The following is a 71394-nucleotide window of genomic DNA, read 5'->3' on the forward strand; positions in this document are numbered from 1 at the left end:
GATATACCAGTGTATGGGGGGTGACAGCCTCACCCCCTCCGAAAGTACCACAGCGTGTTGGGGGCCCATCCGGCCACCCCCAGTAGGCACTATAACACGGGGGGGGGCACATCCTCACCCCCTGGAAGATACCACAACGGCTGTGGGGGGTATCACAATCCGTGCGGGGGGGGCACATCCTCACCCCCACGGAAGGTACCGCGGAGCGGGGGAATTAAGAAGCAGGTGTTCGGCGCGTGAGCTCTCCCATCGCCTTTGCGTGACTTCCGGCGGCCCTGGGCGGTGTGTTTCCGGGGTCACGGTGGCTAATCCCCCCGGAACGGTTCCTTCTGCTCGGAGCCGGCGCCCCGGTAATTTGCATGGGGAAAGCACGGCCCCGGCCCGGGGGATGGGATGGGGCGTGGCGTGGCGGCGTGAGGCGCGAGACAGTGGGGGAGGGGTAACCTCTCTTGCCGTGGGACCGAGCGCGCGGGGCGGGGGTTGGGGGCTCGCTGCTCTGTCGGGGGGGGGGGGGTCTGTGACATTGAGACAGGACCTGGGAGGCTGCCAGTCTTGCCCCTGTCGCAGTGGCCGGGGCCTGGCCCGTGTGTCTGCTGTGCCCGACTGATCAGGATCCCCTGCCCGGTGGCAGGTGCTGACTCCTAGGGAAATCGCCCCCCGCCCAATCCCACATGGGCTCCAGCTGGGGTGCCTGAGGCACTGACAGCCCCGGCTGGGAACAGATGAGGGTGATGCTTGGCCCTTGCTGCTGCTATCCGGACTACTACCTAGCGTCCCTGGGGTGTGACGAGAGGAGACACGTCCCAGGAAATAACCCAAATGCCCATCCTGCTCCCTCGCACCAAGTCCCTAGGGTCTGCTATAGACGATGAAAAGATCAATTTATGCAATTATAGTATCAGGGATTTGATCCTGTGCAATGTTTATAGAGATGATCCCTACTCAACACTCTAGGGGAAGGCACAGCCATCCCCTCAGAAGGTCTCTGTGCAGGTGAATGTGAATCACAGTAGCCACAAATGTAATCCTATTTTTTTCCTGGTGCCAGCCCCAAATCAAGCTCCAAGAAATAATTCAAATATAGTATTTCAGCCTTTATTCTCGTCCCCTCTCCCCACCACTTATCCACTCACCATATGTCCCTAATCCCTGTTTGCCAGAAACTGGGAATGGGCGATGGGATGGATCACTTGATGATTACCTGTTCTGTTCATTCCCTCTAGGGTGACCAGATGTCTTGATTTTATAGGGACAGTCCCGATTTTGGGGCCTTTTTCTTATATAGGCTCCTATTACTCCTCACCCCGGTCCCGATTTTTCACATTTGCTGTCTGGTCACCCTAATTCCCTGTGGAGCACCTGGCATTGGCCATTGTCAGAAGACAGGATAGTGGGCGATGGACCTTTGGTCTGACCCAATGTTTATGCAATAAAGGACACTTACAGTTTGACGGTATCTGCTGTTTAATCTACTATATATTTGAGGAACTGTTGCAATAAGAATTTGTTTCTGTATCTACTACACTTCTCCAGTCTGCACTGCAGTAGTTTCCAGTATAATTAAGACATGTACTTCTGGAATGCTACACATCTGATTGCCCAAATGACATAAATGTCATAAATGTTAATTGGCAGTTACACACAACTTTGTAGGGGAACTCAATGAAAACTTCTTGCTGCAAGCTGATACTCAGAAGAATTTCTTAGGACAGTGATTGTGACTTGACCAATGCTTTATGCAGAGACTTAGAAAATTTCAGTCAGCTGTACTGATACAGATCTGTTGGTGTAAGAGACCTAAAAATCCCAGTCAGGACAATTTATATCTAATTAAAAACTGAAAGTAAATGAAGTGCTAATACAAACTTATTTCTCTTTGATTTACTGTTTGCAGTTTATTGGTGGCACAGCTCCATAACTGTCATCATCAACTGACTGATGTGCAAAAGCTTCTTCTAATATTATTTTATACTGTTTTGAGGGATAAAATAATGACATGGGCTAGTAATCTGATTCTAGGACAGGGAGACAGGAACTCCTGAATGCTAATTCTGGCTCTAATACTAATTCCCATTGTGCCTGTGATTGAGCCACTTAGCCTCATTGTGCCATAATTTTCTCACCTATTTATTAGAGATAATACATACTATGTAAATACTGATAGTATGGGGATTATTTGTTGTGTGTGTTGTTTTGGACAGACTTCCTGCTAACTAATGTCAGGAGACAGTGATTGTACCCGAACAAGCCCATCCGTGGGGTCTCCATCGGATAATGAGTTCCTGCCAGATCGGCCAAGGTATGTGTGCTCACTGTCTCCTGACCTTATTGCCAAGGCTCGTGAAGAGCTGCAGGAGAAACCTGAATGGAGGCTTCGTGATGTGCAAGCCCTCCGAGACATGGTGTGTAAGGATTACCCTACTCTGGGCACGTGTCTGGACGATGCTTTCTTGCTAAGGTTCCTTAGAGCCAGGAAATTTGATTATGACCGAGCGCTTCAGCTTCTGGTGAACTATCACAGCTGCAGGAGGAGCTGGCCTGAGGTCTTCAATAACTTGAAACCATCTGCAATTAAGGCTGTCCTAGCATCTGGCTTTGTCACTGTTCTGCCTCACTTGGACACTGAGGGACGCCACGTTGTCTGCATTCGTCCAGGTATTGTAATGCCTGAATACCCTGATTGGAACAAGATTCTTTGTGTGTTTGAGGTATCTCTGACTGTGCCAAAGTCTGTTTCTTGCTCCCTTGGGGACACTGGTGACTCTTACAGATTACATGGCATTGCTTCCTTTTGAAATCTGAAAAGTTACTTGTGAAAGGATTAATGTCTGTTGTTTCCCAATTTAGATCAATTTTTTCCCTGTTTTAACAATAGCTGCAGTTGAGTAAAACCAAAAATACAAAGTGGGTTAATGTGGTTGCCTAATGATTTGAGAAAAATATGAATGTGCAGTCAGCCTGAGATAGCAATAGGTCTGCTGTCTTCTAGATGCAAGTTTATAATAAGCCTCTTCGACAATAAGTTGGGGGTTCAAGGTGGGGCAAATCTGCTTTCAGTGCTGCCAGGTTTGCTGTAAACTGTTTTCATACTTTGCTTTCCCATTTACCTGCTTTCTTTCTGAGATGAAATGATTTCTCTTCTAGTAATCTGTGCTGGGGAAAGTAGGGGTTTCTTAAGACCAGGGCCTTTGCTCCTTGAAGTAAATATGGCATCTTGCTTGAGGAATGTTGCTGTGATCTAGGACAGTGGGTATTAAAGAATAACTTAGGAGTTCTGGAAAATAGATACTTTATTGGCATATATATAGTCATTTTATATTTACTTTCCAAATAACCATACATGTTTTGTAACCTTAGACAGATGGACACCAAGCAATTATCCAATTACTGAGAACATTCGTGCCATATACTTAACGTTAGAAAAACTCATTCAGTCTGAAGAGACCCAAGTGAATGGAATTGTAATCCTTGCAGACTACAAAGGAGTCAGCTTATCTAAGGCATCTCATTTTGGTCCTTTTGTAGCCAAAAAAGTGATTGGAATTCTTCAGGTAAGACCTGACTTGTGCACTGTAAACTACTTCTTCTATGTCTAGAGTTCTGCTCATGCTAACAAAAATGTTCATATGTTGGCTTTTACCTGAATGCTTTTAAAATGTGTTTCAGCTCTTAACTGGTTGATGCTGGCTGCTAGTGGGTCTGACTTTATATTCCCAGCCTCCCAAGACTACTGCCACTTTGGGAACTTGAAGTTTGAGTTGTTGAGCCCGCTTGCCATCTGGTAGGGGGAGGATACATGAAGTAAGACTAGGGAGAAGAGACCCCCTTGCTGATCTTTGAGTGTTGATAATCTGCTCTGCTGTACAAATGGTTTTTGCTAAAGAGCTTCCGATCTAGATGGGACATAGAACCATTCACACACTGAGCCTTGGGTGGTTGCGCAAATTTCAAGTGATGCTGCAGGAATTTGGCAGAGTTGGCTTTTGAAAGGCTTCCCTGAAAGGTGTGTTTTGAGGAAGGATTTCAAAGAGGAAAGACATTGAGAAGAGAGAGGCTGCTCCAAGCCTAAGGGGGCAGCATAGAAGGAAGTGCAGAGCAGACACTGGTTACCTTGTCTGAGTGGCAGGAGAGGATGTCGTTGTAGCGTTTTCTATAGTCTAGAGGGGAGGGGAGCGTAGTAATGTACTGTGGACAAGCTCCTGTTGAATGACTTTTTCTTCTTCCCATGAGCTTTAGTCTAGTCTGAGCTGTGCATGCTTTTTTGCTGGGTCTCTGCAGGGAGAATTGGGAGAGTTCCATGGAGACAAGAATAGACACTTAATTGCACACTGGCTAATACTTCTCACTGTGCTTACAGAAGTTCCACAATCTGAACATGATTGTTTTGCAAAGTTCTGTCTGAATCCACAATTAACCTACACAAGTAAAATGGGTGATAAATTTCAATTGATAAATACAATATAATAAAATAATTACACAGAAGTTTGGGTGAGGGACTAATACTTATTTAACTTGCCATTGAAAACCTCAGTTGAAATATGGTGTAAGTTGCATGTGAGATGCGTGCACTAGTTCTTATCCTATAGCAGATGTTGTTTGGCACACTTGAAAGCCTGTGGTGAGGGGAGAAGACCCCAGGGAGTTTTTGCTAGCTAGATTTGGGGTAACTTGGCTGACGCGTGCAGAGAGGCTTGCCCAGACGCTGACCACACTATCTTGCTTTTGCAAGAGTTATCTCACTGCCAAGAGCCCCCAACTTCATTAAATATTTTACAGAGGGAAAACATTTGTGCAGTGAAAGTGTCCAGTCTTCAGTCCAAGCAATGAATGCGTTCTCTGTACAGCCAGAGTTGGTTAGTGGAAGAGGGGGAAGCGTCAGTAACTCAATGATGAGACCATAGTCCTTAAAAATACCTTTTTCTGATAGTGATTCTTCCTGCTGAAAGTCTCCCAGGGGAAGCACCATGACTAACCTTATTTTTTAATTTCAACTTATACTGAAGAGCCCTGTGTTCCCTTGGCAGCTGATACAGCATTCTAACCTCCCTCTCCTCCATGTGCTGATGTGGTGTCCACCAGTGCAGGGTCCCTTTATCTTTTGCAATCAATTTGACCAACCGGTCAGATTTCCAGTTGAATAATAGCAATAGGTTTTCTCCTTCTGTGCAAATACGTGAACGTTTTCCCGAATAACATGAGCTCTGATCCTTAATCATTTAAAATGCTTTGTTTAAAACATGGGTTTCTCTCTGGCCAGTCAGTGCTTTTGATTCTCCAGTAGTCTGGGGAATCTGACCCTCAGAATCCAGGGTCATTCATTTTGCTGCCTTTCAAATACTGGGGAATCCTGATCAGGGCAGAGGTTGCTAACTGATCCTTCCAGTGAAGTAATGTGCTATAATTCTTATATTGGGGCTGCTCCTGCCTTAATTAAAAACATTATATTTTTTTCAAAAGAAGGCTGGGGCGAAGGTAGAGACACAGTAAATGAAACGTGCTATTGGAAGTACATCTCCTGATCCAAAAGTGCTGTCTGGCTCTATGTGAGTGCCAGACCCTCTTGTTTTTGCCTGATTCTTGCACCCATATACTCTCCCTCACTGCATCAATTTATACACCTCTACCCCGATATAACACGACCCGATATAACACGAATTTGGATATAACATGGTAAAGCAGCGCTCCGGGGGGGCGAGGCTGCGCACTCCAGTGGATCAAAGCAAGTTCGATGTAACACGGTTTCACCTATAACGCGGTAAGATTTTTTGGCTCCCGAGGACAGCGTTATATCGGGGTAGAGGTGTATTTGAATTGCAAATAGAATCTTGGGAGCAGTTGGGTTGTGTTGGCAGTCAGTGTCAGGAAAGTTAAATAGAAAAAGCTGTCCAGTGTTTCTAAACTGCTGTAAAAATCTCCTCCTCCCCCAGGATGGTTTTCCCATTAGAATCAAAGCTGTCAATATTATAAATGAGCCTCGCATATTCAAAGGAATTTTTGCCATCATCAAGCCTTTTCTGAAGGAAAAGATAGCAAACCGGGTAAGTGATTGTGCCTTTTAATATTGGACCTAATGACAAGCTCTTTGCTGGACATGAAATGTAAAGAATATTGAAACAGATAATAGTTGGGAATGGCAGTGTTCTTTACTCGATGTGACTATATCATCCTTTGCTTCCTGGCTTTTGTCTGGCTCTGTCATAACTTCATCGCTTTGAATGTGCTGAGGGTTGGGGAGACTGGTCAGTAGGATTTCTCAGAAGAATGACAGAAGTGGTTGACTTTCTTTGATAAATACAACTTGGCATTTTATCTGGTTAAATGCACATTTTTAGGACCTATATTATGTACTCAGTATAGTAACTTTCCTCTGGAGTTGGGATTATTGGGCCAACAGCATCCTATGCATTAATGTTATGTTTGTTAGAGGAAGTCTTCTGAGTTGTCATTTCTCTCCAATTTATTCTTCCCCTTCCTTTCTCAAAGGTCCTGTGTTGTTGTAACTTTCTCAACAGCTAAACAGGTTGGATGCCGTTCCCCCTGCAGTTGGTTGATTCTTCTCTTTCACATGCAGAAGAGGATGCCTCTCTCCACAAGGCGGAGTGCTGCCTTCTCTGCACTCCCAGCCCTTGTGAATGAGTTTAGACTCAAACTGAGCTGGAAACCTGGTTATTGTGATTAAGATTTCGTAGGTGGATCGCCTATAAGGCGAGATTTTCAAAAAGGTATCGAACTGGCTTCTACACTTGCATGCACAGTGTTGTGCACTGTCCTTTGCAAAAAGAAAATGATGTTGCTTGCAATTGTGCATGCAGAGCCAGTGGCCTCATCTTGAAATGTGCCCCTTTAAATAATTCTAAGAGCAAAATAGACTCTCCCTACTTGTCATGTGCTGGTCTCGCTGCAGTTTTAAAATGTTTAATTACAAGCTGAAAAAGTATGTGATACATTTTATTAAAGTATTTTGGGATTTTCTTCCTCAGTTCTTTCTTCATGGCTCTGATTTGAATTCTCTTCATCAAAACCTTCCACAAAGGATCCTTCCTGAAGAATATGGTGGCACGTCAGGAAAACTGGACATCGCTGCCTGGAATGAGTTGCTGCTCGCCTCAGAAGAGGATTTTCTGCATGACTTCTCTCAGCTGGTTCTCCCAGGTGACAGCTCACCATCTGAAGCTCTAGTGAGTGGGGATGCTGAGGAGAAGCAGAGTGAAGAGCCTCTGCGAGGCATGAAACCTCAACTCTACTACTGTTATTAACAAAGCCGTTAAAGGAAGCTTCCTTGCCCAGTCAGTCTAGATGCCCTCTCCTGTTCTGAAAGGAATAAGAACAAAGTGGGGTTATGAACTCTTCTTTACTCCTAAACTTCCAGTTCGTGAGTAGACTGCTGAGGCACTGTGGAACCAAAGCAAGTTAAAGTTGGTGAGATGGGGGCAAGGCAGAGTTCTCTTTGGAATCTAGGCAGGACACTATTCCCAAGCCACCTCAAGTGTTAAGAGTTGTTAATCCCAGCGTGAAAGATGCCGTCTAGCAAATTCCTCTTAATAGTAGTGAGAGAAAAAATATCTCATTAGAGTGAATCTCATAAGAATGTCTCTCAGGGTAAAAGTGGCAGAAAAGACTTGCTAGTTTGGCAATCATCAGAAAATAGCATCATCACTGCACCCTACAAAGTGAAGCTCTGTCAGTGGAGATTGTCAGACATGTCCAATTCACAGTCCTGGACCTAATACCTGGTCCTGTCTGTGTACTAGCATGTTCCAGGAGTATCAGAATGCGTACTGGAGCTTCTCCCTGATATTTTGCACACTCTGCATGTGTGGAATTCCTACAGATTTGCCCTTTGGATTTGAAAGGAGAAAGTTACCATAATTTTGTAAACATTGTGACTAGTTATTTCAAAGCATAGTGTAATCATACACAAATTCCACTTCCAGAAGATTGAGCCTTTCAGATCATGTATTGCATAGCTTTTTTCCAATAAGATGCAACTTTGAATATTGACAACACTATAGACAACCTGAGAAGGAGTGAGGTCATTCACTCATATTCAGCATGGCTCAGATATAATCAGTTGCTCTTTCCTTCAGCTGGTCGCTTTGATGCCCTGCCTTACTTTTCAACTTCCCTAAGTAACTTAAATAGAACTTATGTGGGAAGATTTTGTAGCAGGTAGCATCTATAGAAGGCAATATTAAGTACGAGAAAACACTTTAGTTCTTGAGCTACATTACTTTGGATAGAATTTTTGAATCGGAGTCTTCGTAAACCAAATGCAGATGGATATTTTTAAGAATGTTCAGATTTGTTGTATTGCAGTTGTTCTCTGTTCATGTCTGTCGTGGTTTAAGTAACCGTTGCTATTTGTCATCCCCTTCTCTTTGGATGGCAGCTTCTTTTGTAAAGTTTAAACTTTGGTCAGTTCTGTAGGGCTTAAGCTTAGGTTGTGTTCCAGTGCTTTAGATCCTTAGTTCTAATGTCAAATGAGGTTAAGATGTCCTGCATCTGTGTAGGCTATTCCCCAAGTTCATTCTGTGTCATGGTATTGAACTTTAAATGAACTCTGAGCACATTATCTTTGCACATGTCATGCACTATATAAATAGTGCAAAGGTGAAACCTCATTACAGCCAGGAAAGCACACCCCATTATTTAAAAGGGTATGTCAGTGGACAAGAACACTGATTATAATCAAACACCTCATCTTTATAGCACTTTTAAAATGGCTGGAATTTCTTTTGGAGGGTTTAGGGGGAGAGAGGTTGGGAGGGTAAATCTTTTTACTGAGTGCCAAGTGGGAAACAGGGACCGGTTATCTTACTGTAAATATGAAATGTATGGTCTCAAGGAGTTGAACCATCCTTTTTCTGAGTGCCAAACTGTGCTTGTTTGAATGTCTCTTCCTAGATTACACCATAGCATGACTTTGTTGCCAAAAAGAGTTTGGGAAGGACTAGATTAGGGAAATCACAGCTCCTTGGCTTGGTAAAATGCTAGCTCTTTTATTCAAGCAATAGAAGAGTGGGATTAGGTTTTGAAAGGAATAAAGTCTAAAGCTTTTTACAATTAGCAGTTCATAGCTCCAATGAGGACAATAAGTTCATATCCTGTCACTTGAACAGAAAGACTTTAACAGACCACTTATACTGTTGTGTAGGATGCTGGAGAGCTGGCAAGAATCTGAGAGAGAATATAGCTTTCTTCTTTCCTTCCCCTTTTTAGGTATGAAGGATAGTAGGAGAGACTCTCCTGCCTCTAACATCAATGCATGACAGCCCCTGCCCCTTTCTATACTAGACTTAATTTTCATGGGGGAAAATATTTTAGGTGAGAAATATCATTCCTGTCATTAACAATCTATCAGCCCCCAACTTTTGTGCAGGCCTGGCAGAAATGCAGTGCTGGCTAGTGTCTCTTCATTTGAGCAAAACTTTCCTCTCAGATCTACTGTGCAGATAAATCCAGCTCTTCTTCCACCTGGCAAAATAATCAAAATGAGGCATGGCTTTGCTTAAAACCATAATTGTCAACCTAACTAAATTAACTGCCAAAAATGTGTTGGGGTGTCTTGGATGGTTTGAGTGAATGCCGACTACTAATTTCCCTCTGTCCACCACCAAAATTAAAAAAAAAACCCTCCAGGATACAGCATCTGTCTTTGAATTGGGTGCATGGCAGGCTTTATTCTTCCTCTTTCATTGTTGGGTGGTTTCCCCTCTCAGGCTCCATCTACACTGCATTTCTCCCTAGCACTAGTATAAAAAGCAGCATAGCTGATGAAGTACTTCTTAGGCGAGTAGAGGAAGGACATGCCTAAAGCTGGTGCATATGTATCCTACTTGCCCACATAGTGCCTCCCCGCTCATTGCTATTTTTAGCAGCATAGTGTCCTGCTGCTAGTCTTGCCCTGAAGCAGTGAAAGGCTTTGGCACTGAGGAGCTACCAGAGCCTTTCCTTCGCATGTGTAGCTACACACCAATGTGGATGCAGTCTGCTTTTCACTGTGGCATGTAGCTACCTCTGCCCTGCATGCCACCAGGGTGCAGTGTAGACATAGCCAAAGTGGAACTGCTCTCAAGCAGTTTGGTAACTACTGAAGAGAGAAAGTTCCATGTTAGAAAACTTAGCTTCCTGCTTAAAAGATTTGTGGGTAGGAAGTCTCCAGCAACCAGGGCAACACCTGATTTTTTTCAATGCTTTTGCACTGTGGCCTGCCTTAAACTATAACCAAACTAGAATTCATGTGTAGCCTCCAACCAAGGTCTTCCTTGGAAGACAAATTGAGTTTGTTGTACTTTATCCTTAAACAAAATAGCTTTGCTCATCTTACTTGTAGATAGAGACTTAAGTTTTCCTCTCAGCAGAAGTTTTGTTTTGGAGTTGTTAAAGACTCTTTGGAACCTAGCTTTTAAATTCATTATCGCTCTGTCATCAGTAATACAGCATAAGTAGACAAAGCCAGTATGTTATCCATTACTGTCAGCTATAACTTTTCCTAATTCCCTCATGGGGGCCGATGCTTTGCTTGTCTTCCTAGAGAAAGTGTAGACTCTCACAAGATGAACTGCAGCTTAACAGCTGGAAGCTGTTAATATTTTGGTACCTAAAGCACTATTTAAAAAAAAAAATTTGTAGAAAAGTTGAGCTGTCAAGCCCTTTAATGACGGTCAGCCCTTTTGTCTCAGGCTGATAGCATTATAAAACTAAATGGGTAGCATATTTGACAACAGGCCCACAGTTCTAGTTACTCATCTTTAAAGTAGGAGGGAAGGAAGAGCAATGGAGTTAGTTCAAAAAAATCCCTTCAGTATTAGAATTAACATAATCTGGCTGTTTCAACCAAACTTTTCTAAAAATCGGTTCCATGGGAAGCTAGCTGAGTGAGGACAATGTCAGAAGTAACAATTCTGGCTAGGCAGTAACTGAGGAAGGTGCTCAAACTGCCTTGGACAACCTTGACTGTCTCACACGAAGTAGGACAAAAGTTAATTGCATACTGTAAATAAAATACTTGAATTTATACTGGGGCAAATAGGTGTTATATACACAGAGCTCTTTTTTCAGGGAATGAGGGTGTTTTGGCACAAGTTCCATAATATACATGATTGTTCAAATGATTATTTTGCTTTTTGGTTTAAGTGGCCCTAAAGTTGTTGGGTTTAATATACATCTGTTATTTTGATAAAATGTTTATTTTTATATTGCATTTTATAAAATGGAGTGGTCAAAGTATGTACTTTTATTATGCATGACTGGGTATTAAATAAGTCTACCATAACAGAATCTAGTTCATTTTAAGTGTACATGTACAATACCCTTTTCCAGGTTTGATTCAGTGACATCTAACCTCTCCTAAAAGATGCAACTTAAAGCTTATTTCCCTCTGGTGAATCAGACTTCTTTTCCTCCCCAGGAGGCTGATAGCAAAGTGGTCTTGCATTTGTATTTAAGTTGTACTAAACTGAGTGTGAGCTGCTACACACCTACTCAGGCAAATTGGAAATCTTGATTGTTAGATATACAGACACGAGGACAATGCTTCAAGCAAGATGTGTACTAGGATGGTTGAAGTTTGATTATTCAAACAAAAAGTACTATCAACTTGAATGCTAAAGTTGAGTTAGTTAGCTCAACTGAAATGCCATTTGGCCATTCTAATTAAACAGGGTCTGGGAATCTTCATAGGTGAAAGTAAGATGTGACCTGAATCTGCTGAGATGCAAAAAGACATGTCTATTCCAAATAATTAACTAAGCATAGTTAAAGTACCTTTAATAGGAGATAAAAATCCAACATTAATAGATAGCATTTAGTAACTGAAAAAAACTCAAGTAGGCTAGTGTGTACTGCATACTATGCACCATCCAGGATAGAGTATGAAATGAACAGCTGTAGCCTAGTATCTACAACTACATTAAATAAAAAGGGAGTCCTAATAGCAGTCAGATAACCTTTTAATGTATTGATAATTGTACTTTAGTAGTGGATGTAGGATAGAAGATAATAGGTAGCCTTTGTCTTGTCTAGCTTTTCCATCCACTCTCCTTCCTTACCAGCCCACACAGTTGTGTGTAATGTCCTTTGTTATAGCACTTAACACCATGAGCAGGCCAAATTACAAGCAAAGTGGACATACTGAGAAACTTAAAACATACTTAGGTCTGAATTGTCACTTTAATATTGTATGTGCACTAGGATGCAGTAAAAAGCTAAAAATAAGACATGAAATAACTAGTGTTAGTGGTCTAATTGTAATAGGCTGCAGTAAAAAATAACCAAGTCCGCTTTGCTATGTGTTTTGTAAGTGTGCTCATCACACACTCACTATCCAACATGTGCTTCAGCATCAGAGGATTGGATTGAGGGTGTAGTCACCATGTTTGATCAGAGCATAGATTAAGTCATATGACACCACTTGAGCCATTAATTTCTAGGTACCACATATCCTACCACATGACTTGTAATTTCAGCAGCTATATTAGCTGCCCTGTAATTCAAAAATATCATGGGAGATTATGAACTCCCCAATCCCTGAACCTACCTGGAACAGAGTTTGAAAGATGCTTTGAACAGTTAAATGCATTTGATTAAAATATAGATTATCATGAAAATATTGATAATTTCATGGGTATTAACTCATTCAAGCTCAGACAAATTAAGACTTAATAAAAAACATGTTTTTCTAGTATAATTTTAATTTGAAACAGAAGTATCTGATTAGTTTAGAGTTAAATCAAAGTTAAAATATTTGGCAAATATACTAAACCAAGAAGCATAGTTTTCCATAAAATCTAAAAGTATTATTATGGGAACAGGAATTAGAGTTAACAGCTACACATCAAGATACTGGTCTTGTAGTGAATGTATAAGCTTCTGCCCACAAACAGGAGGGTGTTCTTTTAGACAATGGAATGTAGAAACTTACACAGTATGGCTTACACTTCCACATACTGAAGCATTTAGTGCATTATGCTGAACACAGCTTGTTCTTTAAAATATATTACTTTAATTGTTCTCTTCAATATTCTGTTGGATCTAATGGATACAACAAGTGTTTTTCTTCTGTGCTGTACAACACCACCACTACATCTGTAGTAGATTTCAAAAATGCACTAATAGCTAACCTCACGTATAGGTTAAAATAAAATAGTATCAAAATTATTGTAGTTTAGATACTACATCAAGCATTACATAATCCAGCAGTTTCTATCCACCTGCATGGAACATGAAAAGATGCATTTCCCTTAGTTTCAAAAAATAACTGAAGCAATACATGACATTTTGGCTTTCAGCAGAGGAGCTTCAGGCATTTTCATAATCTCAGACAAGCACAATCATTTAAGTGAAGTCCCGATTGGTAAGGACAAGAGGAGCCACTAGGGTCCAGACATAGAGAAGGAGGCAGACCCAACTTGAAGAGATCTTCACCCACACGGCTGGCCACTTGCTTGTCATAGTTTTGAAGTCTGCATCAGGGCTGGAACAATTGAAAAATAGTTGTTAATGACAAGCCTCCTCCTGCCACCCTCTCTGCACTTTTACTGAATTGAAGGTGCAGCATGTTTGGAACAACTCCATCATCATTTCCAAAAAGGCTCCTTGTCTTATAAGTGAAGACCCTAAACTGCAAAGTCCCTCCTTTCAGAACTTTAGACGTGTCCTGCCACTTAGTCTCAGTATGTCCCAGCCTATGTATGTTAATGCATCACCACTCTTAAAATTGACCCCACAGCCAGTTAACCAACTTCAGTTTTTCATTTCAGGCAGCTGTTCCTCCACTAAATGAGAAAATGCAAGACCACCCCATGTAGTAGGTCAGCTAATCACAAGAAAAAGGCAATAAGTAGGTAGTGGGGGCACAGCCTCAAGATGGATAGTCTCAGTAGCTCTGGGGGAACCCTCACCACATAAGTGGCTTCCATGTCTGTAGTTGCCAACATTCCTTCTCCTGTTTGTCTTCTCAATCTCAAGCTGGGCAGAACCAAACTTTTCAAAGGACAGAGTCCCTGACTAACTCATTATGCCAACCGGAGGAAAGATGCACAGCCACAGGAATCTGAAGAAAAATCTACTAGTCAGCCTGGTATCTTCTGCTCTTACAAATTTGGACAATCCTTTATGCAGGCTCACCCACCCCACTTCTACTGTCAATGCCTTTAATGCTTTCTACTGTTTCTTTACTGTCCTATTTCATCAACACAAAAAAGCTAACCACCACAACTTTGATGCAACTAGCATGAAGGGAAGATCTCAAACCACAGGACAGATGTCCCTGATTTAGGAGTAGCCGTCAGATTTCCAATCCCTAAACTACCAGTGAACTCACTGGATATAAAGGGGAATGGGGCATAAGAGTTACTCTCCCAGCAGGAATTAAAGCTGCACAGATAGTCAGATCAGCCACCCAGAGTTGAGGTAGCAGGTGCACCTTTCATCCACCTTCACAAATATATTTTTATGTTTAAAAAGTTAAAAACATTTTGTTCCTACCTGTACCAGTTGGTGAGTGTCATCATGATGTAGAGAGAGGCAAGGAGCAACATGAAGTGAAAGAAAGCATAGCTGTACTGAACTGCCCCTTTCTCATTATCCATGACCCGACGAACTTCTCCATCTTCCACAGACGCACCATCGGTTCCCACATCATCCAGCATGGCACTGTCATTCCCAGACAAAGTCAGCTTGTTCACCTGGCTGTTACTGGAAGAGCGGATGCTGCAAAGTGACCCAAAAAAGAAAAGTTAAAAATCAATCCTATAGAACACAGGGGTGGGTTTCACTAGTGACTATAACTACTAGTCAAATCTTTTCCATCCTCAAAATGTGTTGCGATTGACTGAAATTTTTCCAAAGGGGTAAAAAAGGAACGCTCCTTAGGAGATCCATTTCCATCCATGTTACATATCAGAGACCCAATCTTTGGAATAGGAACATTTCCCCCCCCCCCCGTCCCTCCCGAGGCACCTGACACTGCTGTGGATATCACTGCAGGTGGCAGTACCACACCAGGAAGTTAACTCCTAGCCCCTGCTAGAGCTGGAAACTCAAGACTCAGATTCTACTTGCTATCAGTGGAAGCAGGGTGCTGCTTCTGAACTTCCAGTCCAGGCAAACTCTTACCCCAATGTGTTTAGTTTTTGTATTGTGATTGGAGGTCAGTTCAGAAACAACTTTCCTACTATTTACCTACTAAGTAACATCCCCCTCCCCACTTCATGCTATTACGGCCTATTTTAGCTTAAGACTTCAACTAATTAAAAACAAGGTTGGTGAAGCCTCTACCCTCCTCACAGTTTTACTAGTCTGTCATATTTTTATTTGCCCACATCAAGCTAGACAGAGCCTTATGTGCAAGCCAGGTAGATTTAATACACAAACCCACCCAGTGTCCACAAAAGGAAGGTAAGTGCTGCCTGTTTCTGCTTTGAGGGACTCAGATCTTACCTAGAATACAGGAGACAAAGAACAAAGATACCAAGTCCAACAATACTCTGTGCATCCCACCACTGCAAGGACTTTGGTGGAGCCGGAGTAGCAGGTATGACAGTTGCATTAGCTGGAGCTATTGTGGGTGCAGTTATCTGCGTGATGATGTTCAATAAACTTGGGTTGCAGCTTCTATCTGAAAGAGGTTTACAAAAAGAGATAAACAGGCACAAGCTTTTTAGTAAAACTCATCCCTGTCATCTTGTTGGCCAGGTTTGTAGTCTAGAGTTCCTTCTGGACTTCCAATTGCTCTTGGATTCCCCTGTAGCGTCAATGGCAAGAAGTCTTCCCACCTGCACTTGACTAGATTAGTGTACTCCAATCAGGTCCTTTCTCAGATCTTTGCACAGACACCATCCTTCCCACATTCCAATCCCCCCACTGCTTGATTCTCAAAATATTTAGTTCTGTGGTTCACTAGAAAGGAGTTCAGAGAATGCAATATATAAGCCTAGGCTAGAGAATTAACTTCAGTCTGGACCTTGTCCATCAACCAGGTCTTTGGGACCTCCAGAATAGATTGCTGCAATATGCGCCACACAAAGAAAGCCATTGAGAAGGTGAATATGACCACCTGACTATCTAGCAATTCTACACCTTGAGAATGCACATGTTGCATGGATTCTTAAATGCATCATTTGACCAGCAATCCCAGCACAATGGCTTCTGATAACAGTAAACTCCACTGATATGTTTGTTTTAAAAATGGAATACATTACTACCAAGGCAAATAGATGCTTACCAGGCTCATTAGACATAGCTGACCAAGTGAGATACATTGTGTAGAGACTAATAACAGAGGACTGGAGGAGGCCAGAGTGAGGTTGATGTTCCTGTTTAAAGACAAAATGCCCTCCAGAGTAAAAAAAAAAAAAGGCATTTCGGCTAGAGCTGGATTTAATCCTAATTGCTGCAGATTTGCCTAACATCTAGTAACTACAATTAAACCCTTTAAAAAAGTCTTGCCTATGAGTATTTAGTGACTAAAACATTTGCCATAACTGTTTAGGGCCATGTATTACATATATGGCAGCAAATAATTCAGGGGTGAGAACCACACTGGTAGTCTCTCTTTGGAGGTTGAGAACACTGGTAATAAACCAGCCAGGGAACACATGTTCATCCCTCTTGACCCAAACGTATGCACTGCATACAACATCTTTGATCAGCAGCTCTTGCTTGACTTAATCGTGACAAGACTAACTGTAGCAGGTTTGCAAAATACAAGGCTAGCAAATAACTTCTGAGCAATATCTAGTAATCCCCTGATGCATATTAGCAGAGGTGGTGACTCAAAATAGATTTGGGGGAAGAGTAGCAGCTTTAGAACCCAAGACCTACAGATATGCCCAGTATTCTTCAAAGGGTGTTTAACCAGCTGAAGCAAGTGTATTCTACCTGATGCAGAAGTATTTTTTGTTTAACAGACATCAAAACAGGTCATCGAAGTATGCGCCTGTTTACAATCACCCAAAATAGAACCATCCAAATTCAACCCTCAATTTACACATGTGGAAACCCACATTAAATGAAAAGGGTTGCACAATTATCATAAAGGGCAACATTGTATCTTACAACAGCAACAATCAATCAGAGCAAAGGAAGACTAATCTATCATCATTCATTGTTTGCTAACGAGGCCAAGGGTTCTTAGTGCACCATATTTCATGAAAGTATTCAAAAGCATCTTAATGACTTAAGAGCCTAAATCCAATTGATGTCATTTAGGTATGCTGAAAGTTTTACCCAGCATCTCTCAGATGCCTCCCCTCTGATCCATGGTAGCTGTAGCATCTCTGAGGCAACCACAGCAACTGCTTTCACTAAGTGCACTAAGAAATAGTTTGGTGCATTGTATTTCAGATGTGTCTAATATAATGCCGATTTCTAGCCGTCATTATGTGACATGCCAGCTTTCTGCAGATGGTCAGTAAATGCTTAAATGTCCATAGTTCAGGAACTATTGCATTAGGCTCTGTTTTCTGCTTATAAACTCAATCATTAGCATGGTCTCATCCTGTGACCACTTTTTTCTGAATGTATACTTCAAAGGAGATTTAAAGATATTGGTGTCTGTGTACAAAAGGATTTAACCAAAAATAGAAAATGTAGTACCTGAACTTTCGGAAGGATAGAAATGATGGAGACAACAATGCACAAGATCATATTAAAGCTGATGAAGAACTTGTTCTCAGTACAACCATCAGGTTTAGTGTAGAATACATAGAAGAGCACAACAGAAATTATCGACAAGATGTAGGTCAAGCTCGTACAAGAAAGTAAAGCTGAAAAAGAAAGACAAGTTAACTCAACACAGGGTGGAAACAAGTACTTCTGCAGGCTCCCCATTGGGGCACTTATCAGCCCTGAATTTTAGAGGCAAGATTTTCTCTCTACCCCACATAGACTGGGTGCTTTTATAGTGCCCTTCTTTCAAGTTATTTATAATATAAGGAGCCACAGAGGTTAGTGTTCTCAGCTAAAATAGTTAAGTTAAATTGCTAATTGTTATGGTTGTGTCACTGGAGCCATTTACAATCACATCAACAGCCTACAAGCATGAGGTGCAGCCACCTTATCACCATTATGCAGACAGGGTGACTAAGGAAAAGAGCTTAGCTGACTTGCCTGAGGACATTAAGGGAGTCAGTGGCTGCTAGCCCTGTATTCAGACCATGCCTCTCTACGTAGCTGGGCATGAAATTTAAATTTCATTTCTTATGACCATCAAAATGGACAGTGACTGACAGGTCTACTTCCCATTTTAATTAATGAGCCCAGAACCAGAGTGTACATAGAGCTATAGCGGAGCAACACTGCAGCTTCTAATTCCTCAAGTAACTCTGGAGTTTCAGTTGTAGGATGCAGATCAGAGAACAGCACGTATACAGTGGCAGGGCTGTAAGAGGCTATCCCTTATTTTTGTACTTACGCTAGGTACTCATTGTTTCTTCTAGTTATGTTTTGCATTCTCTGATTTAGATACCTACCCACATACCAACACCTGGAGTTTCCTTCCTCCATTCGCTCAACCCAGGACTCATTCCAGGAGTGAGCAAAGTCCACAAGCAGCACCAGCTGGATGAGGATAAAGCAAAAGGCTCCAAGAGTGCCAATAATAAACCATGCTAGAAAAGACATTGAAGGGTATTAAGTTACAGTTATTTCTCATAATTTGTATTTTACTAGTAGAAAAAAATAAGCCAGTTTATTGGTTAATCTGAGGCTATCAGCTTTTTAAAGGAATAGTGAAAATATAGCCTGGAAATTCAGTCCCTTAATAGTCTATGGTATCGATCCTGCAAATACTTACACATGTACTTGGATCTAGAGCATGCAAGTAGTTTCACTTGCTTAATTTGAGTCACACTGAAGTACGTGCTAAGTATTTGCAAGATTGAGCCCAAAGTGTTTTCAGAGAGAAGAATTCAATATTTAATGTAAGACACTATTTTCATGTCCATAAGTGACCATCGAAGTTTATGAAAGGTGATTTAACTCCCCAACAGTCCTACAAAATGAATGCAAACAGTACTAGTCATAGGTAAACACTTCCTTAAAATAGCTGACTGAAGAAGATAGGGATCTTCTGCAAAGGCCTTTAGGAAGTTCTTAAATGCCTTGGGAAACAAAGTCTTTCCCGACATCTACTAATATGAACAGTGACAGAAGAGAAATGAAGATTTAGTCAGTCATAAAAACACTTAAAATAATTCAGGTATTTAACTAGAAATATGGAGCTCCACCCCGTTTATCTGAAACAGCACTGCAGCTATGCCCCATGTACTGCTTACCTCGTAACTTCCCTAATTACCAGAACATTCCAAGGAAATGGGGTTGCACTGTATGTATTCTACAATAACCATAACTTGGAATGCACCAACTATAACCTCTGGTAATTTGTGAAAAAGTTTGTATTTTCAAAAGCGATTCCATGACTATATATTAACTTTACCTCTTGTGAAAGGCCCTTCAGGAATGTAAAAGGCTCCAACCATGATACCAACTATGGCAGCTATTTTGAAGAACCAGAACCTTTTTAAAATAAAAAGACAAACATGTTTGACAGTGTTGGTCCTCTATCTGTACAATGAACCCTGTTTTAAGTGAACAAAATATGGCTGATTAACAGACGTGATTGTCCAAGCATATGCAGGTTTCAAAAGACCACTCTTATTTGGCAGTCTCCTGTGTGAAAAGACCATCTCAGAGAATCCCCAAATAGATGGAATACAATTCTGTTCCATTGTTATTAGACAGGGTACATATACACCCAAATGAGTTCTTGGTGATGAAATAATATCTGTAACATTTCACAACTGAATAGTGTGAAAACACTATTCAGTGCTTTAGCCTAGAGAGAGAATGTTAAATAAGAAAACGTTTAACAAAGTCTCCGTTATTTTAAAAGGTTTATTTTAATTAAGGTATACTAAAAATATATTTGTCAAGAGTCTCCCTTTCCACTCCATCTTTATCTCCCTTTTTAAAAAAGAAGATGGCAGTTTCAAATGAACGCCAGACTCCAGAGAATTATGTGCGTTTGGGAAAATAACAGAACAGGTGAGTTAGCTGATTTCAAGGCATAATGTTTCAGCTTCTAATTATCAGTACTTTAGAAAAGCAGTGCAAGTATGAGACTTCCTAGGGATCTTGGTTACCTACGCACTTTCAGAAGCAGTTCTCTAAGCAATCAGCAAAGGAACTACAGGACTCAGTCCAGGCTGTTCATCCACATACACCTAAGGAATCTGTCACTATCTGGTGAAGAAATTAGTAAGAGACAGACGAAGCAAGTTAACAGGCAAGTCAGTACAATGCCTACATACCCATTGTGCACTGAGGCTCTCGGATCGTTACTAGTTTTCACTTGTATCATAAGAAGAGAGAAAATGAAGAAGAACACTGCCATGGCAAAGCTGATTCGATAGACAGCCCTGTATCCAACCAACACATCGCAGTTGACAAAGCCATTCATGTGTGGTAGCCGGGTATGAAGCCCCTCATCACAAAATCCAGGCACCTGGATAAAAAGAGACTTGTAACTTGCAGTTCTAAGACCGCAGTCACAAATATGTGGAATACATAAATAATGCAAGGGTCTCAGCCAGCTTCCCTTTGGTGGCCATTGTGAGAAAAGGCTTTGCATCTGGTCCACAGGCAGAGATCAGATTTGTTCCTAGTGTCACCTTTTCCTCCCCATATCACTGCATAACCAAGACATAGAGAGTAACTAATTTACCCAAAAGGAAAGTATCAGAGCGTAAGGCTTAGAGCAAGGATGTTAATTTGGTATCCTCATTCTCTAGGCTTGAGGTGCCCAAGTGTCACAAAAGTGAAATAGATATTTCAGACTAGGAGCCAAACAGAAAACCATTCCATAGATATTGTGGCAAGTCTCCATTATATTCCTTTGCCCACTCCTGCGTGGCAGCCTCAGTGGCACCTCACTTCTGAACAGACAACTGACTTTTTGGCAGAATTCAGTTAATAGTTCTGGTCAGTTAACATTTTTGTTGCCCCAAGTCTTGAAATCCTCTTTTCCAGCCACCATCCTAACAGGATCCTATCTCCAGTTGGGACAGGTGTTCTTCCTATTCAAGGATTTAAATCAACACAGCAGGAGCATCTGAATTAATGGTGTAACATAAATCTCTTCCCCAGCAACATAAAATCTGAATGAACTGCTCTACAGAGAGAATTTGCAGGACAGTGACAGGCACTCTGAACAGTGCTGTGCTGAGGACAATGTGAATTTAAAAGAAAAAGTAATTTACTTACTGGTAGTTTACATTTCAATTATGCACATGGGCAACACTCGTAAATCTTTGGATTGCTAAACACAGTTAATTTTTCCTCTGTTTGAGAAATTCCCCCCTTTCAACAACTCCAGTTTATTTGGGCATTTGTGTGTGAAATAGTCCATGGCTAATAAGAAGAACTGGGGGCTACTAGCATAGATCATGGCTTTGTTACAAAGGAGATCACAAATGTCTTATTCATACCTTTTTCAGCTGCTCTTCCATTCCCGGTGCTAGCATGATACAGGCAACAAGCGTACTGAGAAGAAGGAGGAAGGCATAGATAAGACGGGTCACTGTGGAATTCTTGCTGTTTGGACAACATCGACACAGCAAACATGAGGCACCGCTGCACAGACATGGAATCTGGAGAACCAACATGGGAATTGTAAGGGTATTTCCGTATACAGACCTCACTTTCAAAAGGGCTAATCATCATTAAACACAGTCCCCTACTCAGCCAAATACCGCTTCCCTGGAAATTAATAGCCCTAGTTACTCACTTCCTGCAGAAGTTACTACAAAAATTAGAGACCGAAGTGATCAATTTACACATCAAGATTCACCTTGATGGCATTTTTTCTACAGTACATTCTTTATTGCTTTATCATCTTCATTTAATGTGTCTCAAGTGATGGCACTCCCATCATTTTACATGTGTGATTATATTTTTAGTTTTAGAACAGTACTCCAAGGCATAAAATCATGCACGTACAATACAGTTTAGTTTACAAAATAGAAGATTATAGAAATATGGTATGGTCACAGGGCCTGTAATTACATTAGAACAAGTAGTTCTGCACTTCTCAGCACAAACACACAAGACTTATTTTGCTTTCTACTTATTACAAATGGCTACCAGGCTGTAGGGACCCACTAATAGGAAGGAAAAACACAGGGGACAGTTATAGTGGGGCAGCAATGAATTATTCTATTCCTCATGAATGGTGCATGCTCAAATTTGAAGTTCTTGATTACAGAGAAGCTTTAGGAGATGTTATTTATGAAAAGTTGACAGTGTTTTCATTTCTCTCTACTGCTATCAGCATTTATCAATTATGGAAACAAGTTGTATTTAAAACCAGTTTCTGAATTTCTTATTTACAAAGTGGTTTCAAGAGCATCAAGCTTAGAAAAAAACCCAACCTAATTGGTTCCATTGTTTTATAACAGTACATAAAACAAAACTAACAGTTTTACAACTATTTAGCTACATCTTAAAAATATTTCAAAGCTCATGGTCAGTAATTTACACCCACAAACGCAACACCAAAAAAATGAATTAAAATCAATAATTTCCAGGAAAACAGTTCTTGTTTAATCTTAGACATACCACTGCAGTATTTGCAATCTTAGCACTGGACTAATACAAGAGAACTAGAAAGTGAAGGTAGCAAATAACCTTAAAACAATGAAAATGTAATGAAATGCACGTAGTAACAACAAAGACCACATAAGTGATGTCACTAGATGTTTAAGATTACTTAGTCTGTTATAATAAAGAACCAACATTTTTAAAAATCTCCCCCCCCCCCCACTGCCCAATCTCTCCCCTAGTTTATGGGCTTTGCCCTACAATTACCCAAATGAGCCTCTGCTATGTCCTCAGAGCAATTTGTGTGTTGTTGATAACACAATGATTACTTCCTGTGTTACGCCTCCTGAGATTACAAACACGAGGACGGACTTCCCACAAATAAACAAACAATGTCTATAGTATTCGAAATGAGGCAGGAAACCCCTGAACTACAGCAAGAAGTCCCCTGGATCCCTCGGGGCATTTGCCAAGTACCACTGATCAATGTCACATCCCTTTCCCCCCACCGCCTGCCTACCGAGCTCCTGAGCCTAGCAGCTCCTGGGGGCTGGGCCTGCCTCTCGCTATGTGACCGTACAGCGCCGTACACAAGGGCTCGAAGCTCGGCCACTGCCCGAAGGCGCCCCCCGAACAGCCGTGATACGCGGCTCAGCGCCAGACACAGCAGAGCCCCACTAGTAGCCAGCGACACCAGGACGCAGAGCTCGGGGTGGGGGTCTCCGGGCCTGGAGACGAGCCTTAGCGGCGGTAATAACACGCCCCCACCCCGGGCGACCAGGCCTCACAGCCGCATCCCCCCGGTGATGGGGGGGGCAAGAGGGCGGGGCAGCATTTTCTCTGCCCGGATCATACGGGGGCCCACGCGATGGGCGGAGCTCGCACCCCCACCAGTCGCCGTCAGCACCCTTCAGGGGAGACCACCCCGCCACTCACCCAGCTGGCCAGCGAACAGACCCCCAGCACGGCCCCCATGGTAACACAGCAACTGCTGCGGGCTCCGCCGCCGCTTCTGACTCCTTCTTCCCCCCTGAAGCGACGCCACTTGCGTCATCACGGTGCACCCGCCCCGCAGCCCAGCGCTCATTGGTCGCGTCCCGAGCGCGGTGACGTTATGCACGCATGGAACGATCTGTTAGGGGAGGGGAGGGGAGGAGGCAGATCAGCCAAAGAGAAGACAGAGAGCCCCTTGGAGGGCGGGGCTGGGGTAGCAGCCCAGCAGGGCCTCCACAGCGGTGATCGGTGACGTTTCGCGCAGCCAGGCAGTCATTGGTCGAAGAGACCAAGTGGGTGGTGCCAGTGTTAGAGCCAGCCTATGGGGGCACTTAGTCAGCTGGGTAGCAGTTGACAGGAAGGGCCCGAGGCTGTTCAACCGTCATCTTTCACCCGGTGGGCGGGGCCATTGGCGGCTCCTCTCCCCCTCCCACCAACTGCCATGGCAACCGCCAATAGCCTCCTGGGGCACCAGGCCTCAGCCTCCCCTCCAGGTAAGCCTGCCAACCCCACCTCGAGGCAACTGTACCCAACCCCCAGCAGCCAGGGTGAGTATCTGGAGAGAGAACACAGATAAGACCGATAACATCATTTTTGTACACTGCAGAAGTTGGACGGCTGCAGCATCTTTTGCTGGCCACAGACTCTGAACATTAGCTCTCCCAGTGGATTGTGATGATAATGCAAATCCTTACTGGCAAATTCATAAAAACCTCATCCAGGCTGATCGAATACCTGCCAGATGATAAACTTAAGAGGTGAGCCACGCCAGTGTGACGTCACAGCGCTATGATGGCACAGGGGCACGGTCCCATTATAACGTCAACACGCCATGTCACCGTCGTGTTGCGTGAGCATGATGTCACGTCCTGGCCAAAGAGCATCGCCTTGCATCCTGTTTTGGCGACGCGTCGCAAGTGGACATAATGTCATGTTCTGCTATAGGAGGGGGCACCCCAGTGGGCAAGCTCATGAAGGTGTCCTGTGAGGGGGTGCTGTCTGGGACTTATTATGCATGGCTGGAAACACCCATAAATCAAAACCAAATAATGAATGCCAGTCTGTGCAACCAGATGAACCACGTCAGGGGTCATGTTGTGGCCACCGTTTGTCTTGCCTGTTCTGATGTGGAGAGAGAAGAAAACGACCCCACAAAAACCCAGGCAGCCTCCTAAAATACATCTATCTGTTCACATTGTGTTTTACCATGGTGATAATCTAAAATGATTTTTGAATATGGTTATAACATATTTAAGTCCCATCAGCATAGGTAAAACCAAACTCTGTTATAGCACAGTTGGGATTACATCACGTTACCCAACAGGGCAGTTGTGATCACGTAGACAGGCCATTGTTGGATGTCTTTCATTGTAAAAGCTTCCAAACTTCCCAAAGCTTTACAAACAACATACATTCATCACTGAAACAGAGTCATCGCTGGTCAGAATCTGGAAAATCTGAATTGGAAAATAAAAGATTGTGTTGCTTTTCTAAACTTCACCAACTTGAGCTGCCAAAATTAGATGCGGCTACCAGTAGATTGTGCAGATGTTCAAATATGATCATGCATACTGTCTGGGCTTTAAATAAAATAAATTAATGGAGACATCCTATCTCCTAGAACTGGAAAGGACCTTGAAAGGTCATTGAGTCCAGCCCCCTGCCTTCGCTAGCAGAACCAAGTGCTGATTTTGCCCCAAATCCCTATGTGGCCCCCTCAAGGATTGAACTCAAAACCCTGGGTTTAGCAGGCCAATGCTCAAACCACTGAGCTCTCCCTCCCCCCTGAGTCTTTGCTGGACTCCTTGAACTTGGCTTCTTCATTGGGATTGGGGGGCGTAAATGATGATGCTCTCTCACACCTACCTACTCAAGGCACTAAAATGAGCTCTCACTCAGCAGACTGCGTGATGCTTCTCTCTCCTTTCTTACATGCTTTGATGAGCAATGAAAATTAACAGCGTTGACTTTTATAGTATCCCTACTGGCATTTGAGTTAACAGTCATTAGAGTGGGGCAATTCATATCTCTGAGAGCTATTGTTTCCGGCTTTCTTCAAACTCAAGACATTGATGCATCCGTTACACTTTTACAGTCACAAAGGAAAGGGCAAAATAAATTTCAAAGCTCCCTTCCCTTATTCCCATAAATACTCTCTATGCTCCGCCTAACCCGATAGGGGGGATGAAAAATAGATACTAACTCTACCTCTGTTTGTTGTACCTCTACCTCTTCTCATATGAGTAAAACAATGAAAAGTCAATACCCCTCTCTTGTTAACTTGGGAATGAGCTGCGTGCTATCTTTAAATTTAAATATTGTAAGGAAAAAATGCACGCATGTGCTTCCCTGAGCTCCCATCCCCTTCATCAGCAAGCTCCTCTATGCTTGCCTAGCAGGACTGGCTAGACTCCTGAGTTTCAGATAGGTCCTGGCTCTACATGGTTGGTGTCCTCTGCTGTATCTCCCCCTCCTCTTTCTCCTTTCTCCCCTCTTACTATTTATGGTAGGGGTCACTGTCTCAGGCTCCACCTCCACAGAGGTCTGTGGGGTCTCTGTCAAATATGGCCTGCAGCTCGTAAAAGTGGCAGGTCTGCAGGGCAGCATCACATCCACTGTCGCCTTCTCCAGACATGCGGTATCTCTGGCAAAGTTTCTTTGCATTCACGTGGAACTGTTGCTCATCCCTCCTGTATCCCTTTTCCTGCATCCCTTGTGCAATCTGCTCATAGATGTCCACGTTTTTTATGACTGTTCCACAGCTGTGCTTGCACCACCTCTTCTCTCCCCAGGAGATCCAACACTTCCAGTCTACTGTGGGCAGGAACACATTTACTACCTTGTGTGTACGGAGCCAGCATGGTTGTTTGGGCAGTTACACACAATAAGGATCAGCTGATAGGTTTGCTTACCAAGGTGGGCAATAAGGAGAGGCATTTCAAAAACACACAAGGCTTTTAAAGGTGGAGGGAAGGGGAGGCAGGAGCAGAGGTTTCTGTCCTCTGAGACCTCTAGGCACTGGAGTTTAAAACTGTGACCAGACCATTGTTGGAAACTGTTAGAGTTGACACAGGTCATGCAGTGTCCACAATCGCACTGTAGGAACTTAAGTAGGTTGACCACGGCTCTATGCCCTTCAAGGGAGGTGGTTTTACTGTGTCACCATAATGGGTTCTTACATTGCCGGAGACTAAACTCAGTGTAGTCACATGCACAAATAAGTTGATATCAACTTTACTTTGTAGTGTAGACCAGGCATCAGTTCACATTTCCAAGGTTGACTTCACAGCTGAAACAGCAAGAGACTTACTCCTTTAAAATGAAAGTTGAGACTGGAAAATAAGAAGCAAACTTGAGAGTGTGCCAGCCCAGTTCGTGCCCTGCCTCTAGTATATTGCATCTGGGTAACAGCACACTGCAAAAATACAGAATTTAGCAAAGACAGCAAAGGAGAAGCCCATGTCTGGTTATCTAGATTTCCATATCAAAGCCATCCCCGTAGTATGTGAGCAAATGAAACTGAAAGGGAGTGGAGGAGGGGGCTGTAGTGAGGCAGACTAATTAACATCAGTGGTAAATTAGCTAGGGCACCAGAGTTTATATTGCCAACTTTGAGGAAAAGAAACTTGGAATTTTTAACAGATACAAATGGTCAGAACCTTAGTTGTACTCATCTAAAAACTGGCTACCAGATAACCAGACGTGCAATAAAGAAGCCATTTTCAGCATGCAACTTTAATACTTAGCCCTTCTAAACAACTTTACAATTTAAAGGCACAGTGTAACAAAGCAGGGGGAAATCAACAAAGCAAACTAAAAACCTATGCATTTTGGCCACACACGTAACCAGAGCACACTCAACACATTAGATTAGGCTTTGCGTCCTGAGACCCATCATCTCTGGGCCCCTCCTCCAACTGGGCCACACTCTTTGTAATCAGGTCATCTGTGAAAATTAAATGTGCTCCCTGGGACAGGACTCTCCCAGTAAATCACTGATATGGTATCTGCCAGGAAATACCTAGACCTTTACCCTATTAGAAGCCTAACTTTCTTATCCTTTTCACATGCACGAAAAAAATCTCTAGGCAGGAAAGGTCACAGCTAAATCTCAACTGCTTCATTGTGTGTGTGCGCGCGCAGCGTCAAAAACTCTGCATTCTCTTCCCAGTTGCATCACTCACTCACTGTGTGAGCGAGTAAGTCACTAAGCATTCAGCTACCCTAGTGATGGATGCTATAAAAAAGTTCTAGCTATAACATGGGGATAAAGATGTCTTCACAGGCCGTGTGAGGCTTAGTTAATGTTTGCAAAGTGCTTTAGGCTCCTCAGATGGCATGTGCTCAGGAAAGGCAAAGGATCATTTTTAACATAGAAAGCTTTTCCCTTCAACTTTATTCATCACAAGTGATTTCCAAATGCTTATTCTATTTCCTAGCATGCATCTGGTTCTGCATAACATCATTTCAAACCACACATATCTAACAAGAGATAAGGATGAAGTCATCCTAGTGCTATCAACTGTGGGAAAAGAAGCAGAATATGCCATGAGGTTATCCTAATCATTTACAAAAATAAACTGCTGTGGTATGTGAATTGGTTGCGCCAGACTGAGCCAATGGTGCATCCCGTGTGTATCTATGTGTTAGTTGAATGAAGGGGCAAGAATTAAGTCCTTGAAATGTAATCTTGCTTGGGCAGTTTCTAAAGCAAAATGTAGCGTATCTGGCCAAGCCTTGTTGGAGACAATTCACTGCAGTTCTTTGTGCAACACTACTGGCAAGAAGCTATCAGGCTTGTGGATTAGTGCTGTCCATATTAATCGCAAGGGTCTCCTTACATGATAGTGAAGATGTGGAACTTTCCTCTGTTTTCACTGTAGTAGATGATGATTCATTCTGCTTGTTTCTGTTTTTTCACAAGTGACAGATAGATCCTGAGTAGAATTGAAGAATTTAGAATTTGTTACTTTTTAGCCAGATATTTAACATATTGGAATTTCAGAATAGGAAAGTATGGGTTGTTGACAAGTCAAGCTTATAATTATAAAATTACAGGTAACGTATGTGTTCCTTTGATCACAGCTCCTTTAACCTGTATATATGGCTGGGCACTGTCCCGTCTTGTGGATTGTATGTATTTCAGAAACACTGAGATGCTGTAGTTTGCTCTTTAATAAACTCAATTAATCCTTTCTCTGCCTGCTAATAATAATCATTGGACTCCTGTTTTGTAAAATGTTTAGTCTTCCCCATTATTAATGATTGCCATGTCAATTGGATCTGCTGGGCATAATTATAGTGGAGTTTTCATTTAAGAGAATTGTTTTCCCAAAAGGTTAGTTCAGTTACTGTAGGTATTTTCTTTTAGGCTGAACTGTATTCAGTTATCCAATCCTTACAACCTGCTTTGAAAATATCACTTAAAGTCATTCATCCCTAAGGAACATTAATCATTAAGTACTGGGCCAAGTTCTGCCTTCAGTTATCATACATGGCTGTCACTACTGTTGACTTCAATTATTCTTTAATTGGACACTCAAATAGTTTCCACAAAATCTAGATGTTTTGTCAAGGCTGGAGAACTCTCCAAATACAAACACCATATCTGCTACAGAGTTCCCAAATTAGTTTCACTGGAACATGGTCTACTAGCATACAGTAAATACTGGTATTCTTTCACTATTAATGTCTGGGTGTTAACACATATGGTTTGTCCATAATTCCCCAGTGAAGCACCAGTCAGTCTTTTCAGCTGGGTCTCTTTCCTGCTTACCATCTTTTTCTAGTACCTCAAGAAAGCAGTGTTTGGTGGGGAGTGGAAATCTACAAGGTCCAACTCCTACGTGCTTGCATTGGTCCCACAATGTCAATATCTTTCTTTTCTTTTTATTTCTCCTTCTTCTCTGAAGCACTTGCTCACTATTGAATAATTTCCATCTTTTCTAACTGTATGTACCATTACTGCATTGTTAGCATCCTTGCCCTTCTGAGACTCTCCACCCTTCTGTCATGTCATGTGGATAAATGACTCATTCTATTTGTGATCTGCTGAGCTGATTGACAGCTAGTCAAGGTAGAGTTTTGCGCTCCGTGGCTGTTACTAATGCTGCGAAAAGTTTTTTAATATATTTTTTCTCTGTCTAAATCCTTAACAGGTTGAGTCACTGTTTTCATTCCCATTCCCTGAATGAGTGTGCAAGCGTGAGTCACTGTTTTTGATAAAGGGGTTATAATCTCTGTGTCTTTCTAGTTTTGTTTGACCAGTTGGTTCTTTCAGAATTTGTTAATTTAGGGTCTCATCTAAACTCCTAGAAATGGGAATCTTTCCACTGACTGCCATGGACTTTGGATCAGGCCCATTGTTTCCTGAAGCTGCCAGAATACAGGTTATTGGTAAAACAGTTGGAGAGACATATTATATGAGCTAAGATCAAGTTATATATCTAACATTCAGGTCTTCTATTATTGAGCTATTTCTTCTCATTGTTTACGGAGGCAATAGTAAAATGCAAACATATTGAAGAGTACCAAAAATAACAGAAAAAAGAAACTTTTGAAAAAACTTTAAAGACAGACATGCTGGTAGGAATATTGTACAGAACTGCAGTGACATCTGTGAATCAACCTCCTAAGGGACCAGCAAAACTAGGTTGCCAAGCAGAGGCGGGTCTTTAATTAAAACATGGACATTTCACTGGAAATCACATGAGGATCTTAAACTCTGACTTGTGGGTCCAGCTGAGCTGCACTGGGTATAGGACCTGAGAAGGAAGAGCCAGCATGTCTCTCCCAACCCCTGGGGCTGCTAGTACCTGTTAGAGCCTCAAGGCTGTTCTGTTCTAACTTGCACTGGTAGTAACAGCCCATAAGGACTGTTTTATTAGCCTGGGGTTATTGGAACCCAGGGCACACCAGCCAGCCCTCCTCACATCCCAGCACATTCCCAATGTTTCAAATGTTTTTCATCTTTTTTTCTGGACTTCTTTATTTTGGTTCAAACAGGGTTTTGCTGCCTCTCAGCCAATGCTCTCCCATTGGAGCCTGCACTGAAGTCATGCTGTTAAATCTATAACATCAATTATTCCTACAGCAATAGGAGAGGCAGCATGACCCTAGTGGAATGATATTGGGACTGGGAGACAGGAACTCCCAAGTTAATCCTGCCTCTGCCAGCGACCTCTGCCGGCAAGTTAAAGAAGTATGGGCTGGATGAATGGACTATAAGGTGGATAGAAATCTGGCTAGATCGTTTGGCTCAACGGGTAGTGATCAATGGCTCCATGTCTAGTTGGCACCTGGTATCAAGTGGAGTCCCCCAAGGGTCGGTCCTAGGGCCAGTTTTGTTCAATATCTTCATTAATGATCTGGAGGATGGCGTGGACTGCACCCTCAGCAAGTTTGCAGATGACACTAAACTGGGAGGAGTGATAGATACACTGGAGGGTAGGGATAGGATACAGAGGGACCTAGACAAATTAAAGGATTGGGCCAAAAAAATCTGATGAGGTTCAACAATGACAAGTGCAGAGTCCTGCACTTAGGACGGAAGAATCCCATGCATTGCTACAGACTAGGGACCGAATGGCTAGGCAGCAGTTCTGCAGAAAAGGATCTAGGGGTTACAGTGGACAAGAAGCTGGATATGAGTCAACAGTGTGCCCTTGTTGCCAAGAAGGCTAATGGCATTTTGGGCTGTATAAATAGGGCCGGTTTGTTTATCTGCTGTGTCCGCAGGTTCGGCCGATCGTGGCTCCCACTGGCCAATGGGGGCTGCGGGAAGCGGCGTGGGCCGACGGATGTGCTGGCCGCCCTTCCCGCAGCCCCCATTGACCTGGAGTGGTGAACCACGGCCAGTGAGAGCCGCGATCAGCCAAACCTGCGGACGCGGCAGGTAAACAAACCAGCCCGCCAGGGGCTTTCCCTGAACAACCGGCGCACCGGCTTTGAGAACCACTGTATTAATTGATTCTGCTGTAATAAACTCACAATTATGAATGACTTTGCTCCAGGATTGGGAAGAAGTAGCAGCAAGTCGGGGGGGGGGGGGAGGGGCTCATAGGTCTTTATGTAAAACATAAACATACCGGAGCCTCAGCTGGTATCAACTGGTATAGCTGTGAGAGCGCTGCTGATTTATGCTAGCTGGGGCCCTGGTCCAAACATCTTCAGTGATAGCATATATAGCAATATAGAAAACTACAGAGCACGGCCATTTCTCTTTGTTCTTGATGTCCTCTCTCTTTCTTTCCATTGTGCTCTAGTCGCAGACTTCTGCTTTCCAAAAGGATGCTCTGAAGGCAGTGAAGGAGTTAATACTTCTCATAAGTCATGTTAATCATGTAAATCCTCCTGGCCTCATTGCTGACATTTTAGATGTCAGATTTTTGTCGCACTGCCAGGAAGTGTTTAACATGTTACAGTTGCTCATGTTGTTTTTGCACTGGTTTAAAAAAAGCGGAAAACAGTCCCCTTGTGTCTCCAGTTAGGAGACTGAATTCATTCCTAAAGGAAAAACACATGATCACACAGATGCATGAAATAAATCCCTGCCTACATTTTATATTTAAGTTGAATGATTATTTTGCCCAAAACTAATCGCTAGAACTGTTGCCTGGCTTGACATTTCCAAATCTCTTTCTCCTTCTGTTCAGAAACTTTAAGGGAAGAAAAGCGAAAAATGAATTCCTTCAGTTTCTTAAAAAGATTTACTTTCTTGACCACATTATCAACACAAACATTTCTCCCTGCAGTTTGTTTGTTTATTCAAAGCTGGCTTGGGACCCAGGCTGTAAATTCCAGAAATAGTTTCAAGATGACAAAAGTAGGCAGCAACCCCCAAAGAGATTTCAAAGAGACTCAAATCTGTATTTAAACTCAAAAATGCCATTTACCGGGGTTTGTAGAAGTTTGAGATTATCCAAGTCTCAGTTGATCCTGGTGCACAGTAAAGGTGCTATGGCCAAGATCTTAACAAATGGGTGCCAGAATTAGGCTCCTAAATTCATATTCAGGCATCTAAGTAACTGTATGTACTGAGGAGCTGGCACCTTCCACTGACTTCAATAGTCAATCACTGTATCTGTCTATCTACCTCAATTATGCTAGCCGTGGCACAAAAACAAAAGAAAACAATCCCTCTCTCCCACAAACCTCCAAACCAAATAAATATATATATTTGCAAAAGTTTGGTTGTAAAACACTTCCAGAAGATTAAAGCTAGACCAGCTAGTTTGAATCAAACTAGCTGGTCTAGCTTTAATCTTCTGGAAGTGTTTTACAACCAGACTTTTGCAAATTGTCCTTGTAATTGTATTGTGTGCAACCCACTAATTAACATAACCACGGTATTCCTGGTATAAACATGCATTTCAGAGTCTTTGACAGAGAACAGGATTGCAATGTTTACAGTTTTCCTTTCTGTTTACTGGGAGGTTTGATCCCAAGTGAAGAGGGTTTGACCTTTGGGACATTCTTCTTCGTGTGATGAGGATTTAGGAAACATTGCTTTTCTGCCTCTCATTTCAAAACTACAGTTGCATTCTTTTTAGCACAGAAAACTCATAATGTTGAGATCAGGCACTTAAGGGATACAGGATACTTCATAAATTACTATTAATAATTTGGTCTCTCTCTTCCAAGTCTTGTCGCTCAGGGTGTGTCACTGCATTCCAGCATGTGTGAGTGTTTTTTCCATCCTAGACTTTTCTATTTTAATGCCCCCCCGGGAGTCTAATAATAAGATATCCAGCTCCAGGCCCCATCATCACCATCAGTGGCGTCACTGCTTGGGAGATGCTGAATCAACTGTTCTCCCCTGAGTAATGTTGGGCAAGTTAAACACATATGTTTAGTGCTCATGAAATCAGTACATACTTTATGCAGAAACTGACCACAGTTTGCAATGTCTCAGGAGTGGGAAAGTGGGGGCGTTGTTACAGGCAGCTATAAAGAATAGCTGCTGCAGATCATGCCTGAGACCACTGGGCCTGTCCAGGAAATTCACACGTTAAGACTTAAAGAATAACTTTTTTGCAGTCACATTTTTGCAGAGTTGAAAGAGCTCACAGAACACAAAAGCAACACACCCTGCCAGATTTTGCCTCCCCTAACATTTCAGTATCTGAAGCGAAGTATTTTTTCACTCTTATAAATAGCTCTATTATCAGCTTGCTGTTCTTGTGAAATACAGGCACACTTTGTTTTTCAGACTCCAGGGAAGAGTTTACAGTTTTAATTAAAAGTGACCAAAATTTGCCCCCAGTGTAACTATATTTGCTACTTCTTTTAGGACACTTCATTGGGCTTTGGATCAGGCTGTAGTGGGTGAACAATGGCACCATAAATGCTTCTAGTGGGTATTCCTCTCCAAAGATGATTCTACTTCTTCTTACAAACACACCTTTTTGGGTTTTCTCGTTTCTTGTGTAATCATATGTATCGCATACCAATGGAAGTCAGAATAGGGCCTGATGGTACAGGCATGGATTTCAGAAGTTTCCCAGTGTGCCACCAATGAAGAACAGGTTTATAGGCTGAGAAATACTAAGACTTTGCAAAAATACAGGATCCTTAGCTAGACGCAATGGTATCAAATAGACACTTCCTCTCCTTGTACTCCCATGTACTCACTATGTTTTTAAAATCAAAATCTTGCTGGATGTAGCAGGGATCTCTAGGATTCTCATCTCAATGGAAAAAAAAATGGTGACCAAAATATGAAACCTCCTTGTCACAAATGGTAACTGGCAGTGTAACCTGTGCTCAGTTATCTGTCAGCAGGTGGTGAAATTTGGTTGCCATTTTGTGCAAGGCACCTGACACTTTTAACATGAAGCTGAACAGGGGAGGATTATTGACTCAGGATATGCCCTGAAGCATGAGGATTAAAGTTCTGTGACTCAATGACAGCTTAGAAAACATGAGTCGGATGCTAAGGCCTGATTCCGATCTTTCACCAGTATACATCAGGAATATTGCCATTAAAGTTTGCGGCGTTACATTGTTGTGAAACCTGTCTAACTGGGAGCAGAAATCAGGACTTAAATCATTACAGGGCTTCTTCAGATCCGCAGTGAGACTCATTATTTTATCCGTTAATAGGGAGGGGGGAGGGATCACAGCCTGTAGCCTTTAGCACCTGCTACACGGAGAGTGAAGGACCGCATTTACTTCTGTTTTATTAGCGCTTCATTCCACTCTCCAAAAGTGAGAAGCTCAAGTGACAATCTATCCTGCTATCTACTTTCCTGTAACTAGCTCAAATGGCTTTTAGGAAGGAAAGGGAAAATCAGAGCATAGCACTTTGAGGAACTCCTGAAAGTCTCTCTGTTGTAAACAACTCAGAGCAACTCACTTACCAGATCTTCCTTGATACTACATTATGCAGGCTCTCATTTTCCGCTCTTGGTGTGTGCTTGGCCCCGGTTGGTAAGCAGAAGCCTCCAATAGCCAATCCAACCTAACATTTGATACATGCACCATATATTTTTTTCCCCATTCTGAATTACGCTGAGAGCTACCCACAGCAGATGCTGATACTCATGTCTGTGTCACACAAACAAGACAGCTTTTGCAAGTAGGATGGTTTTCTGATGAATAGGTAGCTGGGTGCGTGACCTTTGTGGGCTTACACTGAAGAAACCTCTGGATCCCTTTGGACAAACAAACAAGAAGGATTTATGCTTGGTCTCTGTGCTCTGCGCTGTTAAACGGTTGCTGCATTTCATCCCATAGGCAGCGGGTAAAGTGATTCCTATATCATATATAGTATGTAAGTTAGTTTGTAACGTGCTTTGGGATCCGTCTGGATGAAAGGTGCTATATAGATGTATATCAGGGTTCAAATTAATACAAGATTAAAGGCTAGGAATAAAATTAATGCCACTCAATGTGGGCTTATGGAAAATAGGTCTTGTCAAATAAATCTGACTTCATTCTTTGATGAGATTACAAGTTTGGTTGATAAAAATAGCTGAATAGATGTAATATACTTAGCCTTTCATAAGGCATTTGACTTTGTACTGCATGACATTCTGATTAAAAAAATAGCATTATACATTATCAATACAGCACACATTAATTGAATTGGGTAACTGACAGATTTGAAAAAGTAGTTGTCAATGGGGAATCATCATGGAATGGGGGTTTCCTAGGAGGGTTCCATGGGGGTCAGTACTAGACTTGATGCTATTCAATATTTTAAACATGGTCTGGAAGAATCACTGCTGATAAAATTTATGGATGACACAAATATTGGTGGAGTGGTAAATAACCATGAGGACAGGGCAGTCAGACAAAGCGATCTGGATCACTTGGTAAACTAGGCCCATTCAAAACATGTGATTTAATGCAACCAAATGCAAAGTTCTACATCTAGGAACAAGCAATGCAGGGCATACCTACAGAATGGGGAACTGTAACCTAGAAAGCGGTAACTCAAAAAGGATCTAGGGGTCATTGTGGACAAACAACTTAGCATGAGATCCCAGTGAAATGCTAGGGCAGGAAGGACGAATGTGATCCTTGGATGTATAAACAGGGGAGTAGTAAGCAGAGCATGGGGTGATTTTACCTCTGTATAAGGGCATTGGTGAGACTAATACTGGAAATCCTAATCTAGTTCTGGCTTCTGTATTTTTAAAAGAATATTGAAAAACTGGAGGGAAAGTTTAGATTACCAAAAGGAAGACTGAGATGTTTCATGATAACAGTGTATAAATATCTTCATGGGGAGAAAATAGTGTGGCACTAAAGGGCTCTTTCATCTAGCAGAGAAAGAAAGGCATAAACAAGAACCAGTGACTGGAAGCTGAAGCCAGACAAATTCAAATTGGAAATAAGGAACAATGTTTTAACGGTGAGGGTGACTAACCTCTGCAACAAAATCCCCAGGGAAGTGATGGATTCTCCATCTTTTGATGCCTTCAGATCAAGAGTGGATGCCTTTCTGGGTGTGACAAGTTACTGGGCTCAATACAGGGGTTACTGGGTGAAATGTAATGCCTATGTAACACAGGAGGCAGGCTAGATGATCTAATGCAGTGGTTCTCAACCAGGGGTTCGGTGCCCCATGGGGGGCCACGAGCAGGTTTCAGGGGGGCTGCCAAGCAGGGCCAGCATTAGACTCGCTGGGGCCCATGAAAGAAAGCTGAAGCCTCACCACACAGGGCTGAAGCCCAGGTCCCTGAGCCCTGCCACTCGGGGCTAAAGCCGAAGTCTGAACAACTTAGCTTCACGGAGGGGGGCCCTGTGGTGTGGGGCCCCGGGCAATTGCCCTGCTTGCTACCCGCTAATGCCAGCCCTGGGTTTTATATGCAGAAAATCAGTTGTTGTGGCACAGGTGGGCCGTGGAGTTTTTATAGCATGTTGGGGGGGCCTCAGAAAGAAAATGGTTGAGAACCCCTGATCTAATGGATCCTTCTGCCCTTAAACTCTATGAATCATCATCATCATCATCAAGTGGTAGCATAGCTCACTATTAGATCTAAATCTGAGATCTGTTCACATATGCTGCCTTTCTCTGTATACATGCAACTGGCAGTGAAGTGTTTTGCAAGACCATTCACATGGAAGATGCTATACAAAAAATGAATAATTGGAGCATATTTTTCCATGGGCAGTGATTTATTTTCATAAAGAAAAAGCAAAGCCTTTTTTAGTTAATAGAAAAATACATATTCTCTGGAAAGAATTTGGGATAAGACTCAAGCAACTATATAGCTGAGCCAAACATTTAAAGAAGTGTTTGGTTTAAACAGCAGAGGAGATAAGATGCCCTGGGACCAGTAGCAGGGCAGGGGAACAGTATAAACTTGTGGAGTGAAATTGTCCAGAAGCAAAGCCCCACCACTCACTTTGCAACAAAAAGCTTTCGTGTCTCCATGCAGATTATTGGCACTATAAATAGTTTCTGCTCAAAGTAAACATGTTTTGCGAGTACTCTGCCCTGCTCGCATGAGATCCCCAGGCTGAGCAGCTAGCAGCAGCTTCCCAAGTGTCTCTCTCTCTCTCTGCACGTCCACACATTCCCAGTGACACAAAGCTGCTAATGCCTCTCCCCCCACAAACAGTCATCAGACCCCAACCATTAATACAGACAATCCTGATGTGGCTTCTTAGTGGATTAGGCGCTTTACAGATTCCTCGATTTTTGTATATTTCACAGCCTGCTGCTGAATATATCTGGTTTTATAGCTTTGAAATTGGCCTGGGAGCCCCAGGATGATTTGTATGGGGACATGTTGACCCTCCTGCATTATCTTAGGACACTGACAAACAGGGCCCACTCTTTTAGATTTGGGGCAGAAAGAGGGTAATTTGTCACTAAAACTGCTTTCAGCCAATAGTCTTTTTCTCATCCCAACATTGCCAGCTTTCAATGTTTTATTGGAAGGTTGCAGACTTCCCCACTTTCCTTAACGAGCCCAGCGGCTTGTTGAAATGAGCTCTGCGGTTTACAACCCACGGTTTGTTTAAAGAGTGTGTGTGTGTGTGTGTGTGTGTGTGGCGGTAGGAAGTCTGGCAAAAATCAGAGCCTGCCACATTTTTTCCAGGCCTATATTGTGCAACTCCTTATTTCTTTGTCACGTCTGTCTCATCAAGTACCATTAATGGAGTCCTTAAGTACAGCTTAATGCTAGTGGAAAACATAATTTATGCAAGGAACATAGATAATCCCATGTTTATTGCAAGCCTGCTGTAAAAATGTCAGAGTTACCTTTTGTGGAGAACTAGATTCAGACTGCACTTAAGTCAAGTCAGAAGCAGGTCAGGTCTGTATGAAAGGAGAGATTATTTCCTTGCTGTGCAGGAGTTCCTAACAGTCCTTTCTGCTGTTTGTTTTTCTTACTGGAACGTTTAGTGGGTGCACAGTTAAGCAGCACTCAGCTGTTTTGGTGATTGTGTCCCAGTGTTATCAGCCTTGAGGATCGGTTCACGCAGCCCCCTGAGAATGCCACTTCCCCTGTTACCTTTGATCACAAGCTAAAGACCAACAATCGGCCCCAGGACACCTTGGGGCTCCTCACTGTCACATGCTTTGTTATCCTTTGCTGCACCAGAGTCCAGTGAAGTCCATGGCTGCAAAATCACAGTCCCAGCTGCACAGCATGATAGTTCAGTTAATTCCTTGCAGGGCGGCTCTGAAGACTGTTCCCTGCCACATAATACATGAGTCTCAAGAAACAAATATTGCGATTCCTTGCAGGCCAGCTCTGGTGGCTCCATAGGAAACAACAGACAGCAGCAGCATGATACAGCAAAACCAACATTCCTCTTGTCCAAAGTGGCCATGTCACTTCCCACCTGGCCTGGGCTACGCAGATCAGGCAGCTAGAAGGCAAGAAACAGCAAAACGAACACTTTAGAAAGACGCAGTAGCGAACTGGAGTAAAAGTGATATGGGAGGCTTCATGCACTGAGCCTTAAGGCTAGTTGTATCTTTTGCTGAACCAGTTTGCCCAACTTTGTGTTAATCTAGTCTATCAATTTCTTCCTATCTCTCTAGGCATATTGATACATGTTCATCATTGTGGTCGGGAAGGTTTTTTTATTTTTTAACCCCCTACTTCAGAAAGTCTGTGAAACAGAAAGTCTCTGCCCCAACGATCTTACGCACAAATCCAATAGAACAATGATTTTCAACCTGTGGTCCCTGAACCCCTGGAGGTCCGCAGACTATGTCTAAGGCTTCCACAAAAGGTTGCTGTTACCATAGAACCGTGGTTTTCAACCTGGGTCTGTGGACCCATATCTAAGATTTCCAAAGGGGTCTGGCCCTCCATATTGACATTTTTTAGGGGTCTGCAAATGAAAAAAGGTTGAAAACCACTGAAATAGAAAAAGGCAGTTCAAGGCGGGTGGAGATGAGAACTATTAAGAAAATGGTGGAGGGAAGGAAGTTTCCTTAGACATTTGTTTACTTCCATCAAAATATCAAAAACTACAATTTTTTGGCCAAACCCCCAAAATTTTCAGTTTTTGGCCACAAAAATTTGGGTTTCCAGTTTTCAATGAAAAGTCAGCATTTTGTTGAATTGAAAACCCATTGAAGAAGAGCTTTGATGGAGAATTTTTGACCAGCCCTAGTGGAGGCAGCATCGGTGAGGAGATGCCCTAGATGTCCTCAGGGAACACATGGGTTAGTGAGAGGAAAGGAAGAGGTTTGGGTACAGGAGGCTGTTCTAAACATTGGAGGCTGGAAGAAAGAAGGACCAAAGCAGAGAATCGGAGGAGACAAAGGGAGCAGTTAGGAGGCAGGACTGGAGATCCCTAAGGAGCAAATAGTGTGCCCATGCTCCAGCATCTCTATTATGCTTTATTATTTATTATTATTATTATTATTATTATTGAATATTGGCTCTGTGATGGTAGATCTTAGGAGCCCCAGACAAGGAATCTAAAAGCCAGTCTCTACCCGAAAGGTCTTACAGTCTAAACATTTGTGTGAGACCCCTTAGTTTTGTGGGTTTATTTAACATCTGAGTTGGAGCGAGTGCAGGAACTCCAGCCCTCGCTGGATCAGCAGAGCAATCTGTTGGTGCTGTTGCTGGATAATGGGTCTCTCAGCAGTCACGCTGCAAAGCCTCCCTCTGCCAATTATGTGTCTCTAATACAGGCATCGCTTTGTGTTCAGAATTTCTTACAGTTATTTTGGGTAAGTAATAATGCGTGACTCAAAAGTACCATAGAGAGATAGATTGATGTCAACTGATATGTTTTTGGAAATAAAACTCACTTCCTGAAGTTGGCCTCAGAACAGAAGAAAATTGAGTCAAGATGCTCAGAGATTCTAGGCACTCCAGGTTGGTTTGGGCTCAGAGATCACAAAGAGAGAGGGTGCACCTGGCTTTGCTGACTGGCTTTTTCCTTCTTCAATGACTTACTGGAATCACCATGGCAATTCTCTTGCTGTCTACTTTTTCTTCTGGGTACTGTTCTCTCTTCCGGCACATGTGGCAGGAGCTAATGCGGGTCTATATCAGACTGAATGGTTTGTTCTTTTCTAATTAACATAAAAAGAGAGTCTCTCTGGAGGAGACAGAGTAAGACAGATTCGCAGCAGACCCAGCTAAGCTGCCCTTTCTTGGTATGAGGGGATTTTCCCAGCTGGTGTGAAGGCAGCTAGTGAGGTTGAGGCCGGATGGCACCAGTGTGGAAACACAGGGTGGGAACATCTCCCAGTTACTAGTCTGATTTGGTTTCTATCATGTGTATCGCAAGATTGAAGCTGGAGAAACTAAGTTCACTCCTCTCTTGTTATTCTCGCCAAATTGCTCACCTTGGACCCAATCCAAATCTATTAAAGTCAGTGGGAAAGCTCTCATTGTCTCTAGTGGGAATTGGATCAGACCCTGTGAGTATGTAGCATATTTTCCAATTATGCCACACCCACTGATTATATTTTATCTTAAACCAGATTGTAAACTCTTTGGGGAGGGACTATGGCTTCCTAATTTGTCTGTACAGAGCCTAGCACAATGGGGCCCTGATCCTGATTGCACTAATGTAATACAAATAAATAATAATAATAGTATCTATCTATCATATCTGGATTTTCACATTGCTTGCCACTATGCTGTCTCTGAGCTTTCTGTCCTTAATTGTTGTATAGTGCTGTTAATAGTTGCTGCTTTTCATCCCAGAGTTGACTACATTTCAGTGTCAGAGGGGTAGCCGTGTTAGTCTGTATCTGTAAAAAGTAACAGAGGGTCCTGTGGCACCTTTAAGACTAACAGAAGTATTGGGAGCATAAGCTTTCGTGGGTAAGAACCTCACTTCTTCAGATGCACTGCATCTGAAGAAGTGAGGTTCTTACCCACGAAAGCTTATGCTCCCAATACTTCGGTTAGTCTTAAAGGTGCCACAGGACCCTCTGTTACTTTTTACATTTCAATGGTGGTTGAAGTAAAGTGCGCATGGACTTCAGATCATTTTTTAAAGTATTGTATGCACTTTGGGATCCTTTGGAGCAAAAAGTGCTCTATAAAATGTAAGGTTGTTACTCAATTGGGTTTTTCCTTTTGCTGTCTCCAATAAAGTTGTTCTCATTGTATTGGTTGTTACGGCACATCACACCAAAACACTTTGGAAAAAGGAAAAACACCAAGGTGCAGCTCACAAGTGAATCTGAAAAATATGCAAAGGGAACCTAGAACAGCTGTCCACACAAGGCACTAAACAGGTGGGAGGTCTTTAGTGGTGGTTACAGTAAGTAGGAGACCTCTGTGACAAAGGCAACCGTGTTCAAAATTGAAGGAAGGATGTTAAGCCCCATGCAGCTGCTGGGAGATGAGGTTACAATGCAAATCTAAACAAAGCTTTTGCTAAAAGGAAATAGATCCTCCTATGTGCAGGGAGGTTGAAACTGAGCAAGTAGCTGCTTGACATCATCAAGCTGAGCATTGGATTACAACAAACAGGGACTTGGAAAGAGAGGTAGGACACGCCCCCCAAACCCTTGAAGTGCAACTTCATTTAGCAGCTATTAGTACAAGGAAACTGTAAGTCTGAAACTGACTGTGATAAGCTGGCCAGCTTGGCTGCTTGCCATACCAGGCAGGTATGCTTGGGGGTTAACTGAGCCCGGATTTGTTCGTTAGCGGCTTGATTTCTTAACTTGGAGAGCAGTGGGAGCTGTGTTCCGTAAGTACAGTTTTACATGCTGCTAAGAGAATGAGCTGCAGTGAATACAAACGTTAGCGATTTACAGTGCATCAGATATAGGAGTAGTTATTTTTACACAGTGATACGTATGCGATTACAAGGAAGTGCCGATCTGGTCCAAAGCTCTCAGCATTGTTGTGTGGGAGCCAAAACTGTGACTCTGATGGATTATTTGTCTAAAGATATATTAAACTTTTTTGCCTAAACTACTGGGAATGGCAGAATCAAGCTGCCCACAAACCATAGACTAAATAGAATCCCATTTTTCTACGTAGTGTTTGTAGGTTGGTTGGTAGGGATGTGGCTACCATTCCACTTGAAAGGAATGCCATTCAGTACCTGCTCCAAAGGGCAAGTGGAGAGAGTGTATTCAGTATTTAGAAATCAAAACGCAACGTGTCTCTGTGACACCAATGGGAACCTCTAGCCTGATTTCCGTAGTCTGTCTGTTTATTTCTAGAAAGTGACCAGGCACAGAATATCCTACAGCATTGGCTTAGCCTTTGGCTTACGAATGAAAAAATAATACAAGTCCACAAGCTGTCCTGAGGGACTCTGTGTATGGAGCATATACTATACCAGGCACATCGTGCTGTGATAAGGGTGATCATGTTAGAACATGAAATATCATTAAGGACTGCGAGGAATGGCATGTGTACTAAAGGTTCAGTCTGCACCATTGATGTGAATGGGAATTTTGTCACTAGCTTCAATGGAAGCAGAATCCGAGTTGCTGTAGGGTCCAGCCTTATAAGCAAATGCAAAAAACTCACTGTTTTAAAATGAAGAGCCTTAAATAAAGCCACAGTGAGGTGGGAATCAGCAAAACACTTTATAAACTGGATTGAAAAATCCTCCCTTGTGGATCAGGGCTTTGTCCCCTGAGCAACTGATTTGGCTTATGGGGGTGCAGATCGTATGAATCTCACAACAGGCGAAAAGGGGTGGAGGAAGGGAAATGTTTCCATTTGCTCATGTCCACAAAATGTGAGCCAAATCCAGCTTGCCTTACTCACAGGAGCAGTCTCACTGGTGCCTAGATTCTCCTGGGATGGATGGATGGAGGAGTTCACAAGAGCACATCAGATAAGAGGTAGACCTAAACAGTATGTTGCACCAAAGAAATAGCATCAAGGTGAGTCCTTTAGAGAGGGGAAGACTCCAAGCTCAGCCTGCAAGCCAGATGCAGCCTGTGGAGTTCTGCACTAAGAATTGCCAGAACCCTCCTGTTTAATAAAGAGATGCTGCATGTAATGCAGTAAGCAGTCCATTCCATGACTGCTGAATCCAGGCCAAGACAGACCTTATGTGATAACTGTGAAGCACAAGCTGCATTTCCCAATCTGTGAGCTAGAAAGAGCTACAGAATTATGAGTAACCAGCATCCTGAAGACTCCTCAAGCCTCTTCTCTCTAGTGAGGGACACTACATTGGTGGCAAGGACATATGGATTGAGGCTCAACACCTGGTCTCATTCACGCTGCAAATGCCGTTTCACTGAAGGTCTCTAGAGCAGTGGTTCCCAAACTTGTTCTGCTGCTTGTGTAGGGAAAGCCCCTGGCGGGCCGGGCCGGTTTGTTTACCTTCCACGTCCGCAGGTTCGGCCGATCACGGCTCCCAGTGGCTGCGGTTTGCTGCTCCAGGCCAATGGGAGCTGGAAGCGGTGTGGGCCGAGAGACGTACTGGCCGCAGCTTCCAGCAGCTCCTATTGGCCTGGAGCAGCGAACCGCGGCCACTGGGAGCCGCGATCGGTCGAACCTGCGGACGCAGCAGGTAAACAAACCAGTCCGGCCCACCAGGGGCTTTCCCTACACAAGTGGCAGAACAAGTTTGGGAACCACTGCTCTAGAGACACCAGTCATCTATCTCAGTGATACCCAGCCATCTCAACTACAACAGGAAATGCCAAGTCCCCCAGGCAAAGCTCCACACTGGCACTAATGTGCCAGGCACCCAGTTCTTAATGTTCATTGAGAGATCCCATTTCACATATGAAAGAGTAGAATGAAAGCTCAAGTACCTATGCAAATGGGTATCATGGGTAAGGTAGATGGACTCCAACCATGGATATCTCTGATAATGAAGGCACCAAAACCCAATAACCCAGATCAAATCAGAATATGAATCTCCCCAAAACTGTGCTCCTCTGGGAATGGCATGACTTACCCAACATTGATGCCACCATTGGTGATTTTGAGGAAACCACAACTTTCTCCTTGTCGATGTCAGTGCTAGATGTCATCAGCTTGAACTTACACTAGAAATGAGCTCTCTCATCATCGGAACTGCTTAGAGTCTTTCAGTTTCAGTGAAATCTGGCTCTTTTTTTAAAAAAAAAAGCAGACAAAGACTTTCTGGTTTTAATTTTTTATGGTTTTGGAAATTTTTCAAAAAAAAATTTCAACAAATTTGAAACAAAAAAATTAAGCTTTTGTTTATGCTGAAAAAATGCTCTCTTTTCTGTTTCCATATTGACACATTCCATTTGAAAGTTTTTGATTGGTCATTTTAGTCACATGGTAAGTTGGAATGTTTCAATTTTCAAAATGCGTGTATTTCAAATCAGAAAAATTCTGTCTAAGTATAATTCTGTAGAACATTCAGAACATTAAAACAGGACCATCGTAAAACATAAAATGAAAAATGCTTTCAAATTTCTTGAAATTTCCTGTGTACCTATAGTACTTATATAGTCCTGGTTGCAATCTGAGCACTTAACTGTCTTTAGTGTATTTATCCTCAAAACTCTCTTGTGAATTAGGGCAAAGATATTATCCCCATTTTGCAGGTGGGGAACTGAGGCACAGAGGCTATGTGACTTGCCCAAGTCATGCAGGAAATATGTAGAAGAAAGAGAAAATTGAGCCTGAGTCCCAGACTTTTCCTAACCACTGGACCATCCTTCCAATTTCTGTGGAGCTGTGCCCCCCACCTTTTTCACCCAGATCTGATACAATCTCAGCACCTCTTAGTCTTCAGCGGTTCACAAGACTCAAACCCCTAATCCAGCAGTTTCTACAAGACTGGCTTAGCACCAAAAAATTCAGCAATTAGATATGATTCATGGGACTCATGGCAAATCAGTCAAAGCAGTTTGGGTATTTGAAAGACTCCAAGAGCGGAACCTCACTCTCAATTGGGCTAAGTGGGAATTCCACAAATCCCCAGGAGAATATTTTGTCTGTGTCATTTCTGTGACTGGACTAGTCCCAGATCCTAACAAGGTAGCAGTTATCAGAAGCTTGTCGGTTCCACAGCATGCCAGTGAGGTACACTACCTCCTAGGAATGCTCAAGAATTGTGTATATAGCTAATCAGGATCATTTCTATACCTGGGTAATAACATCATTCCAGAAATCAACCGATCTAGGGCCAGTGGTTTAAATGTAGGGGAACTTTCCTCCCCCACCTTAAACTATTTATTCCTTGGCTGCAAACATTTCACTGTCTCTCACCCCATGGGGGTGTATTTGTCTGCTTCTCCCCCATACAGTTCCATGGCATGTGCTATGATTTGCTAAATTCCTTATATCGCAACCCAGCATTTACATTGGGATGAGCTTTGAGACCTTTGTGTCACTTCTCTGTACCCACTCTTGACTAGAAATGTTACAAATCATAAGTCACTGCGTGGGGGCATTCCCATAAGAGCTCTGTAATACTTGGATTTGTTGGTGATGGCAGTGCAGGCACAACTTATCCCTGGTGTAGCTCCATTGACTTTGGCAAAGTTGCTTTTTATACGGAGCATAACTAACCTGTGGAACTCGCTGCCACAAGATAACACTGAGACTAAGAGTTTAGGAGATTTTAAAAACAGATCAGGCATATATATGGAGATGAATATCCACAGTTATAATGAATAGCATATACTTTTTGCTTCAGGACAATGACTAACTGTGGGGGGCGGGGATATTCCACAACTGTCCATTGCAAGATTTCTTGCACTTTTATCTGAAGCAGCTGGTGCTGACTATTATTGGAGGCAGGATATAGGACTAGCTGGGTCACTGGTCTGAGCTGATAAGGCAATTACTATGTACATCAGGCTGAATTCAGTCCATTGTTTGCCCATGAATCAAGAGGTGTGAGGCTGACCTTTTCCAAGCTGCTGTCACATGGACTTAACCAAAAGGGATTTCCTTTCTGGATCAGAAGTGATACCAAAGCATCTGTTGTGCAAAATAATGCTGAATTATTGTAGAATAGTTCCAGGAATTTTGGAACATCTGTTCATTTTGAAACCGTGCTGAGATCACTGCATTAATTCCACATGTTCAGCTACCACCCAGTAACGTCAGAGAATGGAGCACAAAAAAGATGTGTATTTGGCTGAAGGCAATGCTAGTGTAATTCATTCACAATCAGATACACTGGGGATGCTCCTGCAGGTGTCCTGAAATAGCTGCCCATTAAATTCACTAGATAAAGGTACACCTCTACCCCGATATAACACAACCCGATATAACAGGAATTCGGATATAACGCGGTAAAGCAGCGCTCTGGGGGGGCCGAGCTGGGCACTCCAGTGGATCAAAGCAAGTTCGATATAACGCGGTTTCACCTATAACGGGGTAAGATTTTTTGGCTCCAGAGGACAGCGTTATATCAGGGTAGAGGTGTACCAGATAAAGATCTGAAATGCCAGTATTCCTGGATCAGTTACTTTAGCCGCTCACACAAAGGCCAGAATGAAACTCCTATGGTTACAAGGGGAACCCATTATGTGAAAGTCACCCCTGCCTGGAAGGCCATTGCATCACATTAATCATAGAATCATAGAACTGGAAGGGACCCCGAGAAGTCATCTAGTCCAGTCCCCTGCACACGTGGCAGTACTCATTATCTAGACCATTCCTGCCAGGTATTTGTCTAACCTGCTCTTAAAAATCTCTAATGATGGAGAGTCCACAACCTCTCTAGGCAATTTATTCCAGTGCTTAACCACCCTGACAGGATATTTTTCCTAATGTCCAACCTAAACCTCCCTTGCTGCAATTTAAGCCCATTGCTTCTTGTCCTATTCTCAGAGGTTAGGAAAAACATTTTTTTCTTCCTCCTCCTTGTAAAATATACTTGAAAACTGTTATCATGTCCCCTCTCAGTCTTCTCCTTTTTCAGACTAAACAAACCCATTTTTTTCAATCTTCCCTCATAGATCATGTTTTCTAGACCTTTACTCATTTTTGTCGCTCTTCTCTTCTTCTAATCCAGCAATAGCCCTGGCTGGGAGGATGCATGAGCCGCACAAACCCAACAGGGGGCCTCTGCATGCCCACGTGCTCCACAGGGGTCTACATGCCAGGTCTATGTGGCTCAGTGTGGAGTGAGCCCTTGGGGACTGGCCCTTGCCAAGCCTCACGTATGCACCTCCAATGGCCCAGAATCCTCACATAGGGGATTGGGGTGGGACAGTGCTCGCTGCTCCAGTCCACGGGCTGGAATCAAGGCTGCTGATGCCTGTGGGTTGGAAAGTTGAATTCCATCCTCCAGCTAACCAATGAGTTGCCCTCTCAAAGTCGATTACTTTGGGGAGCAAAGGCAAATTCCACCCCAGAAGAGCAGACATGCACAATCCTATCTCTTTGCTTGCCAGTTCCGGCAAGCATGCCCTTATGGGTCTTTTGTTTTAAGCTCCTCCTGGGGCAGAGCCACACATGTATATGCAGCAAATCTGAAGCCCTGGGCTCTGGCTCTTTGGGCTGCACAGCCAGTGATCCTAAGAAGAGCAGAAGGACAAAGAAGCAAAATAAAAGAGCAGGGACTTTCTAGGTGGGCATCCTTCCTTCCTAGATTCATGTGCCTGGCTGGTGCCATAGTGGGGGCAATGTATTTTGCCAGACATATGGGAATGCTGCTTCGTTTCCAGCCTGGCATGTCAATGGAGCCCCTGATTGTCAAAGAACGAAACGATGCAGTAAATGCGTGAGGTCAAATTTTCCTTTCTTTATCTGGACACTAATAATAATAATAATAATAAGTATTTTGCATTTATATAGCCTGACCATCTCAAAGTGCTTCCCAAACATTAAATAAGCAAGTCTCCAACTCCCTCTGTGAAAGAAGCAAGTATTAATAACAGTGCCATTCTATTGATGAGGAAACTGAGGCACAAAGAAACAAAGTGACTTGCCCAAGGTCGCACATGAATCAGTGGCAGAGCCAGTGAAGGCCCTCACGAGTTTTGCCTCATGCTCCAATCACTCAATAATTCAGTGAAAAGCCAACGAAAAAAAAAAAGAAAGGGCCCAGATCTGCACCATGGTTGCAGCTGTGGAGGGATTATGCCTGTTGTAGCAGTACAGTGGGCTAATGAATTAAACCAGTTAAAGTTGCTGCACCAGCTAGTTCTTGCTTTCCATTCTGCTAATATTTGCTCCTGGGACAAAGGTAAAAACAGTCCATGATGTTCCAGTTGGTCTGAAAGCTCAAACAGCTGCTAAAATAAGTGCCTTGGCTGCATTTTGCAGGTCAGGAGATTGCAATCCACCAGCAGTTGTTAAGACCACAGAGGAAATTTATTTGACTGGGGTTCAGGGACATAAGGATAACATTCAGCTGCAGGCAATGGTGAGTAAACCTAAGAAACACAAGATAAACTAAACAAATCATCTAAAAATACAGTACCAAATTTCCCGTCTGGTTTTAAAGCATCTAATAGGGAAGTTTCACTGATTTAAACTCCAGTTTGGCTGGTAACTGAAATGTATTTACATTCTTGAGGGAGCCAGTGAATCCTCTGAGCCTGCTGGGTCAAGCTGTCAAAAGTGGGGTCGTTGCACTTCTCCTCAGCATGTGCAAATCAGTTTTAAAAAAAAAAAAAGAAGAGAGAGAAACCACTTTGGGAAGCAGGGCCTCTTCCTAGGCCTTGTCTGCATTGGGACTATAGCCAGCGGGATTGCTGCATTGGTGCAAACCCCTGATGTAGACATCATGGTTCACACGAGTGGTTAAATCCCAACGTAGATAAGTTTCCTGCCTTCGTGTCCATCAAGCCAGGCTCTGGAAAGCCAGGTCCCCAGCCCGCCAGGTAAGGCCCTTTCAGCATGTACTTTTCCTTGGCAGCTGTGGTCACAGGTAGATTTAAAGAGAGGTCCGCACAGTGAATGTACTAATTAAAGCATAGGAAAAATACATATAATGAAAATTGGCTTTCTCCTGTTCCTCAGAAACATTTGCTCTGATGTGTACGCAGCTGACCATCTGAAGACATGGATAGTAGGAAGGTCAACTAAATAAGGTAAGATTTTACATTCTAATTGGTTATCTGGAAAGGCAGCTGGTGGGACTTGATTTTTCATTCACAGGGTGACTTAAAAATCACACAAACTGGAAGGATTCCCCCCCCCCCTCCATTTTGTAAAAAGACACTTGACTGCTTGCTACGTTGAGAATAACTGCTAGAAAGTTGTTGAATGAGAGTTAAAAAGAAGCTTTAGGAAACACCCATACATCCTACTGACTGGAATGTGTTGGCATCTAATTTAGGTCTCTTCTAATTTCTATAAAGGGTTAATTAGATAGTGAGACCCAAGCAATGGGTTGAAGGTACAGTAGTCTGGGAAGCTGACCTGGAAAAGGAGATAACATGAGTCTCGGGAACTCATTCTGAATAATATGCACAAACCTTTGTGGAGTGGCATAGCTGGGCCATGCAATTAAGGGGAACTGTTGCAAATTCCCCATTTATTTGTATGTGATCCCAGTGTCTGTACACAAACCCCAACTCGTGTTGTTAGTAAGGGTTTTGCCCCTGAAAGTCTGAAGCTTAAAGTTTGCATGATCCCTCCTAGACATTGCTGGATGTGCAGAGATTGCACCTCTACGGTTAACATCTACTGTACTGCTGTACATGACTTCCCTACAGTATTTCCTATACTTACAAAATAGGCCATGGCACGGTACTTATACCAAGCCACGGTGAAATGCTGGCTGCCAGGGGTTACATGCTAATGCAAACCATGTTCTGCTGTCTCTCAGTTGTTGGTGTATTTTGTGTAGCGTTTGGGGTATATTTTGAAAACAGCGCTTCATACACACATATCCTGCCCTTTGTTACACGTTGCACTTACACATTCATTAAACATTTCTTGCCAATACAAATGCATGTCACAGACCCTAACTCTGTGTTTAGATTAAATCTAAAAGTCCCTGGTAAGCCCCAAATCCTCACCCCTTTGCAAAGTCTTAGTAAATGCACACGGGGTTAAGAGATCCAGTGGACAGAGTCCTCTGGCTCTGTAGCCACTGCTTCCCCATGGTGGAGGATAGGTGTTAGCCGATAGATCCATGCAATCAGAGTTCCACTGGCTATGCCCTCTAGTCTTCCCAGATTCAATCCCCAGCTCTATGGGCGAGCCATGGAGGCATCAGCTATGCTGTTTCTTGGTACATATTGGCTGATAATGTGGAGCTCTCAGCCATCACGACTGCAGTGTTTGCAGCTTCGGTGATGAAGGACCATAATCCAAAAGGATTCTCTGGTGCATCCAGCCTCATTTTTCCTGCAAATCCTCTCAGTGGTTTGCCATACACCTGCTGTGCACAGCACTCTGCCCCTCAGGTGTTGAGACAGTGTATGTACAGCCATCCCAGCCTAGTGGGAGATGGGGGCGGGAAGATATGACTCTTCTACATGCCTGGGAGCTTTCTCTGTTTTGCTGATTAAATCAGTCAAGTCCACTTGGGGGAAGACTGCTGCCCCTCACTCTGCAGCATCTGCATGTGTATCTGGCTCTTGTTCTGCAATTTACACAGAGCAGGATTTAACCTGTCTGTAGGGAGAAGCTGCTGGTGCTTAATGCATGTCTGAGAAGGAATTCTCCACCTTTCTTTTCCAAAGCACACGGAGGAAGAGTTGTTTCAGCCCAGCCTGGCCATCACACTTTGAGTGGGAAGTTTTAAGGAGTTTCAATGAGTCAACATAACAGGTGAAGATGACAGTTCTAGGCAGATAACAAAACCATTTGGACTGGGCTTCTGGGTCCCCTTGCACCACTTCAGGACTGATTCTGTTATGCCTAAATTGTCTCTAATACACAGGGGTCTAGTCTAGTCTTGCCCAAATGCCACTGATGACAACTTTGCAACTTCCCCTGGGAGATTAATTCCACAGTCTCATTTTTTCTTATAGCCCCAAAGGCAGGGATTTTCCATCATCATTCAAGGCAAACATTGCTACTGCCCTATTATGTACCACATAAGATGTTTCTCTTAATGAGAGGGAAGACTATATAACATGGTACCTTGGGAACAGACTGGAGCCAGTGTTGCTAATCAGCCAGGCTTTTTCCATAGTAACATTCTCTAGGGCCATCTGCTTTATTTTTGTGCTCTTACTGAGAGCTGCTGGGGACCTGACCCACAAGTAAGCTTGCTACCTACTCCCCAGGGCCAGGCCCTTCAGATCAGTCCTATTCAAAAGAAATATTTCTTTGAAAAGCTGAATGTGACTCTCCTAGGCTAGTGGAGGTTTGAATAGGAGGAGAAAGATACAGGTGCGCTGGGGTCTCACATAGTCTCCCTGAGCTCTTTTACACTGAGAATTGTATACCCTAGCCTGCAAGACAGCGGTCTCAGTCTGGGCTCTCCCTTCCTAATGACGTATTCTCATAAAACAAGAGCACTCTAGTGCCTCCCCTTCTCAGGATATAAACAGAGGTCACATCAAATTCATTTCCTTCCCTCTCTGGGTACAAACAACTGCTTCCCACAAACAGCAGGGCCCTCACGCTTCCTGAATTAACCCTACCCTGCTCGCTCCTCTCTCTCCCCACCCCCATTACCCCCAGCTTGTGTTTTCCTACTTCCTTTTATACATGGCAACAGCTGCTGGCCCTTGTTGAAAATAAGCCTCAGCTGTATCTGCTCCCCAGCCATTTAACCCTTCCATGCCTGGTTCCACACCCCTACAGCCCTGCCAGGGGACATGAAAGCATGGCCTTGAATGGAATGCCCTAGGCCAGTGGGATTAGAAGAAGGGAACTGATGCAGTTTGTATCCTGACAGATCACTCAGAATTCAGCAGCCTGGGAAAAATCACATTGCTCTAATGTGCTGTGGGACTATGGGGTAGTTTTCAGCCTTTGAGTGGAAATACACCAGTTATCAGAGTCTGTTTTCCATACTCATTGTTTTATTAATATCTTCCATACAAACAACTCAAAAAACCCAGGGAAAATAAAAATAAAGAAAAAATATGCCACCATAATGCTCCCTGCTGCTCAGTGATATTCCTCCCTTCCAGGGCTGTATGAAGGACACACAGACATAGGTTAGAATCAGCAAGTAGGGGCTAACTGCCATGGAACAGCTCACCCCAGAAATACAAGGCTCCATGTGTTACATCTAGAATTATAGAATATCAGGGTTGGAAGGGACCTCAGGAGGTCATCTAGTCCAACCCCCTGCTCAAAGCAGGACCAATCCCTAGACAGATTTTTGCCCCAGATTCTTAAATTGCCCCCTTAAGGATTGAATTTATAACCCTGGGTTTAGCAGGTCAATGCTCAAACCACTGAGCTATCCTCCCCCCCCCCCCCCCATTGGTGTGTGGCAAGTACAGCGTCCTGGATTCTTCCCTGCCCTGGTACAAAACCTGTCACAGGATGGAGAGGGGCGGCAATATGCCTGCCCTAGCCTGAGGCTCTTGGAAGTCAGTCTGTCCAAGATGCAGGTCAGAGCAGGCCTGAAGGCTGCCTCACATTGCAACTGCTGCGATAGCCTTCCAGGGCCATTGCAGCGCTACAGAATAGCCAGGGGATAAGCATGCTCTGACCCTACCCTGTCCATCCCTGACACCTCCCTGATATGCTACCTGTGTCCATACCTGGCAGAAAGGTGCCCTACCACTGGGGTCTCCAGTGTAGCTGCTTGGGTTAGTATAACCAGCCCAAAGGGACCAAAAGGCACTGATGGTTTCCTTCCAGCAGAGGTATTTTTATCTTTATCACTAATGTACTCATTTGGGTGCTGGATCATCCCAGTTCTGTGGGCTCAGCTCTTGTTCTTTTTAAGCTAGACAGTTAACTTTAACATGCCAAAACTTCCCTTTCCTACAAAGGGCTCATATGTAGAGATTGGTACCCGGGAGCACTCTGTCTGCACTGACCCCTGCTTTGCAAGTGGAGCCCGGATCTTCAGTAATGTGCTTCTTCCCTAGAGGATGTAGAAAGAAAGACCCCTCATTTATTAGCGTCTAGAAACTATGGGATGCATAAAACAAATTCAACATGGGAACAAAGCAAAAATACAAACACTGTCATAGCAACTGGCTTATGGCTGAGTGAAGGAACCAATTATTTCCATTAATCAACATGCTGAGAAGGTTTAAAATGCAACTTTGAAAAATCAGGCTAGATCTCAGAATTTTTTTTTATAAAAGCTTGGTTGCCAAGGGAGAATGTGAATCACTGTCACGGGGGATTTTTCAGGACAGACACTAGACCCGTGTTCCTAAGGTAGAATGAAATCAACCCTGCCCTCATGCAGGTAGACAGACTGGAATAGTGTCTCTTCCATCCCCAAGCCAGGGCCAGATCTTCAACAGGTCAGTTGGCATAACTCCATTGAACAGTGACTCACACCAATTGAGGAGCTGGCCTTCCAGCTGAAAGGGAAGCTTAGCTTGGTTTGAAACTGACCTTCAGAGAAGTACTCATACCACAGTGAGGGTAGGCAGGATAAATGCCTATCCAGCCAGACAGATGATACTAAGGACAGAGAGAAAATGAGGAGAGAAGAAGACTGTTGTTGTGTTCAGTTGGCCCTTTCCTTCCCTCTCCCTCAAGCTCCATTAGTTCAGACAGGAACCATGACAGTCAGGGTCAGCTCTACCATTTTTACAGCCCCAAGCAAAAAAAAAAAAGCCGCTCGGACTGTGCCGCCCCAGGAATGGACGGAATGCTGCCCCTTAGCATGTGCCGTCCCAGGCATGTGCTTCCTCCGCTGGTGCCTGGAGCCGGCCCTGATGACAGTAACTTGGAGGGGCAGTTCCGTTCTGAATGGGATAACTGTGTACAAATGTCATCATGGTCTCTATGTTAATTATGTCTCTGACTCAGGTCCAAAATGCTCCCTTTGCAAGCCCTAGCTGCCCATGTCCCAAACTCAGCCTGGGTCCTGAGAGTCAAGCTGGGTTCGTTCTGGGTCAGGCATCATCATCACCAGTAATAGAGATTCACTGTCTTCCAAGGTGTTGCACAGGGAGGAGTATGGAATCGAGTAACAAAGGTTGTCGGTGTTTTGTGAGTCAGAATAGACTCCAGCTCCCCCTACCATAGCTGGGTTTCAATCCCTCTAGTCAGCAGCTCTGACTCTGGATACTCAGAGGGAGCAGTTTAGTGGAGAAAGAAGGAGTCACATTACCTGTATTGCCACCCCCAAACATTCAAACTAATGATCCAGGCCCCCAAGACTCAAGAGAGTTTTATAAATAAATACATCTGGAGTTATTTTCTTTCCCTTCTGGTTTCTCAGCCTTTAGAGGGCACTTGAGTCAGGTTTTCAGACTTTTCCCTGCTCTCATTGGGGCAATGAAAGCTGCGATTCTCATGTAACCCATGACCCTAGAACTGGGGCTGTAAGAAAAACACCCACTATTGCAAGAAGTGTCCCAGGTCACACTGGGGAGCAGAAGCACACTGTCTGTCTTAAAGCTAGCTCATGTATGTCTACACATGTTACAATCACACCTCCCACTGTCTCATTGCCAAGTCTCCCTTCACAGCTGTGTGATGCTGGTTTGTGCCCCTAGAGGCTGCAGACAAGGGAGAACTGTAAGTAACTTACGCTAGCCCCTTTTCATCACTTGATTACTCAGACATGCTTTTTACTGCATGCTACTATCTATTGCCATTACATGGGATTAGATGTAGCCTTTTATAAACTGACACTCTGGTGCTGCCAGTAACAGGTGGCACAGGATCAGAGCTGCTACTGGAGCTGAGAGGTTAAAGCTGGCTAATGCAAATGCTATTAAGGCTGTTGCCACTGACAAAAGCAGAACAATACACTCCTGAAAGCCCTGCCACAATTACCTCTTTCATGGGCAATGAGGCGGCACAGCCACAAAAGCAGTTGTTCTATTCAACTGTCCGGGGCCTTGTTTGTTACTTTACCATCTTTCCTGAATAAGTTATGTCTGTTGGGATCTGTGCTGGTGCAATACCAGAGGAACGTACACTGTGTTGAGTAGCTGGAGTGGCAGGAGATGCGGTGGCTCAGGAATGAGCTCTGTTGGCAGCCTGGGGGACTGGACAGTTGAAGGTGCTGCAGGCCAGAACTGAGATGCACTGACAGAGTTTCTGAGGAGCACAGAGCTAGAGCAGAAGGGGATGCTGCAGGCTAGGATTGAGATGCATTGGGAAAGTTGTATGGGTGCCGCAGAACTGGGATAACAGGAGATGCAATCGCTCAAGTCAGGATTGAAATACACGCACAGAGCTATGTAGGAGGAACCCCCGAGTGGAGCAGCGAGGGATACTACAAGGTCAGTGCTGAGGTGCACTGGCAAAGCTATGGGGGGTCCTCAGAACTGGAGCAGCAGGGCATGCACAAGAGCAGCAGGTGGGCCGAGGTGCATTGGCAGAGCAGTGTGTGGGCCCAAGCTTGAAATAGCAGGGAGTGCAAGAGAACAGGTGAGGACTGAGATGTTTTGATGCTATGCAGGGGAAGGTCACCGGGCCCCTATGCACAGTGGGGCTAGCTCAGGCCACTTCAGATAGTTCTTTAATTCCATGAGCACGAAATGCATTTATATTTTAAAACAAATAAAATGTAAAAGCATTAATCTGTTGATGAGCACAGAGGGTTAGACCCTTAGATCCCCTTCATATGTTACTCTTTTATGCCCTGTCTTTTTGGCAAATCTGAAAGAACCCTTAAATCCCTCCTCCTCTTGCAATAACCTGGAAGCTGAAGAAGGTGGCTGTGTTTAACTTGGTGCGGCTGAGTTTACTGAACTTAGCGTGAGAGCCAGAGGGTGCAGTGTTATTTACAGTGACTTCCTTCCCAAACCAGCAGTGAGCTTTATATAACACAGTCCAGCCTGACATCTCATTTGTCTGGGCTCTGCTGGGAGATCCTGGAAAAGCTAGTGGAGGGTCCCGGCAAGTCTTTTCCATTAGGTTCTAGTTAATAGGAGTTACATGCATGGACGGATCCAAGACTAGAGACCTTCTCTCTGATTGCTTCTTTCCTTTGCCAGCCAAGGAACATGGTGCCTTTAAGATGCTGTGCTCCCTGCCTCCCACAACATTAAGTGGTAATAAGAGCTGGGAACACTCAGCACTTTGCAGGAGCCAAGCATGCCAGCAAAGCCCATTAAGACGGTGAGCTCTTTGGGGCAGGGACTGTCTTTGCTCTGTGTTTGTCCAGTGCCTAGTGCCATGGAGTGCCATGACTGGGGCTCCTACATGCTACTGCAATACAAATAATAAGCAATAAGAATGACAAGTTTGAGAGAGTTATATTCGGGGTGGGGAAGCATTTTCTTGCCCCAACCTTGTTTTCAGGGGGCTTAAACCACACTCAAAACCCCCTCGCTCTTTGGGATGAAATTTCTTACACTCGTTCACAGGCACAATGTCATTCGAACAGTTGCTAAGATTCCAGCTGCCTGTTGCCAGAGTCCTGGTGAAAACCCCTTGACCCTTCGTGCTAGTTCTGCCTTGTTCCCCCTCTGGCTGAGGCTGTGCCACAGGAGTTTTCCCTGCAGACCTGAAGGAAGTACAGAAATCCTGTCGCTCCCTTTTCTGTGCTCTAGCAGACCCCCTCAGAAGGAAACCACCTCACTCTATGAATATTTTAAGAGCTCAGCGGGGCTGGTGCGTGTGCTTTGCAGTTGTTATGGATCTTGTCCCAATAGGGGAGTTCTAATAATAGATCCTGAACTGTGGAATGAGAGGGCAAGGGGCTGATTCTTAGAAGAAAGCTCTTTGTCTATACAAGAGATTGTACAAATTCACTCATGTCCCCGTAGGGTATTAAAGGGGAAATGAAGCGGGATGTAATGCCTGTTGAGAGCAGCTGATCACAGGCCCCTTTTCCCCTACAAATCCACAATGCTATGCTTTTAAGAAAGATGCACCTTTTATTCAGACAGATCGGCATCACCTGTTCCTTCGGATTCAAAACTTCAAGACTTCATAGAATTTCAGGCCAGAGGGGACCATTAGATCATCTTATCTCCCATGTAGCACAGGCCATAGACTCTCAGCCAATTACTAAGCCCAATAATGTGGATGCGCCTGTCCCTTGTGCCTTGCTGCTGGCTCTTTCCCCAGAGCGCCTAGCAATCACTGCCCCAGGCAACAGCAGCATGCATGGGGATTGAGAATGGACTTTCATCTTGGCTTTTCTAGCTGTCCCAAAGACACTGAACTCAGACCACAGACACCGGGAGAAGCATGTAAGGGGAGGGGACAGGATTTTCCCTTCTCGCGAGAAGTCAGATAACTCATATCCAGCATGGTCTCCATTGGCCAGTGCAACTGGTTGGGCTGTACCAACCGCCCCAGCAGGCAGGCAAGAGTTCCAGTGAGAACTTTCAGAGCCAGCAGCAGTTCAAGGGTGGGCCAGGCCCGCTTGGGGAGTTAACTCCCAACTGCCAGATATTTTAAGGTAGGGGGGGTAGCTGTAGCTCCCTATAATGTTTCCCCAGGTGAAATGAGATGGCTGTGTTTGCTTCAGCTCCCATTCCCGACCTAGCCCCTGTACTCCATTGTAGTGCCAAAGGGCCCAATTCTCAGTGGCACACAACTCTGACAGTGGAGATGAGCCTAAATATAGGTGGGAAGGCCCTCTTCCTCCCTCGGGAATACCTGCTATGCAGAGGGTCTCCCTGACTGCTGCAGAGCTGACATAAGCCTTGCTTTCAGCCTCTTGCATACTGAGTGTGTGCATCAAGGGTGTGCACTGCCCTATGGCTATTCTCTGGTTCCTAGGGCCCAGGGGAAGCAAAGTAGAAACTATAGCAGCCTGGAGGTTGCTCTAATTTACACCCGGGGCCAGGCAGCCTCCTACATAGCCCCAGAATACAGGAGACACAAAGGTGGTTTAAAGTCACCTTCCCCCCTCATCCACCCTCCCTCCCTGCCCCAAGCACAAGAACAGAGCAGCCAGGTTCAAAGTATTTCCCTTTGTAAAGGAAGGTGGGTTTTTTGTGCCTACCTCTGTGGAGAAATCTAGCATTGCGTTTAACTTTTGAACTTCCCTCCTTCCAGTCAGCTGAGGAGCAGCTGCTTGATCAGGGTGGAATGTCTAAGCCTGAGGAGAAAAAAGGGAACCCTCTCAAAAAATGCCTGAAGTGCCAGGTAGAGTTGGGCAGAGCCTCTTTCAGTATGCAGGGCCTGTGTCCTTGCTGCAATCCCAAGGCAGGAGAGGACCAAAAGAATCAGAAAGGCAAGAGGTAAGGAAGCAAGCTTAACAAGGGGGAGCAACACTTGAGTGCAGTGTAGCTATTTTATCCACTGCCATCTGGCAGCAGCACCTAGGGCTGTGCTTGTATCAGTAACGTTGATGTAGCCTAGACGTGGACGTGGCTGTTCCCTGCCCCAAAGAGCTTCCGGTGGAACTTCCGCAAAAACAATATCCCCGGCCATAGGGCAGGGACAGAGGCAATGACCACAAGGTTTGGAACAGCGGCTTTGTGAAAGCAGGGAGCTTTGAAGAGGGAGGTGAAGGCTGGCTCATGGAAATGGAAGTGTGTTTAGCTACCCAGGGCAGCCTGGAGGCAGGGGCAAAGCAGAGAGAGGGATTTGGCAAAGGGAGCAGCTGGCTGAGAGAACTGGGAGGAGCGCAGAGGTGCGAGACAGGGTGAAGGGTGAAATAATAATAATGTAGATTGTCAGAGCATGGGATCAATATGAACTAATTTATCCTCCCACGCCTCTGCTACGCAATGTCCCCATTTATAGAGGGGGAAGCTCAGGCACAAGGGAAGTGACTTGCCTGAGGTCACACAGCAAGCCACACCCACACTGGGAGGTCCTAGGCCTGTGCTTAATCCACTGGACCACACTGCTTCTGCAAACGAAAGCAGGGAGGCAGTCAGGGCTGGAGTTGTGAAGAGCCTTGAGGGGGATGCGTGTCCAAATCCAAAGGTGGAATCTTGCTTCTCACACGACTGAAGGAGATGAAACGCAGTGTACGTGGGTGGGGGAAGGGCTTGCTGAGAGTGGATACCTCTGTTTTACTTTAAAGGTGTATATTGGGTACAAACCAGATTTTGCTGGAGGAATCTGTACATTAGTGTGTGCGGTCATCTCTTTTGGCCTGACCGGTTAGACAGCATTCAGGGTCTTGCAGGTTGTCGCCTTTAGGAGAAGAAATCAGAGACAGTCAGGTATTTCTTTATGTACACTCTTTGTAAATAAACAGGATTAAATTGCAGCAAGGGAGGTTTAGGTTGGACATTAGGAAAAACTTCCTAACTGTCAGGGTGGTTAAGCACTGGAATAAATTGCCTATGGAGGTTGTGGAATCTCCATCATTGGAGATTTTTATGAGCAGGTTAGACAAACACCTGTCAGAGATGGTCTAGATAATACTTAGTCCTGTCATGAGTGCAAGGGATTGGACTAGATTACCTCTCATGGTCCCTTCCATCCTATGATTGCCTCAAAGTCCTATTTCCCTAAACACAGCAGGGATCAAATAGGAGGTTCACAGTTCTAAGTCTCTTTCCAGCCAGCACTCTACCCAAAAAGCTCTCCCTCTTGGCTTTTTCTCAGGGCCATAATCTTTTCCTGTCTGCTTGACTTTCCTGCTGCCTTCTCTGCCTGCTTCTGCTCAGAGACACATCTACCTCCATCAGATAATACACTCTGTCCCCACAGCTCAGTTTCTGCCTAGCTTTGCATATGTTGGCGACCCCTATGGTTTCCGTTGTCTTACTTGAAAAAGGAGCTTAGCTGCTTCTTACTTTTATCCTGATTGAAGGGCAGCCATTACATCCACCAGCTTCAGTGAGGTTTCACCCAACTTCCAAAGCTCTGTCCAAGTTGCAGAACTACCAGGCTGGATTCCTCTCCTGCCAAACATCCTGTCACGGGGTGAAGGCTAAGTGCTGCAGGGTTGTTTGAATGGTAATTGCTCTGTAAAAATTCCTGCTTAGCCAGTTCTCCTCAGGATCCAGGGGAGGGTAGTGCAAACCCAGCCATTAAAAGGCAGCTTTTCCAGTCTCATGGGGAGGGAGCCCGTCCTGGAAGGCTTAGCCCACATCATTGGCGGATTTCCTGAACAGCTCATCCTGGTGCCTGCCCGGAGCAGATGAGTTATTCTCCAAAGCCTCCTCTACACTTCCCAAGGGTGAAATTTGCCCTTTGCAGAGGGCCAGCACCAGTCCTAGACATCCAGTTGCACTTTGGCCCTTTGTACAGGGATGAATAGCACCCAGGACACACTTCCACCAGTGCTAGCATCAGCGAGGCTGCAACAATACTGGACCACTGTGGGGAGAATGTCTGAAAACCCTCAATGAGGACTGATACGTAGCCCTAGGTAGCACCCATCCATGGGTGTTAGCTGCTCTTGTCTTGGGCAGAAAGTGGCTCCAGGCTGGGGCAGACAAGATCTGCTGCCTGATAGGACCAGGTCCATCACTGAGCATAGCTCTATTGCTGGGATCCGGAAGGCGAGTTAGACCCGGTGTCCTGGTTCAGTTCCATCTCTGAGTATTAGCTGGTTTTACATTTACTGTGCGGGCTCTGTCAAAGTTAGACTCAGGACTCATAGTTTGTCAGACCACTCTGTTTTATTAGCACAGCGCTCTGCTAATACATTCAGATAATGTGAGCCCCCATGCAAGATTCAAACAGTCTTATTTTTACAGATAAAAGGGTGCAAACTAAACAAAGGGACAGAGAGAGCAAAATTGTAAAATTTGCATAGGGCACAATATGCATATCCTGCTTCCTTATTAACTCTTATCGATCTAAGGCTAATGCTTCACCAATTGCCCTTAAGTGGGGCAATTCATTAAGCAGTTAATGTCTGCTTTCCTGCCCCCCTGGCTTGCAGCATTTCTCATTTCTACTTAAAGGTACATACAGCATTCTTTAATTCATTCTATTTCTTTAATGTAATTCATTTCACTTTCACAATCCCTCCTTTTGGTCAAGCTTACGCAAAGACCAACAATTACTGGGTTCCAAATATTAATCGTTCTTTATCTCTTCGTTCATCAGTGATATTTCGAAATCATATTAGCACTCTGTTTTGGGGCAGTCACTTGGGTGGCATACCTTACACAATTCTGGATACAACAGGAGATTAGCTGAAAGCATACAAAAATCATTAGGATTTCAAACAGGATAGTCAGGGCTCCCTGAAACAACCAGTTTCCTATGCCAGAGAAATTTAACAGGTTACTTAGCCACTTCCATAAAGAACTCAGCTCTTCATGGGGAAGATATGCGATTTGTTCTAAGTGACTAGCGCGATCTATTACTTCCTTGGGTTCGTCAGGTATGAACACACAACATTATTTTCCAATGAGAGCACAGGTCCCTCCTTTGGCCGCCAGCACAATGTCCAATGCCTGACGGTTTTGGAGGGCCATCTGTCAGATCGCCCCTGTTTCTTTGGCCAGGGTTTTTTAAACTCTCTCCGATTTCATTTGCCATTATTTCAACTACTGCTTGTAATCTCAGGAGCCTTTTTGCATGGTGTTGAAAGATTGTACTGTTTTCACTAAGGTTACTGTAGGGGGAACATGAAATTGATTTTTTTTCTGTTTGATCCTCAGGTCAAGAAAAAAATTCATATCCCCATACCCAGCCCGCCCCTTTTTATTTTATTCGAATAATCCCATACACCATTGGCCACAATATGCTGAAGGCAACAGCATTTTCCCAGATCCAGCCTTGTCCATTACACATTCAACACCAATGACCTTTTCCCTCCATCACACTTATCCATTTAGATACATTTATTCCCACTGCTTCCCAAGTGTCATTATTGTTCCATGTTTTGTTAAACGGACGAGGTCCTCCAGTGAGGTCTGGGGAATTGAGTGGGATTGCCAGGACAGGAACACAAGCTTGAGAGGGGGCTGGGATGTGGCTGCAGATCCAGCAATTAGAAATATTAAGGGTCTGAGCTATCCACACTTGCTGCTGGATAAAAGAATTGTCATTGTGGACTCCCCAGACCTTAAGACACCAGCAGCCGAGGAACAGGCACCACCAGAGGCTCATGTTGGAGGCAAGGCCCTTCCGGTTCTGACAACCTCAACTGAGGGAACCGCAGTCATGGTTTTACATCCACCAGGCAGCAGGCACTAGGCTCACTACTGCTTCTTTTTGGGCCTTGCTTTAGGTCCTTGTCTGCTTCTGGCAACCCTTACGAGAGCGTAGATGGTAAGGTATTGCAGGCTGTTCCTCTACCTCATCTTCTGGAGTCAAAATTGACTCTGCGTGGTCCTGAGGTGATTGGTTTGCTGGGGGGGGGAGGGGTTGCCTTCTTACACTGCGAAGCACGTATGCACGCTGTGATGCCAGAGAGTTTAACAGCCATCTGGATAGTAAGCAGTACCTGATGATTCTTTGATGTCCTTTAAGTCTCTTTACTTCTTCTTCCTTGACTCTGGTTATAACAATGGCCTTCACACCTTATCTTTTCCTGATGCATACATTCCTTATTCACACAGAATACGTGAGAATACAAACAGTAGTATTTTATATGGAACAAAAAGGCATTGCAAATTAAACCTTGCTAAGTTTTACAATCAATAACCAAGACAATTTACATTGAGACCCAGGCCTTCAATGTTCCTCTAATCTACTTAACATAGACACAATAGAGAATCCTGTTTCTTACTTATAGACTCATAGATTCATAGACTTTAAGTCCCCAAATCCTGTGTTTTAGTGACTTCAATTGGCAGAGAACCCTCCTGCTAGCAATCCCTGCCCCATGCTGCGGAGGAAGGCGAAAAACCTCCAGGGCCTCAGCCAATCTACCCTGGAGGAAAATTCCTTCCCGACCCCAAATATGACAATCAGCAAGACCCCGAGCATGTAGGCAAGAGTCTCCAGCCTGACCCGTTAGCCATTATACTATTTACCTGCCATTGCTTGGTATTCCTTGGCTAATATGTTTTACCATTAAACCATTCCCTCCATAAACTTATCTAACTTAATCTTAAAACCAGACAGGTCCTTCGCCCCCACCGTTTCCCTCAGAAGGCCGTTCCAATATTTCACCCCTCTGACAGTCAAAAACCTTCGTCTAATTTCAAGCCTGAACTTCCCCACGGCCAGTTTATATCCATTTGTTCTCGTGTCCACATTAGTACTAAGCTGGAATAATTCCTCTCCCTCCCTTGTATTTATCCCTCTGATATATTTAAAGAGAGCAATCATATCCCTACTTACTAAACCTTAAAACAAAGAAATGTATATTTAACTAGAGGCCTACTTTGTAATATATATAGGAAACCATAGTAGACATTATAACTTATTCTAAAACAAAAGGGTGACCATAATCAGTCATAAGGATTGTTCTGGTCTGTCATTCCTTTCTGCTATTCAAAAAGGGTGGCTGACAGGGATGAAATCAAATCATACATTAATTCTTATGGGACATTATAAAATCCTGCTCCTACATATCCCCCTTTTGACACTAAGATTATTAATCGCCAGTGTCACTTCTTATTTAGTCCACATAATAGAAAATACTGGGAGGTGATTTGGGCCTGTGGCTCTAGCTTTGCATACATTTGTTTTATCCAACAGCACATTTCAAATGTTACAATTAAACACATACAATTTAAAATAAAAAACAATTAGGGTTAGTAACATTAGTATGCCAGTAGTTGTGGGAGACCATTCAGAAAATATATTATACCAATGGTAAGCTGTTATGTCTTTCTGCAGTGGCAATTCTTAACATGTTGCTATTTGCATGTATAATATGAATGGTTCGGTTTCCCACATTGCCTTTTTGTTTGTTTTAGGAACTATGTTACCTTTTTACCTTTTGTAAACACATTACTTACATTACATTTACATTTGTCTATTGGAAGGTTGCTAACACTTCCATTTTTTTAAAAACACTTTCCCCCCCAAGAATTAACACATACACATAGCCCATTATACAGTACTTTGGTCTCATTATTCATTTTATCCCACATACAGGATCCTAGTGAGATGTCTTTACTACAGGGCTTTGGAGCAACAGGCATGGATAAGCATACCCACTTTTATTTGTTTCTTATTAGGTTGTCCTGTAGCTGATATTAGCTTTTTCTGAAAGACAAAAATAACATTTTTCTACCCCTTTTGGGGTGGCATTCATTATTGCTTAAAATATTCCTTTCTTTTACAAATACCCTTGCTGATTGCAGGCAAAACAAGAGGAATTACCTCCATATTTTCCTGTGTTTTTGTTCTATAGGCAGGCCAGGTTTTAATGGCTTCTATCTTTTAAGAGTTATGGGGAAATTATCCCACTGTTCAGTCATTAAATCCATGAGGTGGTGTACCTCAGTTTTCCCTTTACAGCAGACCAAGGTTACAATGTCTTTCCTGCTGTATTAAGCTTTAAGTTTGTTCACAGGTAACAGCTGAAAAGCATCATTACCATAAAGGATTTTTTTTTTCAAAAATCATACACACTATACATTGTTACAGGGGTACTTATTAACATTAAATTTATTTTAATTAAAAGTATCTTGTTATACCGTGCCTTTTATTTAGACAATTTGTTTGCTGACCAGGTATGTTCTTTATCTGCAACTTCTTTGTGCTGGCAGTTCTCTCACTTCCTTTATCAGTTAGATAATTTGCATCAACACAGGCTTGGCTTTTGGATTCAAAACCATTAGCAGAGCTCAGAGACTCTGTCTTAAAAGGAACACAATTAACTTTTACCAGAGTTTTGATTACTTTTAACTCTTGCTTCCAAAACACACAGATCTGAAAAAGAAAACAATCTATTGTGGCTCCTTTGGAGCCCTAATAGGATTTTAATTAAGTAGCATGTTTCGTTAGCATTTCTTTTACCCCCTCTATAATATACACTGCACACGTCTGCACATTCCTTCTATACTTTAACTTTTAAACCATTAGCCATGTTAATTTTTACATAAGGTGTAACTGTTTCTTTTGTTCTTACAGAGTTTTATGTACCCTTATCAAAGTGACAGTCTGATTACACAGAGCCATTTTAAGGCTCAGTGTTTCTAACATTGCTTCTTTTTGTTTTGTGCACCTCACCCCTGCTGTTGCTTCAGAGGGCCACTGTCTTTATTCTTTTCCTACAGCTTTCATTTGCTATTTTGTTACAAAAACAAACAAACAAACAGAATCTCTCCCTATTTTTCTGATTTTGACTGTCCTGCTGCAGTCATGACTTGGTCTTTATTTGAAAACATTTAAATTTTGTAAAGAATCAAGCTACCCCTTAAGGGTTAAATACCAAATCTCAAAGCCAACCAACACTAATTACCTGTGTCTGGCAAAAAGGTCTGTCAGTTTTGCAACTTTGAATTAAAGAGTCAAATGGATTTTTAGTGGCATTATAAACAAAACAAAACCAATTTATCTTAAACTTACAAAACAGGAGTTTTACAAACCTCACATATTCCCAGACAGACAGACAGATACATACACATTTTCTTTCCCTTAACATCCCTCTTACACTGCTTTGTTTTTACATAGCTGTACATAGATTACATTACCTTTATACATTTGGGGCAGTTAAGTTCCAATAGAACCCCCCCTATGTTCTTTTAGCAAATTTGACTCAATTGTTCATAGTCAAATGATTTTAATTAGATAGTCTCTTTACCTGGATTATTTACAGACATTCCTCTGGAAAAGGGCCCATTTTTCCTTTAGAATGGCTGCAAAGAAACCAAGAATTCTTTTAACAAGGTCTTTTTAAACATTTTCACAAAGTTTAACTGTTTAATTCTCTCCAGCCTCTGCAGAGTTAACTTTTTACTCTCTTTCCTTAAATCACTTGTTTATTTCCCAAAATGACACCGTTATCAACTCAGATTTCACCATTTTAAATATTGTTCTAGGGGTTCATACTTGCACTTACTCCTGACACTATGCCCTTAGGGCTTCCAACCTGTTTTTTTTTTTTTTTAGTTTCTTTATCTGTTGCTTGCCTGGGCCCAATCCTGCTTTTTCCAATGAACCATTTTTGTGAGTGATATTGTGGTCATTTCACAATTTTGAAAGAAATGCTTAAGGAAAGGGACCAGGAAGGGTGGGGGCTAGTTGAGGAGCCCACCCTCCTTGCTGAATTGGTAATGGAACACTAAAGAATCAGTTTCTGAGGCAGACAACTAAGGGGAACAGAACAAGGGGCATTTTATCCTTTTTACAATGAGAGGGGAGTATGAAGGGAGTTGGGATCGATCCAGGGTTGTTGTTGTTTTTTTTTTTTTTGGTCAGAGAACAGGGTGAAGGGGAGCGCTCAGTCTGGTGGTGGGAGAGGAGGCTTTTAATAAAGCTTTTAACTTATTATTTGAATATTTGAGAGAGGCGAGTTTTGATTTTGTCCACCTACGATTTGCCTCTTCCCACCACTGCATGAAACAATTAACCTCTCCTTTAGCCAATTTAGTTTTAGGCTGGCTGAGTTTGTTTTTTAAGATGTCCACTCAGTCCTTGTTCCGAGGTTTTAACAGTGGCCACTGAGTTTTGGGATCTCCCTGAGTTAGCCTAGACCATTTTTCCAGAAATTTACAGGAGTCCGGACCCTTCCTAAAACTGAGCCGGCGTTCCTTTAGGGAACTGTCCCGACTTAGACGTCTGGTTCCCAATACAGGAGGACTTTACACACACCAATCACACAAGAAGGAAATTCGGGTTCGTCAGAGCGATGCCCGGTGCAACACACAAAAGGAGCCCACAGGCTACTGACTCAATCGCCCTTGCTTTCACACCAAGAGTTTTACCCAGGGTGCGGTGCGGCTGCGATTGTGCAGATTTCACTCACTCAGACCGCGGGGACAGGAACCCCTTGGTTGGCCGATCCCCGGACGGAGGTGGCACCCAGACTCAAACACTCCACAGGAGGACGGATAGACACAGAGACAGGACAGTCCTCAGTCCGGACAAAACACAGAAATAATTACCTGACCAGATTCCTGATGTCAGATCCCGGGATCCCTACCAGAACAGAGTGGGAACCAACAGGTTCGATGGCGTAGACCTCACGGTGGTCGTGCACCCTTCCGTTCAGGAGGAGGACCGCTCGGGCCAAATGCCCAGGTGCCGGCTACCACGGTCGTCCTACAAAAACGGTCAGGAATCACACAGCCCCAGTGAAGACTGTTGCCATCTCGGTGGAACCTCCAAATTGTCAAAGTTAGACTCAGGACTCATAGTTTGTCAGACCACTCTGTTTTATTAGCACAGCGCTCTGCTAATACATTCAGATAATGTGAGCCCCCATGCAAGATTCAAACAGTCTTATTTATACAGATAAAAGGGTGCAAACTAAACAAAGGGACAGAGAGAGCAAAATTGTAAAATTTGCATAGGGCACAATATGCATATCCTGCTTCCTTATTAACTCTTATCATCTAAGGCTAATGCTTCACCAATTGCCCTTAAGTGGGGCAATTCATTAAGCAGTTAATGTCTGCTTTCCTGCCCCCCTGGCTTGCAGCATTTCTCATTTCTACTTAAAGGTACATACAGCATTCTTTAATTCATTCTATTTCTTTAATATAATTCATTTCACTTTCACAGCTCCCAGACTTTATGCTGAGTTTAGCCATCTCCTAACATCCAGGTGTATCTCCCGCACGTTCTGTTAATAAAATTCATTATTTGTTTGTTCTACTACTCTCCCCCCTCAGCCCCCCTGTCCCCCATGGGATTGTTTTGTTTGGGAAAGCGCTGGTAGTTACTGTCCTTGGAAGATGTGTCATCCATCCATTCACAACCCCAGAAGAAGGTATGGGGGAAAGGGAATTACCTGCTGAGTTGCTACTCTGACTCAGAGAAGGAGAGAGGGTCAGAGTGGATCAACGTAGCAGAAATTGCCCCATTTCAGCCAGGTCTGTGTACCAAAAGAGGCATAGACCACAGGGCAAGAACATTTAACCCTTCATTCACATAAACACTTCAGCAGTGAACTTCAGAGTGCATAGGGTTAAATTCAGCCTTGATGCGAGTGCCTGGAGTCCATGGAGATAGCTGAGGGCTAGTTTCTCTAAGCCAAAGAAGTTGGATGCCCGAAAGAACAGGTGAGTTTGGGCTAAGGGGCTGCAGGTTCTTAGGCTGCTGTTGTATTTAGGAGTGACACTGGCTGAGACAGAGCAATGAAACTGCTCAAAATGCAGAGGCCGAGTCAGTAAAGGCAGGGAATTATTACTCCAGCTCTGTTGTTTCATGAGTGAGGAAAGATAAGCGCACGCCAGAGCGTGTGTTTGTCAAATCAAGATGATCTCCACAGAGCTGGTGAGTGGAAAAGGTGGAGGTCTTCCCCTCAACTCTCTGCCATTGCAAAGCATCAGCAATGAAGCCAGATTCACAAGCAGGAAATAATGTCTCAGCTCTTCATACGCGAGACTCTCTCACATGTGCCCATGTCCCCTGCTGGATAATGTCATCTCTCCAGAGCTGAACTGAAGGACTCCTCTGTCCTGGGAAGGTGGAGAGGTTTGTGAGAGGTGTTGAATGCTTAGTCTGAGAATCATCCAGACTGCTTTGAGCAGGGCCTCTGGTCTTAAATTACCCAGAAGCTGTTTCCACTGGAAAGTCTTCTGCACAGACACTTCCCTTTGACACACTGGTGCATCAGCTGTTTATATGTTACTGTAAATGGCAAATGGGGAAAATATAAACAAATAAATGGAGATATCCTATCTTCTAGAACTGGAAGGGACCTTGAAAGGTCATTGAGTCCAGCCCCCTGCCTTTACTAGCAGGACCAAGTATTGATTTTCCCCCAGATCCCTAAGTAGCCCCCCTCAAGGATTGAACTCACAACCCTGGGTTTAACAGGCCAATGCTCAAACCACTGAGCTATCCCTCCCCCTCCAAAAAGAGATGCAGGCAGTGACCCTCCTGGGGTAGTCATAGATATTTCTCGCTCTCAAAAGCCCAGGGATTTCTATGCACTGATGTGGATTTAATAAACTGCTAGACCGCATGCACACTTCCTCATTGAGTTCTTGGCAAGAGTCTGTCTCATTTACAAATTCCCTCCTCCCCCTCGACCTGAAATGAATATTAGAAACAGACAGTAAAAGGTCAGGTTATGATGTGAGACTAGATCCCAATGTTCTTTGGGTTTCTCTAGCGTCACTACATTGTTGATTTCCACATTGGTTTTGGTTCCAATCTCTGCTAGGCAGGGAAGGGAAGTCAGTTCCTTCTTGTGATCAACAGACGTTAAGAGACATTTTAGTAACTGAAATTTACTCATCAGCACCCGCCCAGAGACAACATGCACAGTTACTATGCTGCCTGTTGAAAATCAGCTCCTAAGATCAAATGAAGGTGAAGTCTCATGGCTCCCCCCGCTTCTCTGTACAGCAACAGCTTCCCAATATGAAGAGGGGCTCAGCCTGAGGCTTTTAAAGGGCTAGAACCCATGAAAAGTTTCCAGAGGACTCCCACAGCCTTAACAGATCTCCTGGAAGCTTTCCCCAATAGGCCGTTCCCAGTCGGATCCCAAGGAGCAAGCCTGCCATGCAATAGAAAATGAACCAAGTGAGCCACCTGCTGGTTAAGGCAGGGCATGGCCAAGGAATCTAGCTCAGGAGAGCCTCATCAACCCAAGCCAACGCTGCCCATGATTTGCACAGTGTCTTCCCCTTTCCCAGAAATGCTCCAAGAGCAAAGTCTCCACACACTGAGCCGTTACTTTTCCAAACCGGCAGGGCATTCCAGCGTACATTATGAAGCATTGCCACAAATAATCAGAACTATTCTGCCAGGCGCATCAACCAACTAATGCTACATTATCCTGCCATTTTTCTCACCAGCTCCTCGCTTTGTGGAATCCAGCCATTCACAACGTGCCATGCAGCCCTCAGTGCAAATAAGTGAGGGTCCATGCTAAGATCAGATTTGTCTTTAGTCTCACATCATGGGCAATTTGTTGAGATCAAGATCCTTCTGTGAAGCCCTCCCGTCCCACCCACAGTGCCAACCCTGCCTCTCCTTCTAGAAACTACTGCGTAGGGCATGTGCACATGGAGAAGTTGTATTGGGAAAGAGCTAAGAAACAAATGGAAATGCAAATGTTTGAATGCACTGTGGGGGTGCTGCATTAGGTTCCCACCTCCATTGGGCTGTTTGCACCTGTCCCTAGATTTTGGACATTCCATGTATTTACCTGCCTTCCTGCTCTCCCACTGCTCTTAGATTCCCCCCCGCCCCCCGACACTTTGCAGGTTAGCCCAGGATGCCTGTGTTTGCTTCCCCTCCCCCCTTCAATTTTGGTTTCATCTGCAAATATGGATCAGGGTTGAATTTACGCCAAAAGAAATTTGCCTGCCAAGGAAAGAAGTGAAGCTGCTGCAGAGGGGGCAAAACAGCCCTTGGAAACCCTTCAAGAATCCTTGCCTGGGCTGCAATCACTGCTTGAACTATGACAGATGCTTCCCCATCGCAACAGTAGCCACTCTGTGCGCACCAAGAGCCATTGGTCTAATGCAGGGGTAGGCAACCTATGGCACGCGTGCCAAAGGCGGCACTCAAGCTGATTTTCAGTGGCACTCACACTGCCCGGGTCCTGGCCATCGGTCCGGGGGGCTCTGCATTTTAATTGAATTTTAAATGAAGCTTCTTAAACATTTTAAAAACCTTATTTATTTTACATACAACAATAGTTTAGTTATATATTATAGACTCATAGAAAGAGACCTTCTAAAAAGGTTAAAATGTATTACTGGCACGTGAAACCTTAAATTAGAGTGAATAAATGAAGACTCGGCACACCACTTCTGAAAGGTTGCCGACCCCAGTCTAATGCATTTGGACTCAGTGCCTTTACTGTGTAACGCCAATACTCCGACTAGGGGCGAGGGCTATAGCTGATCGTGCTTTCCCAGCACCTCCAACTGCTGGAGGTTGAAGAGGTGGAAGGAGAAAGGAAAAGAAAGATGAGAAAAGTGGCAGCTGTGATCCCTTTCCGGGGGAGCAGGAATGCAGCCCA

The 71394-nt window shown here is 43.7% G+C and overlaps 3 protein-coding genes across 5 annotated transcripts in view; 2 read left to right on the plus strand and 1 right to left on the minus strand.

Annotated features, from left to right (window-relative positions):
• Positions 1-277: 277 nt before the first annotated feature.
• TTPAL (alpha tocopherol transfer protein like) lies at positions 278-11280 on the plus strand. Of its 3 annotated transcripts, none has more exons than XM_054046276.1 (5): positions 278-350; positions 2202-2655; positions 3358-3551; positions 5928-6038; positions 6981-11280. In XM_054046276.1, exons 2-5 carry the CDS (start codon positions 2217-2219, stop codon positions 7254-7256), a joined length of 1020 nt encoding a protein of 339 aa, XP_053902251.1. In that variant the 5' UTR covers positions 278-350; positions 2202-2216; the 3' UTR covers positions 7257-11280. The 3 variants fall into 3 exon arrangements, with proteins under 3 accessions (XP_053902251.1, XP_053902253.1, XP_053902252.1); XM_054046278.1 differs by lacking the exon at positions 6981-11280 and adding an exon at positions 6484-6967; XM_054046277.1 differs by lacking the exon at positions 6981-11280 and adding an exon at positions 6513-6967.
• Positions 11281-11752: 472 nt separating this feature from the next.
• SERINC3 (serine incorporator 3) lies at positions 11753-23645 on the minus strand. Its single transcript, XM_054046275.1, has 10 exons — positions 23536-23645; positions 21489-21650; positions 20313-20506; positions 19439-19518; positions 18474-18611; positions 17599-17768; positions 16226-16316; positions 15442-15619; positions 14488-14712; positions 11753-13474 (listed from the first exon to the last, which is right to left on the minus strand). Exons 1-10 carry the CDS (start codon positions 23572-23574, stop codon positions 13336-13338), a joined length of 1416 nt encoding a protein of 471 aa, XP_053902250.1. The 5' UTR covers positions 23575-23645; the 3' UTR covers positions 11753-13335.
• A 25088-nt stretch (positions 23646-48733) lies between these two features.
• Positions 48734-71394, plus strand: part of PKIG (cAMP-dependent protein kinase inhibitor gamma) — a 30490-nt gene continuing 7829 nt past the window's right edge. The window contains 2 exon segments of the mRNA XM_054046279.1: positions 48734-48828; positions 49428-49498. The gene's annotated coding sequence lies outside the window, so the exon portion shown is untranslated.

This window comes from Malaclemys terrapin, chromosome 12 (genome assembly GCF_027887155.1).
Source record: "Malaclemys terrapin pileata isolate rMalTer1 chromosome 12, rMalTer1.hap1, whole genome shotgun sequence".
In the NCBI taxonomy this organism is placed as follows: Eukaryota; Metazoa; Chordata; order Testudines; family Emydidae; genus Malaclemys; species Malaclemys terrapin.

What these genes read in the sequence shown, in the direction of transcription:
- TTPAL (XM_054046276.1), top strand. Translation starts at nt 2,217, where the DNA reads ATGTCAGGAGACAGTGATTGTACCCGAACAAGCCCATCCGTGGGGTCT. An exon ending in CGTTGTCTGCATTCGTCCAG is followed by an intron (nt 2,656 to 3,357) that starts GTATTGTAATGC and finishes TTGTAACCTTAG; the next exon opens with ACAGATGGACACCAAGCAAT. An exon ending in AAGTGATTGGAATTCTTCAG is followed by an intron (nt 3,552 to 5,927) that starts GTAAGACCTGAC and finishes CTCCTCCCCCAG; the next exon opens with GATGGTTTTCCCATTAGAAT.
- SERINC3 (XM_054046275.1), bottom strand. Translation starts at nt 23,574, where the DNA reads ATGGGGGCCGTGCTGGGGGTCTGTTCGCTGGCCAGCTGG. An exon ending in CTATCCTTCCGAAAGTTCAG is followed by an intron (nt 16,317 to 17,598) that starts GTACTACATTTT and finishes GTCTTTAAACAG; the next exon opens with GAACATCAACCTCACTCTGG. An exon ending in AGCTATGTCTAATGAGCCTG is followed by an intron (nt 15,620 to 16,225) that starts GTAAGCATCTAT and finishes AACCTCTTTCAG; the next exon opens with ATAGAAGCTGCAACCCAAGT.